The 62,988-nt window shown below is 39.7% G+C and overlaps 4 protein-coding genes and 1 long non-coding RNA gene across 5 annotated transcripts in view; 2 read left to right on the top strand and 3 right to left on the bottom strand.

Moving 5' to 3' along the window:
• The window catches only part of LOC138404556 (uncharacterized), a 3,789-nt gene extending 679 nt beyond the window's left edge, over positions 1-3,110 (bottom strand). The window contains exons 1-2 of the long non-coding RNA XR_011238449.1: positions 2,509-3,110; positions 1-1,232 (exon numbers count right to left, since the gene is read on the bottom strand). The exon at positions 1-1,232 is cut by the window's left edge and continues 679 nt beyond it. This is a non-coding gene — a long non-coding RNA (uncharacterized lncRNA). The remainder of the gene's footprint in view (positions 1,233-2,508) is intronic.
• A 3,489-nt stretch (positions 3,111-6,599) lies between these two features.
• LOC117995641 (WW domain-containing oxidoreductase-like) lies at positions 6,600-12,331 on the bottom strand. Its single transcript, XM_034983626.2, has 6 exons — positions 12,264-12,331; positions 11,502-11,634; positions 10,869-11,122; positions 9,471-9,650; positions 7,723-7,990; positions 6,600-6,812 (listed from the first exon to the last, which is right to left on the bottom strand). The coding sequence occupies exons 1-6, from the start codon at positions 12,329-12,331 to the stop codon at positions 6,600-6,602; spliced, it is 1,116 nt and encodes a 371-aa protein (XP_034839517.2).
• A 1,115-nt stretch (positions 12,332-13,446) lies between these two features.
• Positions 13,447-18,918, top strand: Ubc7 (ubiquitin conjugating enzyme 7). The gene is made up of 5 exons (XM_034983511.2): positions 13,447-13,749; positions 14,746-14,827; positions 15,516-15,634; positions 16,528-16,668; positions 17,533-18,918. Exons 1-5 carry the CDS (start codon positions 13,704-13,706, stop codon positions 17,655-17,657), a joined length of 513 nt encoding a protein of 170 aa, XP_034839402.1. The 5' UTR covers positions 13,447-13,703; the 3' UTR covers positions 17,658-18,918.
• Positions 18,919-21,785: 2,867 nt separating this feature from the next.
• LOC117995497 (autophagy-related protein 13 homolog) lies at positions 21,786-36,392 on the top strand. Its single transcript, XM_034983508.2, has 6 exons — positions 21,786-22,243; positions 24,630-24,978; positions 25,380-25,566; positions 25,974-26,139; positions 28,577-28,702; positions 29,483-36,392. Exons 1-6 carry the CDS (start codon positions 22,052-22,054, stop codon positions 29,699-29,701), a joined length of 1,239 nt encoding a protein of 412 aa, XP_034839399.1. The 5' UTR covers positions 21,786-22,051; the 3' UTR covers positions 29,702-36,392.
• Positions 36,393-37,276: 884 nt separating this feature from the next.
• On the bottom strand, positions 37,277-59,273 carry LOC117995640 (uncharacterized). The gene is made up of 21 exons (XM_069508801.1): positions 58,955-59,273; positions 56,739-56,887; positions 55,718-55,904; positions 54,872-55,117; positions 54,130-54,258; positions 53,666-53,795; positions 52,923-53,062; positions 52,284-52,438; positions 51,235-51,419; positions 50,621-50,784; positions 49,686-49,911; positions 48,766-48,877; positions 46,032-46,148; positions 44,954-45,065; positions 43,721-43,845; positions 42,837-42,944; positions 41,586-41,716; positions 40,354-40,414; positions 38,430-38,627; positions 38,264-38,383; positions 37,277-37,363 (listed from the first exon to the last, which is right to left on the bottom strand). The coding sequence occupies exons 1-21, from the start codon at positions 59,271-59,273 to the stop codon at positions 37,277-37,279; spliced, it is 3,201 nt and encodes a 1,066-aa protein (XP_069364902.1).
• Positions 59,274-62,988: the final 3,715 nt, after the last annotated feature.

Below are 62,988 nucleotides of genomic sequence, written 5' to 3'. Positions count from 1 at the left end.
CGAGTAGAACCAGCAAGAAACTCGGCGGATGCTCTTTTCAAGTGATCAATTAAAAAAAATTCTTTCTTTACTATACTATACTAATTTACTCTAATATACTAATGTTACCAGACTCTATTATATAGTGTTAACAACATTTCCTTGGAAGGGCATGAACAGCTGCATCTATGCGACTTTTAAGAAACTGACCCTGGAAAGTTTCCCATTAGCATGCCAGCAGGGATGGGGATCCCTGAAGTGAAGGGTTTATAAAACTATTTGATCTTCACAATCTTACATATTAAGGCCCAAGACACGGGTCTGCCCGCGAAATTCAAATTTAATTTGGTTTTTCACAATTTGTAAACTAATGCGACAATGTAGCTTATCGCCCCTAGCAATATCATCTTCTTCACAGGTTTATATTAAAATCTTTACTTAAAGTTTACAGTTTAAGAAATTAGTCAAAATAATGACTAATTTGTGAGTAGCTCACGTCAAACTCGTTATTTTGACTAATTTCTAATAGAAGAATATTTTAAAAACTTTAACTGGACACTTAAGATTTTTATATAAGCCTGATGATGATGATACTGCTAGGGGCTGAATTTGAATGCCATAAGCCTACTTTGTCGTAATAGTTAACAAATTGCGAAAAACCGGCCAAGTGCGAGTCAGGCTCGCGCAACGAGGATTCCGTACTAAAGTCGTATTTTTTCGACATTTTGCACGATAATCCAAAAACTATGACGCATAAAAATAACTTGATATAGTCATCTTACTTCGAAAATTGAAAATACTAATTATTAGTTCGTGACCACAATTTAATTTTTTTGTGTGATGTAACCACAAATTCACGTTTTTCAGATTTTACCCGGAATGTCAGCTACAAGCATGATTCTAGGTCAAGGGGAAGTACCCTGTAGGTTTTTTGACAGACCGACAGACAGACGACAAAGTGATCCTATAAGGGTTCCGTTTTTCCTTTTGAGGTACAGAACCCTATAAACCAAATTAAATTTGAATTTTGCGGGCAGACCAATGTCTTCCACCTTAATCAACTATATTATAAATATCTATAAATTGTAAATTCGATGATATTTATTCCTGCCAATCGCGCTTCTGCAAGTGGGACATGTTTTAGAATATTTTAAATGTTTCTTCAAACATTCCAAGCAGAATATGTGGCTACATATGGTCGAAACAAAGGGGCCTTCTCCTTCCAAACATATTGGGCAGATTATTTCTAATGGCTGAAAAAGAAATAAATATTTATTATTTTTAAGAAATAATTTTATTGTCATCATCATGATCAACCCATCGCTGTGCACTATTGAGAGCCAGTCTCCTCTCAGCGATGAGGATTTATGCCAAAGTCTGCTGTGCTGGCCCAGTGCAGATTGGTAGTCAACTAAACAATGATTTAAATTTCAAAACTACATAGTACTACATATACTACAATAATACATAACTGAACTACCCTCAGAGTAAATATTGTAGGTATACAATATACATAAGGTTCTCAGAAGTATCTATGACTATTAAGTAATTAAATACATAAATAACTTCACAGTCAGCATATTCTCAGTTCCTATAGCTTATGTATATAGCTTATATATGTGCAGCATCTAGATTGAGAGTTAAGACATGCTGTTCATGCTGAACTCAATGCTCAACATCTACAATATTATTTGGCCATCAAGAGTTCTGAAACCACATGGTTTAGGAGTGCTGTGCCCTGGCATCATCAGGTTGAGGAGTTAGTGCCGAAAAGGAGACAAATATGTGCCTCCCATGAGTCCAATGGTCAAAAAATCGCGCTTTGTAAATTTTTGAGTACCTACATTTAACATGGTAGGCCAAAAAGACAAGATGTATTGTATTTCTTATAGAAAAGAGGACTTTTAGCTGGCAGGAATTTGGCACTATTTAATTGGGTATTTGACTCCAATTTTTTTATTACTTTATTATAAATTAGGATAAAAATAATGATGTAAACTGAAAAAATTAATTAAATCGATCAAATAACAAAAAAGTTATAAGCATTTATAATAAAAATATTTCTGATTAGACAGAGATAGCGATTGGTATAGCATTTTCCATTTTGATGTCACACCTTACTAATGCCATAGTAGCTTCGTGCGGTTTCATACAGGGATAGATGACACTCAAACTCCAAAATAAAAATGCCTGTAACTTTGTAAATCTTTGTTGGATTTTAATATTTTTTTCAGCGTACATCATTATTTTTATCCTAGTTTATAATAAAGTAATAATATTTATCAAATTCAAAAGTAGGAAAATACCCAATTAGGATACAAAAAGTCCATGAAAATTTCCCTTCCTATTATATAAAAATACTGAAACAAAACTTATAGCTACCTACATCTATACTTAAGTAATTGAGCCAAATTGGATACAAAATGTTTGCTAACAAAGTCGTCTAGTAAACATTCTGCCCCTTGTCCCAATAGATAAGAAACATGATGAAAATAATTTCTTAGCTGTTTTATTACTTAAACTTTTTACCTTCTGTGCGACTGGTTTGGCCGATCCCGATGAATCCGCGCGCGCCCCACGAGGCGCACCGCCCCGACTGAGGCCGTCCGTGTGCGTGGTGCAGGGCGCGAGGCACGCGTGCTGCGAGGCGGACGACGAGGAGCCGGACGAGGCGGAGGACGCGTGGGAAGTAGTCTGTTTACTACTAACTAATACTACGCTCTCATCAGCCGAGACTTCCACATCAGTGATGGAGTCATCACTGATTTCCAACACACTAGTATCAGTGAACAACTCCACTACACTGTCCTGCGCTGGAGAGTCGGTGAGATCAATTATTATATTGGAGGAAATATCAGACGCAAGTGATTGACGCGCCCCCACGCTTGAATTGGCTGTATCTTGTACTTGGCTTGGCGCGGCTGGAGATTCTGTGAGATCTACTATTTTACTCATAATTATTGTTACGTTATCCTAGCAAGGCTTTCTTCGCGGTTTTGAAGTTTTCGGTTAGTTTCAGAACTTTCAGAACACGCGGCAGCGGCACAACCACCACAACCACGGCACAACCACAGAACCACAGATTAATAGGGATTGCACAGAACCATAGATAATCAGGATGATTATTATACTCTTTGATCACTAATTAGTCAGGTATACATATTAATCTATGGGCATAGCTGTGGAACAAACCCAGAGAATTTGGAAGTACTAGGTACTAAACAAAGCATAGATTATCTAGGTAGGTACTACATTACCAGAAGCTTAGACCACAGAGTACTTTTAACATATGGAAATAGAGTACTACCTATCTCGCGAGCTAATAGTGGCAACAGCTTAGTAGCGCCATCTGTATCTGACGAACGGAACTAATATTCATAATATGTAGATACCTACCTATATAATATATAGACTGCTTTATAGGTTCATACCTATACATATAATACATACATATAGGACTGCTATGGAAGGTAGGATTGTGTTCAGATTAATTATTTATTAATATTTGACTCCCTTACAATTTAACCTATTACATGATATGTTAATTAAAAAAAAATCTATAATAATTAATCTGAACACATATTTTTAAATAATAGAAATTTTTGGATTCTAATCTTTATTTTTACCAAAATTAATCCTAATCACTCTTCCTTATCCTAAAACAGTTTATAAAGTTGCCTAAGGACTGGGGTCTGGTGCCGAGTAGTTTAGTTTCAAGATATCAATATTATGAATCCAGGTCATAAAAAGATCCAAATCTTTTGCACGATTTGGAAATTCATGCAGGACATTTTCTAAACCTGAAAAGTAAAAATATGAGTATCTTAGTATGGTCACAAGTTCATAACATGTTCACTAAATCTGACTCAATTAATCTAATCACATCTAATCTGAGGTCGGGGGTTCAATCTAGGGCATGCACCTCTAACTTTTCGGAGTTGTGTGTTTTAACTAATTAAATATCACTTGCTTTAACGGTGAAGGAAAACATCGTGAGGAAACCTGCATGCCTGAAAGTTCTCCATAATGTTATCAAAGGGTGTGAAGTCTACCAATCCGCACATGGCCAGTGTGGTAGACTATGGCTAAACCCCTTCTCACTCTAAGAAGTGACCCGTGCTCTGTAGTGAGCCAGCGATGTGTTGATCATGATAGGAATTTGGTCTAGAAAAACTAAAGAAATACCTACTTCTTTATTCAAATAAACTTGTAAATAGGTGCTTTCGAATCGTCAAGAGAATCTATCACTGGATCGGAACGCCCAATACTTAAAGAAAAACCTATGCGTGAACCATATTGTCATCAAGTTCAAGGAATTTAATAAAAATTGCATTCAAGGATTAAAGTAGATACCTATGACGGTATTACAATGGCATTTACAAACCTGCAGTGAACCTGAACAGCCTGGAATACAGCCCCTCTTGTAAGAAATGTTCACTAAACTTAACTAGTACCTAACTACAACTATACTGGAGTCCTGTCTCGTAAATAAACACTGGAGTTCTGTCTCAAAACACTGGAGTCCTGTTTCAAACATGGGTACGGAAAACTTAAAATTTCTTTGGTCTCAAAACACTAGAATCTCTGACAGCTTACTTAGCGTGGGTTAGGTTCACTGGTTTGCTAAACGTAGCGTGAAATCACTAAAAACTGGCTTTAAATAGTTACAAAAGGTATTGAAAATAGCAAAATCAGAAAACATTACGACCGCCAGCACAGACCAGGTTGTTTGCCCAATTTCTACCATATCAATAGCAAAAAATTGTCTGACAATTTTATTTTCAAGAATATTTATTAAATCAATGATACATACCAAAGGTAGAACCAAATAAAATATTGGTAAATAGAAATTAATGGTTAGAGAATATTTTTTTCTTTAAAATACAAATATGTTAATGTAAACTAAACTACCAATTTGGTAGAAAAATTAAACATGGGATGCCTTGACCACAGAATAATATATCGAATTTGTCCAGTCACAGTAGCGCGGTCTGCTATTGCCTTTTGGTACTAAATGAATTGAAGTACCATGCTATTTGTTCTAAGATTGATGACCCTGGCTTAGACATAGATTAATATGTATACCTGAAGCTTAGATGAATGATGAAGGCTGCCAACGAAATATACCTATTTAAAATGTCAATGTCGAAAATCGAGTAAGTTTAGGTTTTATCTAATTTTAACTAAATGCGAAATTGGGAAAGCTATCCCTGTTTCCAAATCGAGAAAGAATAATAAACACAATTTTATAGGCTACGAACTTGCAACTTATCATGTTTACCCGCTTAAATACTAACTCCTAGTTATACGTACCTACCTACCTATTGCTAAATATAGCTAACTATAAGATGCAGATCACGCAGATTGTAGACATATATTTCATGCTCCATCCATAGGTATATTATCATGATATATTGTGATGTTATGTACCTATATGGAATGGCTCTAATAGGCTAGTTGACACTTTTTTAAGTAGGTCTTAAATGGTTAATATTTGTCCTATTAGATCAAAAAAATTAACACTATATTTTTTTGCGCCCTAAAAACCGTAAAACTTTAATTTAAAAATATATTTTTCTTAGACAGGTGAAAACACTGTCGGCCATGTTTGGCCGATAGATTATCTGTGCTCTGACGTCATGCATTTGTAAACAACAGCATAACCTACCAAAGTTTAATAAACATGACTTCTATACTAGTTAACATGAAAAATGTAGCAATTATCGTTATTGTATCATCCGAGAATGTAAAAACGCATCGATAAAGACCACAGGAAAGTTGTGGATTAGAGTGCCCAGTGAAATAAATATACGTAACACGCGAAGACTTGCTTAAAGGGATCCTATATCACTAACGACTGCAACCCAAATTTATTTTTGCAAAGATCACTTTGTTGTAAGTCTTACTTAATAACTTATTCAATTTATAAAGAGAAAACGATAATTTTTTACGTTTACTATGAGTTTTTAGAAATATATAAAAACTAGCTTATGCTCGTGACTTCGCCCGCGTGGACTTCATAAATTTCAAACCCCCATTTAACCCACTGGGTGGAATTTCAAAAAATCCTTTCCTAGTGGATACCTTCTCTTTACCTACAAAGAACACACCCACCAAATTTCATGTACCTATCTAAAACCAGCTGTTTAGATGTTTAGGCTGTGCGTTGATAGTCAGGAGGACTTGAAATTTTATATATATGGATACTACGTTAGTCAATAGGGATGACATTTGTTTGTTTACATATTTAATGACGTCACATCATGGCTGACAGCGTTTTCTGAGTTTCAAATAAAAATAAAAACTGTATTTTTTTAAATTCGATTTATTTATCCATCCTGCGTTTTTAATAATTGTTATTGATATATTTCGTTGTCTTAAGCAAAATACTATAATAAATAATCATTTATTGGACGAAATTAGATATGAGTCAAGTAGCCTATTATAGTGATTTTTTGAAATAAATCCATAGACAACTTTTTCATTTTTACTAAAAGTTTATTTCCACAAGTCTAATAAGTCCAAGCACTGTCGGTCAAATATGGTCAAATATGACTTCGTATGCATTCACGCTTGCTTGTTTTGTTTGCAGAAATCACGCAGAAATAGGTAGATCCTTCTCAATTGTATGGTGACTGACATATTATTTTATCGAAATCATCGACACGTTCACGTAATATTTCGAGTATGAGATCGTGAATTCTATATGACAAGTAATAATTTTTAGCAAGTGCACTTTCGTCGTGAGGTTTGCAGTTTTTAAAATATGCTGCAGTTAATCCTTTAAGATCCGGAGAGGTTGCGCAGTAAATAATTGTACTAGCGCCTTGTACCTAGAAACATCAATCATCTCATCATCATCTTTTTAGGGTTCTGTACCCTCAAAAGGAAAAAAAGGAACCCATGTTAAGATCAGTTCGTTGTCTGTCTGTCGTCCCCGTCAAGAAACCTTTAAGGTAGGTACTTCCCGTTGACCTAGAATCACAGGTAGGCAGGTGTTATAGCACACGTAAGGGGAAAAATCCGAAAACCGTGAATTTGTGGTCACATAAGTCGAATTGAGAACCTCCTCCTTTTGTTGAAGTCGGTAAAAAATTAAAACGTGTTCACAAACAAATAATAGTATTTTCAACTTTCAAAGTAAAATTAATATATCAAGTGGGGTATCATATGAAAGGGCTTTACCTGTACAATTATAATCTTAATCTTCTAAATATATAAAAGGAAAAGGTGACTGACTGACTGACTGATCTATCAACGCACAGCTCAAACTACTGGACGGATCGGGCTGAGGCATGCAGATAGCTATTATGACGTAGATATCCACTAAGATAGGATTTTTGAAAATGCAACCCCTAAGTGGGTGAAGTCGCTGGATTATAAGCTTGTATAATATAAAATTAGTAATCAAAGTGCTTTTTTATATTTGTTTATTGTATTTTAGTTTTAAGTTTATATATTAGATTATGCTCGCGACTTCATCCGCGTGGACTACACAAATTTCAACCCCCTATTTCACCCTATTAGGGATTGATTTTTCAAAAATCCTTTCTTAGCGGATGCCTACGTCATAATAGCTATCTGCATGCCAAATTTCAGCGTGATCCGTCCAGTAGTTTGAGCTGTGCGTTGATAGATCAGTCAGTCAGTTACCCTTTCCTTTTATATATTTTAGATTGTATTGGGTTTATACCTTTAAATAAAGAATTATTATTACTATTATTATTTGGCAGTACTACTCACAGCAGACTTAGTAAATGGAAGCATAAGATTGTACAGTATTTCATAAAACCACCAGTTGCGACATAAGCCGGTTCTGATGAAGGATCCAGGGTGTGCACAGAATACAGACTTGTCAGTACTGCTCCATTGGTTGCTCAAGTAATGCATCAGCAGAACACCGCACAGCTTCGAAATATTGTACGACTTTATGGAAGTGTACTTATGTTCAGGTAGAGACAGATTCTCTAAAATGGGCGTAAGCATATTTTCCATTGGCCAATTTATGTTCCTAAAAATTGATGAATTATTAATGCCTATCAATCAATCATCAATACTTATAATAAAACTGTAACAGGTCCAATTCTGTACATTGAAGATATTTTGAAAAAAAATTTTCGAGGGCACTCTATAATCGATACTGAACCCAAAACTGTAGTTTTTTCATTTTTGTCTGTCTGTCTGTCTGTCGGTCTGTCTGTCTGTCTGTCTGTCTGTCTGTCTGTCTGTCTGTCTGTCTGTCTGTCTGTCTGTCTGTATCACGGCCGCGCATCACGCTGAAACTACTGAATGGATTCCAATGAAACTTGGTACGATTTGAGGTCATACTATGAGGAAGGACATAGGATACTTTTTATCCCGAAATTCAGCATGGTTCCCTTAGGAGAGGGGTTGAAAGTTAAAATGTATACTGAGCTGTAATTCATTAACGCGTAGTTCGATTTCATTCATTCTTTTTTTGTTAGAAAGGGGATACTTTAAAGATTGTTCCGTAAATATTTCAAGGTCGTCGGTTTTTAACCGACTGTCAAAAAGGAGGTGGTTTTTTTTCTACTTCGATTTTTTCGAGGTTTCTGGACCGATTTGCAAATATTTTTTTAAATCAACAGAAGAAGTTTTCGTGGTAGTCTCATTAAAAATTCTGGCTTCAACTCCTTAATCCTGATGCTGCAGGGTTACTGCCCGCCTGAGTTATCAAGATTCAGGAAGTGTTCATAGTGAATTCATATTGTAGGTACCAAGCTACGACTTTATTCTCAGACTTCAAGTCTCAACTCCTCAACCCTGATGATGTAGGGTACAGCACTCCTAAACTATAATGTTTCAGAAACTGCGGATGATGCAAAATTATTTTAGGTACCAAGCATAGGCTACATCATTGAACTTCGGATCCTAACTCCTCAATCCTGATGCTGCAAAGTACTGAAGTCCTAAATCGTGGGGATTTTAGAATTTCTGACAGTGAATTGATATTTAAAATAAAATAAAATTTGAATCGACTGTTAGGTGGAACGAAGTTCGCCGGGTCAGCTAGTTTTAAAATATATAGCTTAGCTTTTATTTAAAACAACTCGCGAACTTTTAAAATTATGTAAGTCTAAGTTTATAGTACGCGACAGGTCGAGATGGCACACCCACACTTCACCCGCGCCGGGTTAGCGCGAGGGCTGTGCGGGGGCGTCCCCACCCCGTTTGCCATCTCGACCTGTCGCGTACTATACTATATATCTATTTACTTTGAAACTCGCACGACTGCAAGTTGCAACCACCACCACCAGGGGCGAGAAGCTTTGTCACAAGAAGCAACAAATAGTACAGTTCTTGCAATTCACAACAACACAGTCGGACAAGTCAGTCGCTAGCAAGCGCATACAAACGCACACAAATTTACTTTACCTTACGTATATACCGATGAGCCACTCGCCCTCGTAAAATGCAAGAACTATACTGGCTTAAACTAAAATAGGTATAACTCTTGGGATGCTACTAACTTATGAGATTCAGCCGAGGTAAATACAATGCGTGCATCAGGAGCAAGAAGTTTTGTCACAAGAAGCAACAAATAGTACTGGCTTAAAAAATTAACTTGGAACGTTGTTTCAAGTTTATCCTCCGTCAGTGTCCAAGGTATTCCAAACGTGGCTGCGTTGAAAATAACAATATCAATTTTCCTAAAAACAACATCTTGATATAATTTTACATCAACGAAATGTCAAATGTAAGTACTTACATTAATGAGAAGAAAGAAAATAAAAAACGTGTTCATTTCTCATATGATGCAAGACATTATATGCTGAGCTGTACACCCATTTGGGGTGGTGTCACACAAGAAAATGTTACATTAATTGTACGTTTTATCTGTGACACCAACGACAAATAAATGCATTTCTTTCTTCTTCTTTCTTCTTTTCTCCGTTCAGGAAAACCTGCATGCCTGCAGAACTCTCAGGCATGCAGGTTTTCCTTCACCGTTAAAGCAAGTGATATGACTCTAAAAGCTAATAAAAGGTACCTCTAGAAAAGAAGGCGGACTTTTTAACCACTATCGCCGCTTTTTTTTACAAAACTATCACTGCTTTTTAGGGTTCCGTAGGAAAAAAGGAACTCTTATAGGATCACTTTGTTTTCTGTCTGTCTGTCCGTCTGTCCATCGTGTCTGTCGAGAAAACTACTTCAAGGTACTTCCCGTTGGCCTAGAATCATAAATTTGGTAGGTAGGTCGGTATTATAGCTCAAATAAAGGAATAAATTCGAAAACGTGAATTTGTGGTTACATCACAAAAAAAATGTGCTCATGAACAAATACTTTTCAATTATCCAAGTAAGATAACTATACTAAGTGGGGTATCATAAATGAAAGGGCTTCACTTGTGCATTCTAAAACAGATTTTTATTTATTTTTATGCATAATAGTTTTTGAATTATCGTGCAAAATGTCGATAAAATATGACTGTAGTAGTACCTACCTACGGAACCCCCGCACGAGTATCTCGTACTCGTGCGCCCCTGCAGTGCGCGAGCCTGACTCGCACGTTGGCCGGTTTTGCCACACGTCATAAAATATTATGTTAAACCTAAGGGCCAAAATGTCTCAAGCAGAAGAAGTGCCGGAATAAACTGTCTCACGTGTGGTACGAGTTACAACCCGTATCTAAGTATAGTTCTTGCATTTCACGAGGGCGAGTGGCTCATGCGTGTGTTAAGTCGTATCGGTATACGTAAGGTAAAGTAAATGTGTGCGTTTGCGAGCGCTTGCTCGCGACTGATTGGTCTGACATGGACGCACACACTTACGTAATGTCCATGTATACGACGTTACCACAAGTAAAGTTCACTCGCCTTCGTGAATTGCAAGAACTGTACATACTAATTTATCAACAATTACTTACTTTTCATTTTTAACTATACGACTTGCACATTCTTTGACTGAGGCCAGAGAAGCTAGGTTCACATCGTAGTAAATGAGTCGATCGCTTTTTTCGCAGACGCGTTTAGCGGCTTGTGATGCTTTGTAGATATTTCGGCAAGCCATGAGGACGTTGCAGTCGCGCAAACTTAGACAGCGCGTCAGCTCTAGCCCAATACTGCCACTAGCACCGGTTATTAGGCACGTTTTGTTTTCCAAATTTACATCTTTCACTATCTGCAATAGAAGAACATAAGCGACTGACATAGCTCATTAGCAAGCTGAAGTGGCAATGGGCAGGTCATGTCTGTCGCAGAACCGTCGGCCGATGGGGCAGACGTGTTCTAGCACGCGCAGTGTGGAACGACCTCCAGCCCGATGGACCGGATGGATGAAAAAGGCGGAGAATTTCATTTTATAAGATTCTGGTCCACCTATAATTCATTTTAAAGATTTCCTACGTAGCCTATGTCCGTCCCCGGGGTGTAAGCTACCTCTTTACCAAATTTCATCAAAATCGGTTAAGCTGTCGGACCGTGAAAAGCTAGGAGACGACAGACAGACACGCTTAGTATGTATATGAATTATTAGTCTGTTTAAAAAGAAAAGCCGTTACTTCTTCAGCGGATGGTCCATAAAACCTTTTGAGTTCTACGTTTCTCGGAATTTCTTTGAGATAGTTTTCCAAAATATTGCCATTCGAAATAATTGTGCTTATATCATTCTTATGAATACGAAATGGCATAGGACTGTAACAAATAAGTTTATTATAATATGATATCGCAAACTGAGCAATTTAAAAAGTGAGTTTTGTCATAGTAAAACAAAACATAAAAATTTAAATTTATGATGAAGCCAGCGACTTCATCCGTGTGGATATAGGTTTTTCTAAATCCCGTGGGAACTGTTTGTTTTTCCGGCATAAAAAAGCCTATGTCTTTCCCCGGTATATGCAAGCTATCTCTGTATCAAATTTCTTCAAAGCAGGTTGAACGGATGGGCCGTGAAAAGCTAGCAGACAGACAGAAAGACAGCCATAGTTTCGCATTTATAATACGAAGTAGATAGGTGCTAAATGATGCCCGCGGCTACATCCGCGTGGATTTATGTTTTTGAAAATCCCGTGGGAACTCTTTGATTTTCCGGGATAAAAAGTAGCCTATGTCCTTCCCCGGTATGCAAGCTATCTCTGTACCAAATTTCTTCAAAATAGGTTGAACTGATGGGCCGTAAAAAGCTATCAGACATACAGAGTACAGACACACTTTCGCATTTATAATAGGTATTACCTAAGTATGGATGGATATAGTACGCAACGGGTTGAGATGGTATTTGGGATGGGGTCGCGGGCCATCCGCACCATAGAGCAGAAACGCACCGCCCCCGCTCTAACTCGGTGCGGGATAGCGCCGATTGACGTGCGGGTGTGCGGGCACCCCGCCTCATCTTGACCTGTCGCGACTATACCTACTGAATCAAGTATGCTATAATTTTGTAACTTAGAATAAAAATAATATAAGGCAATTTTTTTTTTTTTTTTTGGTATTTACCTACCGAAATAAACTATAACTCAGTAGTTTTATCATTTCATCTAAGTGCAAATCACTAAATAATGATATTATATTTTTCCACAAATTAACAAATCATTAAATTCTCTTCTCCTAGAATCTAAAATTGCCTTGAGAATTGCTTGTTATCATCTTGTTACCTTGCCATCAAACCACCAAACCATCAAACTTGTGACACTGACGGCGACGAGTACTTGCTTTTTCTTAGTTCTTATTTTTTAGCTTTTTATCAGAAATCAAAAAGTTTTTATACAAACAAAAGTAACTAGCTAAGGTACTGATTACATCTTATACTAATTATATCTAATTTATGTTTGCCACGAGTCACGACACGACACCAAACGACTTGAGTTTTTTAAATTTTCCGCCATTTCCCACAGATTCTATCTGTCATTAAGGCTAGAATCCAGAGACGTTAGTTAGTTGAAAAAAGCTCTGTCATTGGTACTGTGAAAAATATGTGTCAAAATCAGTGTTTTTACTTCAAGGGATTTCGCCTTATTTTAGGGCGAAACGAATAATATAAGTAATAATAAGTACGGTTCAGGGTGTGTTTTATATTGACGTGGATTTAAGCTACGTAACGGGTAAAATGGAACTCTTACCCAACCTTATTTTTTAACCCACCCAACTTGCTCCGAAATCCGCTTGCTATTTTTTGGCTCACAAAGGGCAAAAAATTGACGGAAACTGTGGAATAATAACGTAAGTAGGTATTTTTATTTTTAAAATAATAAAAATAGCTGGGTATTCGTGTGAGACAGAAATATGTAAATAATAGATTTTTTGAAAATTATGACCAAACACCTTCTACAAGTCACAGGACTGAAAATATGATAAGTATTAAAAACGTGAAATAATGTTGTTCAAGTAAATTGATATCCGCTTTAAAAATTATAATATTTTAAACAATTTTTAAGGTAATTTTGGGGGAATTCCGGAAGAAAGTAGGGTAAAACCAAAATCGTAAGTGGAAACACTGGTCAAAATGTTGAGGTTATAATTTTATTAAAATTTATGTGTTGGCGACTGGCATTCAATTTCGTTTCAATTTTGCTGGAATTAATTGATACAATATTAGGTACATTAATACTAATTAAATAATTAATTTCATTAGGTTTACTGTGACGTTGATATAGTTAGTTTACTATCAAAGATACAGTATGATCTAAGAGTAAAATATTGGTCAGTTTTGGTTTAGTGATTATTAGCTAATAGCTATAAATTACAATAAATTTAAATTTGTCCAAATGATGGCTGGATCGGCATTAAGAAGGCTAATGGCCGAATACAAACGTAAGTATTGCTTTAAGCTTCTAAACTTCGGCCTACTTTCATGCCTGTATAATCAGAGACTAAGTAGATCTCTGACGAAAAAAATTGCTTCTTTAATTCGTTTTTATGTCTTCTCTATCTCTATTATAAAATCGTAGCAGTTCGCGTTGAACTAACCACTCAAAACTACTGTAAGGTCTGAAACCAAATTTATGAGGAACCATTCAGTAGGACTGAGTTTAGATGGTTATTTTTCAAAGTATGCCCAATAGAACCTGAGAAGTAGCCTTTACCTGAGTTACGTATGTGATTTATAATTTACTAGCTTATGCTCGCGAATTCGTCTGCGTGGACTACACAAATTTCGAACCCCTATTTCACCCCCTTAGGAGTTGAATTTTCAAAAATCCTTTCTTAGCGGATGCCTACGTCATAATAGCTATCTACATGCCAAATTTCAGCTCGATATGTCAAGTAGTTTGAGCTGTGCGTTGATAGATCAGTCAGTCAGTCAGTCACCTTTTCCTTTTATATATTTAGAAGACTAGCCTGACTAGCTGATGCCCGGAATTAGGTTTTAAAAATGTGTGTGTGTGTGCGGAGGAGCTGTGGAGCTCTTATTTTCCGGAATAAGAAGTTACTTATTTCAATTTCTGGGACTTATAAGAATCCCGTGGGAACTCTTTGATTTCCCGTGATAAAAAATAATCTATGTCCGCCCCCGAGATGTAAGCTTACTCTGTACCAAATTTCATCAAAATACACACAGACACACTTTCATATTTATAATATGAAAGTGTGTCTGTTACTTCTGGATAACGTTATCATACATAGCCTCTAATGGTGAAATAATTATTAAAATCGATTCAGTAACTATAGAGTTTATTGTTTACGAACAAACAAGCCGTCATCTCTTTCAGAAGCTTGATGTACAATATTTCCTGCCGGGCACTGTAAATCTTAATGTAAACTAAAGTTCTACTAAAGTTACTCTATTTGTTAAATTTTTCTTTGCAGAACTAACACTTAACCCGCCGGAAGGGATAATAGCAGGACCAATTAATGAAGAAAACTTTTTCGAGTGGGAGGCTCTAATAGCGTGTGTAGTTTAATATTATTTAAATATTATTATTTAAGATAAATATTTGATATGTAGATTAAATTTTTTTTTAAAAAGAATATTCCCCTTTCCTTTCCAACTAAGCGTCAAGCTTGTGCTAGGAGTAGGTACCAGAATAGTACACGGGTCTCCACTTTAATAATGATTACTAGCCCCATAAACATTTAAACTTTTGTTGTGTAAAAATCCAAAAACTATGTTACAAAAACTATTGTTTTTGAAATAATTACTAAATCACATCAAGATGGCGCAGTACAGCATTAACTTGCAAATTTTTACTAGCACAAATAAAGGGAAAAATATGACAAACGTGAATTTGTGGTTCCATACAAATTCACGTTTGTCATATTTTTCCCTTTATTTGTGCTAGTAAAAATTTGCAAGTTAATGCTGTACTGCGCCATCTTGATGTGATTTAGTAATTATTTCAAAACAATAGTTTTTGTAACATAGTTTTTGGATTTTTCCCTTTACTTGTGCTACATGACCAGGTTACTTGCCAAATTCCATGATTCTAGGTCAACGGGAAGTACCCTATAGGTTTCTTGACAGACACAACAGACAGACAGACAACAAAGTGATCCTATAAGGGTGCCTTTTTTCTTTTGAGTTATGGAACTCTAAAAACATTACAGCTTTGAAATGGTTTTATTGGTCACATTCCCAGGGGTCCAGAAGGCACATGTTTTGAAGGTGGCATATTTCCAGCAAAGCTTCTGTTCCCGCCAGACTACCCCCTGAGTCCACCAAAGATGCAGTTCATTTGTGAAATGTTTCATCCCAACAGTAAGTGAATATCAATATCTATATACAGTGGAAACTTGACTAACCGGACTAATTGTTGTCATTAGGGATTCGGATAATCGAAAATCTGTATAATCGAATTTATGAAGAAAAGCGGGTTTTGTGCATAATATTATGTAGTTCACTATAATAGTATTTTCAATTTTCAAAGTAAGATAACTATACCAAATGGCCAGTGGGATATCATATGAAAGGGCTTTGCCTGTACATTCTAAAACAGATTTTTATGCATAATAGTTTGTGATTTATCGTACAAAATGGCGGAAAAAATACCTGAGTATGGAACCCTCGGTGCGCGATTCTGACTCGCACTTGGCCGAACAATTTTCGGTTGGTAGTCTGGATAATCGCGAATCTGTATAACCGAGGGCCGGATAATCGAGTTTCTACTGTACATAAAACACTATCATTCCTAAGGTTGAGCAGAGAAAGAGCTATATTAGCTTCATTCCTCAGATAAGTTAGTATAGCACTCTCTGTTACGCACCCATACATATAATAGAGCCAAACAGACAGACAAATACAAATACAAATTTCTTTATTGCGAATCTGGGTAAACAGTGGAGATGTTACAGAGCACTAATTAACTTCATTCTGTGGAAAGGGTATAGTGAGGATCTTCTAAAGCAACGCTTTACGGTGCGTCGCCATTCTTTCTTTATTCTAGCATCTTGATATGACCAAACAGTGTATAAGTCCCGCAAATTACTAATGTGTGTGGCCGCCATTTTAGTGACGTCAACACTAGACTGAAGTTTCGTGCTGATGGTATATTTTTATTTCGGCTGACGTCAAAATGACGTCATTTCGATGTTAATGAGACATGGTTCCAGCGCAATAGCAACGGGACTTATAACACATAATTTCAATGACAGTATACGCTGACGGCAGAGTATGCATCTCGATCCTTCACGCGCCGGGCGACGACCCCACCGGGTACGAGAGCAGTGCAGAACGGTGGTCTCCGGTCCAGAGCGTGGAGAAGATTTTACTATCTGTCGTCAGCATGTTAGCAGGTGACTTTTTTACTCGACATGTACTACCACTTACCTATATAATTTTTTTTGAGTAATAAAAATATCACTGGGATCATGGGATATCATGATCAACCCATCACCGGCTCACTACAGAGCACGGGTGTCTTCTCAGAGTGAGAACGGTTTTGACCATAGACTACCACACTGGCCATGTGCGGATTGATAGACTTCACACACCTTTGAGAACATTATAGACAACTCTCAGGCATGCAGGTTTCCTCACGATGTCTTCCTTCACCGTTAAAGCAAGTGATATTTAATTAATTAAAACGCACATAGCCCCGAAAAGTTAGAGGTGCGTGCCCGGGATCGAACCCCCGACCTCCGATTAGAAGGCAGTAGTCCTAACCACTAGGCTATCACAGCTTACACAATCCATACTACAGCTACATAATCCATACTATATAATTGCGAATATATAAAATGCGAAAGTATGTCTGTCTGTCTGCTAGCTTTTCACAACCCAATAGTTTAACCGATTTTGATGAAATTTTATACAGAGTTATCTTACATCCCGGGGAAGGACATAGACTCCTTTATCCCGGAAAATCAAAGAGTCCTTATGGGATTTATACACAAACCTAAATCCACGCGGGCATCATTTAGTCTAAATATATAAAAGGAAAAGGTGACTGATTGGCTGACTGATCTATCGACGCACAGCTGAAACTGCTGGACAGATCGAGCTGAAATGCATACAGATAGTTATTATGACTGACATAGACATCCGGTAAGAAAGGATTTTTAAAAATTCAATTAAATAGGGGTTTAAAATTTGTGTGGTCCACATAAGCTAGTGATAAAATAAATTTAAAAAAAAACTTTGACTATGTTTCCTTTCAGAGCCAAATGACGAAAGCGGGGCGAATGTAGACGCAGCAAAAATGTGGCGGGAAGATCGAGAGCAGTTCAATAAAGTTGCAGAGCGATTAGTACGAAAGACCCTTGGCTTACCGCTGCCCGAATAATGTCGGATGGATCTGTGGGTACTTTCGGCCCCCTATATGAGCCCTTGAGTGTAAATGTGGTGGTTCCTTGACAACAATTTAATCTAAATATATCTCAGAACAAGGACTATTAGAAGTAGCCCTATTGTGACACTTACTGTTAGAGCGAGATAGCTAAATACATTTAAGCTCTTTTTAGAACGTGACAAAATGATTATGTTTTGTCCTTATCACCGTGGCCACTTTTCTTTTGTTTGTCAAAATGTATTTGTACGTGAGTATTTGGCACTACAGTGAGGGTTCCGTACTACAATCGTATTTTTCGACATTTTGCACGATAATTCAAAAACTATGATGCATAAAAATAAATAAAAATCTGTTTTTAAATGTACAGGTGAAGACCTTTCATATGATACCCCACTTGATATATTTATCTCACTTCGAAAGTTGAAAATAGTAATTATTAGTTCATGACCACAATTTTTTTTTGTGTGATCTAACCCTAAATTCACGGTTTTCAGATTTTTCCCCAAATGTCAGCTATAAGATGCCAAATATACCTGCCAAATTTCATGATTCTAGGTCAACGGGAAATACCCTGTAGGTTTCTTGACAGACAGACAGACAACAAAGTGATCCTATAAGGGTTCCGTTTTTCCTTTTGAGGTACGGAACCCTAAAAAATGCCATTTGCTTGATCAAGCCGCTTGACGGGCGCATCAAGGTCGCGTCAAGCATTGATCAAGGAAAACAAATCTACGTGCTTGACCTCAAGCCGCTGGACCGTCTCGAAAGCTCTTACCGGTCTCACATCCCGGTCTCCCGTCCCGCGGGGTGATTACATATCTTGCGACAGGCGTCAATCTCGCGATCATTGCTGTCAAACGTCACGCGTAACAGCAGCTAGAGAGAGACAGCAATAGCCACAAAGCAATATAAGAAGAAGAGAGACAGTAAATGAACTGTCGCATTGCTACTGCTGTCGCTACTGCAACGTTTTACGTAATTACCCCGCCGGTCTCCGGTCTCTGTTGCCGCGCGAACCGCCACCTTTAAGGCCGGGCCGCATTGAAGCGCAGCGGCGCGTCGCATCGCGTTCAAATATGCTCTATACAGCAAGACACAGCAACGCGCTGTGCAGTGCCGCTTTTGTTCGACATACACCATACGAAAAGATTGAAATAATATTTCGACGCTTTTTGCCGCTCGGCAATTATTTATATTAATTAATTATAGTCCGTAAAAATGACTTTTCACGCGCCATTTTAACTAGAATCGTACTTTTGACATGAAATTTGACACAAAGAATTTTCAAATTCAAATATCTAGAATTTTTAATTAATTAATGAAATGATAATTAATTATTTATTATTATGCTAATTGTTTTTTTTTGGAAATAGAAAAGAATTTAAATTAATTTTTAACAATTTTTAACATTTTTTATGTATTTCATATTTGTAAATAAATAATTAATATTTTTATGGATAATTATAATTGCCAAAAACGACATGAAAATGTTTTTATTTATTACGATTATCATCATCGTGATCAACCCGTAGCCGGCCCACTACTGAGCACAGGTCTCCTCTCAGAATGAAAATGGTTTAGGCCATAATCCGTCTCGCTGGCTCAGTGCGGATGGCAGACTTCATACACCTTTGAGAACATTATGGAGAAATCAGGCATGCATGCAGTTCCCTTACGATGTTTTCCTTCACTGTTAAAGCAAGTTATATTTAATTGCTTAAAACGCACATTACTCGGAAATGTTAGAAGTGCGTGCCGCATCGAGCCCCCGACTTCCTGAATAGGAGGCCGACGTCTTTACCACTAGTCAATCACTAAACTAAGAGATAAGAAAGTCTATGGTTTGTCCCATGTCCGTGTCCGTCATAGGTCATACCAATTCATCCAAGGGTCATACTAATTTATCTTTGTTAATGATCATAATATCTATTGCTCATGGACCTAGTCACCGTTAGGTTTAGTAAACGTAAAACAAAGTAGTTTGCTCAGAATTAGTGACAGAATCGATTGCAATCATTTTTAGTACCGGAGTACCGGTTATATTTTGACCAAAAAATACTTTAAAATCCTGCAAGTTTGAACACCGAGTTGAATGACCGCATGCACCAGCTGATTCGAGCCGCGCGAGCGGGAGCGCGCACGATCGACGCCAGCCGTCCCGTTCGCTCACAGCCGCTTACTTGGGGCCATAGACTTATTATTGAGCTGTGAGCATGTTTTTCGAGGACGACTCAACACAACAAGCTTTATACTCTTTGATATGTCTATCAAAGAGTATATAATCACTACGTGATGTCTATGTTATGTTCTTTTGTCTGTGGGTGTGTTTTTTATTTCTGGTCGGTGGCACAGAGTAGGTACATTATATATTATGTCGGTGGTGTCATAGAGTAGGATGTATATAGGGTAGGTGGTGTGTTTTGTGCATAGATTATCTACTATATACTAGAGATAGATGTGCGACTCTAGATTTCTTTTTCAAAGTTACGCGTGTGCTCACATCTAGAGGGCACTAAAAGCGCGCTAGGCGTGCGAGAGCGCGAAAATTTAAATGCTATTTAAATGTACTTTACTAGAATATTTTATATTTTTGAACATGTTTTAAAAAAACATCAATAATTCCATTAACGTTTGTTTAAAACATGTTTAAAAATATATATTACAAGACTGACTCTTTAAGATACTAAATTATAAAACACTATAGAAATAAAAAGGTTTTAAGGTTTTGTAAAATATTTTATTTTCATAAATTCGTAACTAGGTACATAAAATACATACCCAAATTCAAGACCCACGAGATTGTGAAATAGGTAACGCTCAAATCCAAAATTTTTGGTTATTTACTTTTCATAACTTTCATATTACTACCACAACTGGTGTATTTCAACGATCTTGAAACTGGTGATTGCAAATTTGATAATTCGTAACTATATATTATTTCATTATCAGTCTTGCTTTCTAAATGTTGTCCTACTATCTCTTTTCATTGTTTAAATGGTTTCAAAGAGAGGAGTAGCCAGGTTTTGGAAAGCCATGCAAACATCTGAAAAAGTACCAATAACATAAAATATGCATTAGTCTATACTTACTTATTGTACTTAATTAGATGATAGCTGATACCTATAATATAAAAATAACTTAGTCAATAAAGTTCAAAACAAGTGTTGTAAGTACACTTAATTACAAAACAAAAAATTTACAGAATTAGTAGTTAATAATCGATAGCAATATGATAAATGCAAAAGTGTGTCAACCTGTCTGTATGCTAGCTTTTTACAGTAAATTTGTGTAACCGTTTATGATGAAAGTTAGTACAGAGATAACTTGCATCCAGGTAAGGACATAGGCTTCTTTTGTCACGGAAAACTCAAACAGTTCCCATGAGATTCCCAAAAACCCTAAATCCACGTAGACAAAGTGGTGGTCATCATCTGTTTGGTACAGAGATAGCTTGCATCAGACGGTTGTAACTTGTAGGCCACATTTATCCCGGAAAATTGGACTTCTCACGGGATTTCTAAAATAGTTTTTTCGAGCGGACGAAATCGCAGGAACTATATACCTAGTATCATGATAAAATACCTAATGTGCTAATGGTGCCTTAATGGTGCATAGAGTTTGACTCATTGAAGTAATTTTGAGTTAGATTACGAGTAAGCTGATTTTATACTTACCGAATTAGTCACATCCAGACACACATCGAGATCTCCGTGGCATTTTTCTGCACAAATATATTCACAGAAAAATCATTTCACAAAGCAAAAACAAGTCCGTAATCCGTAGCCGTGGTCAATCGTTCAGGCATGAATCGAGTCACTAAATCAATCCTTAGAATATAGTTATCGAGGTGGTGAAAGGAAATACAGACTACAGAGTCCTGTTATTAAAGCAGGGTCAGATAAATTTAACAGAAATATAAATATTTACTACAGCACACGAAAACATGAAAACTTGGTTATAATTTATTAATGTCATTAAAATTACACCAATGTGCCCGCCATCTATTGACGTCTTTTGTAAACTGTTCTCTATTTGTTTAGCCGTGCTCGCGCTTAGATGGCACCACAAGCGATTTTCAATTTGCGATTTTTTAATGTTCTAGAGTTGCACCCCTATGGTTTTGTGTTTGTCATAGAATTGGAAACACAGAGATTGGAAATATTAATTTTATTATTACAAATAAATTTTAATCAGATTTTTGACTAAGAAATGACCTATTTAACTAATATTTGTGCTAAGTGCGAATAAAAATAAATAAATCGGGTTTTTATAATATAAAAAATGTAGTTATGTGATAATATGTTATCAGGTTTGACTGCTAAACGAGTACTTATTTTCTTCATATTATTCTTTCTTTCATTAATCTTGTAATCAAAGGTAATCAGTTTATGAAAACGTATATAATGGCCTGCGCTACTCCGGATATGCAGGATAGGGTGAAATTGTATAAGTTTACGAAGATTCTGACTTTAAAAGTGGCCCAGATTGTAGTGCAAAGTAGGCAGGGGAAGAAAATTGGCCACGATATTAATAAAGGGAGCGAGGAAGGCCCGCCGGCATCTCTGCACACTCTGCAGTGGGTAAGTTTCCTTTTGTTCTAGTATTTTTGTAACGCAAACACCTGTAAAAGAGTAGCGTCGCAGTTCACTACAGGAAACTTGATGTTTCAAGTTCAAAACATGAGGCTTTACCTACACTGGCAGGCGTCAAATGTTACCTATATTTGACGATAGATAGGCTATGAACCTACGAGGCATCTTTGATTTCACGTCACCCCTACCCTATAATATTTGACATTTGATTCAGGATTAAAACAGAGATTCCTCACTGTAGTTCACTCTGGTAGTATGTATGTAGACAGGGGTGTATTTCATCCTATGCCCAATAGGGGCCATGGCCCAGGAGTGACAGACTGCGAGGGCCGACCATTAGCCATCCCCTCCCTGTGGTGCACACACGGCTTAGCTTTTTTATGTTAATTTATGGATAGACGTTGGGGTCCCAAGGTGCTGGAATGGCCGGCACCGCACACGCAGCGTTAGAGGACCCCCCACTAGGTAGACGGGCGACATCAGACGAGTCGCAGGGAGCTGCTGGATCCAGGCGGCGCAAGACCATGACGTGTGGAAGTCCCTACAAGTGATGTCCAGCAGTGGACGTCTATTGGTTGTTGATGATAATGGTGCGACAAACCTTTTTTGGCCCAGAGCGCCAAATCCTTGAGTACAGTCCTGTATGTAAAGGACTTCATGAAACCTCGTCTTAAGTAAATGGTCTAGTACTGCTTGTAATCTTCTCCTTCTAGTGCCATCTTCTATTGGATGTTGGCAATCATTAAGGCTTACTGGATTTTGTTCACCGCTGCCCTAAGCTGTGACCTGTACTCATGTACATTAGTTTGTCTATGGCCAGATCTACGTTTGTCTTTTATCTTGCCCTGTATTAACTGCTTGTAATGCTTTCTGCTAAATAAAGCCTATTTGTTACTACAATGTGTTATTTAAAAACCTTGACTTTTGAAAAACTGCATATAAAGATTTGCAATTCCTGTAAATTAGTTTTCACACCACTTGCCTTATTTATTACAGACGTGTTAGCTAAGGTTAAAGTATGTCACATTCCTATGATTTAGCCGGGTTGTAATGTTGTACTAAAATGTAGTGATTATAGTATACTCTTTGATGTTGTACTGAAATCCATTACACCTTAAGGAATGTAATGTAAATTGAATTTAGAACATTCCACACCAGAAGCAAATTCTGTTCCTTACAAGTAGTTTTTAGTTCTAGCTGCTACTGCTGTCTCGCTTCGACGCATGATGGCACCCCTCTCACTCACCATGGCTTTATAGATTATTGAAAACTAGGGAGTTTTCAATAATTATATTGAACTTGGGGGTAATATTGTCTTAGGTTTGGGCGCCCCTAAACCCTACGCTTCACTCAGGATTCTAGATGCAATACCCTCGCTACGCTCTGGAGTTACTCTAAAATCCCTCGTCACGCTTGGGATTTATCCCGGCGCCTGTGACGTAAGACCATTACCCCCATGTTGAATAATCTACTATTCTATCAAGTTTAGAAGAATGGTGTGTTCTGTAGGATCAGCCTTTCAGTTTCATAAATTAATTACTGGAAATAACACATACTTATTTCAGCGTTAATTAAGACGATTATAGCCGTGTAGCATATTTTCGTTGAATTTCGTGTTTTCGTAATAGACTTGTCAAATGTAGGGGTATATTCATATCCATACTTCTATACTAATCTCTATATATAAAAGAATCGCTGAATGTGTTGCTGATCGCAAATCTCGAGAACAGCTGAACCGATTTCGCAATTTTTTTTATAATATTCCTTGAAGTACGAGGATAGTTCTTACGGAGAGAAAAATTTAAAAAATTGCCTGAAAAAGAATTGACTGTTAGGCGGTGCGAAGTTCGCCGGGGCAGCTAGTATAATAAATAAAATTGAAGTGTCTGTCTGTAATTTCAAAATAACTACCTCATATTAAGCTCATATGGTTATTTGAACTTTACTATAACTACCCTGTGTCCCACACTACGCTTGCTTAAACGCGGTCTCCACTCAAGGACTTTCCGGCTCCAACTTTTAAAAATTTAATTAATTTATTTTATTCATTAAGGTTATGTACAATCTTTAATTTTATCCACTGATCTAAACCCCTGTGAGAAAGTCCACGATAGTATAGCTACAAACCTGCATTGAGATTAAAAGTTCAGGCCTCGATGAGTCTGTCCGAGTGTTGCATGTCCGGCTGGCTGGCGCCTGGTGGTTTTCTATTCGTTTACTGAGAATTCCATAATTTTTTTTGTCAGCTGGAAACAAAAGCATAAAAATACCATTTATAAATATTTAAATAACTTAACTATTTTGTTTCTTTTCAATTTTTCTTTGACACAGGTTTTAGTTTTGAATTTGAACTTTATCTTGTTGCTTGTTTCAGTTCAACCTATCAATACCTGACGTACCAGAAGTGAACAGTGATACTAAACGAGTGCTCAATGGAGAGGTGCTGGAAGCGCTTAGCAACGTACTGTGCATCGAGATAGTTCTCCGAACGAACGACGGCGATGAGATGGTCCTAGAAGAGTGGACAGTCAGGCTCACCCCGAGCAACTCTTGTGATATCACCTCTGTCTCAAACATTTACTACAGAATGAGCATCATGCTCAAGTCTACGCTGAGCATATCTAGGATAACACCAGCATATAAGCTGTCGAGATTACAACACAGAGAGTCATATCAAATATCCTATAAAATTTATGGAGGACAACCTAACCTAGAATTTTTAGGTGAGTGTTTTTAAATTGATTTATCAAGTTTGACATCACTTCATCGTGGCTGTGGAATTGTTTTGGTGTCTTCTGGTCAAACTGAGTCTGTCGGGACTCGGGCTACGGCCCTTGAGACTGAGCTTCTTGCCTGGGCGTGTGTTTCAGCCTTATTCAAAATACAATGAGGTACTTACCAGGCTGTGTTGCTCAAAAGCTTCATATATGGTTCATGCTCTTCCAAGGAAAGTCGTAGAATATTTATTGTTTTTAAATCGGACTTTTGTCTGTTTTAGAATTAATTAGGTATTTAGCGTTTTTTTGTAGAAAAAGTCACTTGTTATTTAATATCTCTATAAGGGATCTCCACCAGTGGCGTTTGGAAGTGGAAACGGTCATTTATCAAGGTGTATTCATTTCAGGGGAGAATTCTAAATCTATAAAAGTGAGTGAGCTCCACACTCCAATAGGGACTATTCAGATTGAAGTGGCGTACCGGACGAAAATGAACATACTACCAGAAGACCACAAGCCAATGGAGAAGAATGTGCTGCAGACTAGCAACAATATTATGATAAAGAGTGATCATTTCCCCAAAGAGAGTCCAAGGTACGTATGGACTGTGAACTGGCAACATCTCTTGACGATTTCACATTTCGTATTTCGCTGTGTCTCACTTCAAGACAGATATCTTTATCCACTTAGTTTGGAATCGATTGGAGATGACAATCGGGTTGGGGACACCCCGCACTGCCGCACAGCCCCCGCACTAACTCGGTGCGGGATAGCGCGGGTGACGTGCGGGTGTGCCGGGCGTCCCCCCGCCTAATATCCCGATTGCCATCTCGACCTATCGCGTACTATAGTAGCGTTTATTTATTTCCTTTACTTTATCAGTAGCGAAGTTTCACCTACACTGGCAGGTGTATGCCATCAAATGGTTTTTGTGTGAAAGAGTAAAATACATACACACGACGTACAAACTTTCGCCTTCATAATATTTGTGTGGTTTGTAGGAAAAAGCTGAACGAAAAGAAGGCATTGGATTTATCGAAGCCATTAACTGCGGGAGCTTTTGTGGACTGCATCAAAATGCAGGAGCTCCACGACACGCTGAGCGAGCAGATACCGCCCGAGCCGCCCATGATGTGGCTGCTTGCCGAGAAGGACAAGCTGGAAAAGGTTTGTATCTAAACATATACAAAGAAAAGCTGACTGACTGACTGGGCTGAAAGGCATGTAGATAGCTTATGAGTCATAAGCTATGTACATGCCTTTCAGCCCACAATCATAAGTTATGACGTATACATCAACTAAGAAAAGATATGTGAAAATTCAACCCTTAAGGGGGTAAAATAGGGGTTTAAAATTTTTGTAGTACACGTGGACGAAGTCGCGAGCATAAGCTAGTCTAAATGTAATACAAAGAAAAGCTGACTGACTGACTGACTGATCTATCAACGCACAGCTCACTGATGGACGGATTGGGCTGAAAATCTGGCATGCAGATAGCTATTATGATGTAGATAGTCACCCGCTAAGAAAGGATTTGTGAAAATTCAACCCCTAAGGGGGTAACCTGTGAGAACCTATATCTACCTGTGAGAACCTATATCTACCTGTGAGAACCTATATCTACCTGTGAGAACCTATATCTACCTGTGAGAACCTATATCTACCTGTGAGAACCTATATCTACCTGTGAGAACCTATATCTACCTGTGAGAACCTATATCTACCTGTGAGAACCTATATCTACCTGTGAGAACCTATATCTACCTGTGAGAACCTATATCTACCTGTGAGAACCTATATCTACCTGTGAGAACCTATATCTACCTGTGAGAACCTATATCTACCTGTGAGAACCTATATCTACCTGTGAGAACCTATATCTACCTGTGAGAACCTATATCTACCTGTGAGAACCTATATCTACCTGTGAGAACCTATATCTACCTGTGAGAACCTATATCTACCTGTGAGAACCTATATCTACCTGTGAGAACCTATATCTACCTGTGAGAACCTATATCTACCTGTGAGAACCTATATCTACCTGTGAGAACCTATATCTACCTGTGAGAACCTATATCTACCTGTGAGAACCTATATCTACCTGTGAGAACCTATATCTACCTGTGAGAACCTATATCTACCTGTGAGAACCTATATCTACCTGTGAGAACCTATATCTACCTGTGAGAACCTATATCTACCTGTGAGAACCTATATCTACCTGTGAGAACCTATATCTACCTGTGAGAACCTATATCTACCTGTGAGAACCTATATCTACCTGTGAGAACCTATATCTACCTGTGAGAACCTATATCTACCTGTGAGAACCTATATCTACCTGTGAGAACCTATATCTACCTGTGAGAACCTATATCTACCTGTGAGAACCTATATCTACCTGTGAGAACCTATATCTACCTGTGAGAACCTATATCTACCTGTGAGAACCTATATCTACCTGTGAGAACCTATATCTACCTGTGAGAACCTATATCTACCTGTGAGAACCTATATCTACCTGTGAGAACCTATATCTACCTGTGAGAACCTATATCTACCTGTGAGAACCTATATCTACCTGTGAGAACCTATATCTACCTGTGAGAACCTATATCTACCTGTGAGAACCTATATCTACCTGTGAGAACCTATATCTACCTGTGAGAACCTATATCTACCTGTGAGAACCTATATCTACCTGTGAGAACCTATATCTACCTGTGAGAACCTATATCTACCTGTGAGAACCTATATCTACCTGTGAGAACCTATATCTACCTGTGAGAACCTATATCTACCTGTGAGAACCTATATCTACCTGTGAGAACCTATATCTACCTGTGAGAACCTATATCTACCTGTGAGAACCTATATCTACCTGTGAGAACCTATATCTACCTGTGAGAACCTATATCTACCTGTGAGAACCTATATCAACCTGTGAGAACCTATATCTACCTGTGAGAACCTATATCTACCTGTGAGAACCTATATCTACCTGTGAGAACCTATATCTACCTGTGAGAACCTATATCTACCTGTGAGAACCTATATCTACCTGTGAGAACCTATATCTACCTGTGAGAACCTATTATTAGCTTCTAGTTATTTAATTTTTAAGATTAGAATATGTTAAGCTGTTGGTTTTCCAAATAAAATAAAATAATAAAATAGAGGTTTGAAATTCATGTAGACCATGTGAACGAAGTCATGAGCTAGTCTAATTATAATACAAAGAAAAGCTGACTGACTGACTGACTAATCTATCAACGCACAGCTCACTGCTGGACGGATTGGGCTGAAAATTTGAAAACAAACATACCAACAAAAAAGCGAATTCATAAAAACGGGTTAAAGCAATTTATATTGTAACTAGCTGATGTCCGCGACTTCGTACGCGTGGAATTAGGTTTTTTAAAAATCCCGTGTGAACTCTTAGATTTTCCGGGATAAAAAGTAGCCTATGTCACTCTCCAGGTCTTTATCTATACCCATGCAAAAAATCAGTCAATCCGTTGCACCGTTGCGACGTGATTGAAGGACAAACCAAGAAACCAACAAACAAACACACTTTCACATGTTTACTGATGTTTAACAGAAAATGCAGCGGTTGTCGATGGGAGAGTCGAGCGAGGCAACCACGAGCGAGCAAGCGTGTTGTTCTTCCGCCCCCAGCCGAGCCATAGACGTGCCACAGTCCAGAGACAAACACGACAGTCTGATGGTATGTCTTGTCCAATTCTAATGTTAAGTATACAGTGTGACAAGGCTATCTTGGTGCGTGGCGAAAATCAGAACTGACGTTGCCGTCGAGTGTCCTTTGTGTACAGACAGACAACAAAGTGATCCTATAAATAAGGGTTCCGTTTTTCCTTTTGAGGTACGGAACTCTAAAAATAATTAAAATGTGTTCAGGAAAAAAATTATCTACTAAAAAAAGAAAGGCAAATATTTGGAAAACTCTAAATAATAATGTATTATAAAGAAAAGGTGACTGACTGACTAACTGACTTATCTATGAACGCACAGCTCAAACTACTGGACTGATCGGGCTGAAATATGGTATGAAGATAGCTGTTATTAATAAAGGATTTTCCAAAATTCAACTTCTAAGGGGGTAAAATAGGGGTTTGAAATTTTTGTAGTCCACGTGGACTAAGTCGCGAGCATAAGCTATAGTCACATATGAATGGCGACATCTTGTACGATGGTACGAAACCCATCGTGAGTGAATCCGACTAGCATTTTACTGGTTTTTAGTATCATCGGAGTGCTTGACGCCTTTTAGAAGTTCCATATATATATATTTTTATAAAGAATATTAGCCAAGTTAAGTGCTGACTACTATTTCCCTTTCCCCTCCAACTAATCGTAACGCTTGTGCTAGGAGTAGGTACGACAATAGTGCAATGGGTGGGATTTGAACCGGCCACCTTTCGGTTTTCAGTCCGCTCCTTTAACCGTTGAGCTATCGAGGTTATTATATTGTTATTGTTGTGTGCAGGAGTTCCCGTTTGCGGACGGCAGCCCGATCGCCGAGCTCGCCAACTTCTACCGCGAGTGTATGCAAGCGCGGTCCGCCGCCAGCGGCGACAGCTGGGCGAGCGCCGCCGCGCCCGTGGACCGCGCCACAGTCGCCGCGCAGTTGCGCAAGTGCGAGGAGGCGGTGCCCGAGTTCGACAGCCTGGTCGCGGCGCTGTGCGGCGACACGGACGACCGCTGACCCACCACTTCCGACCGTCAACTACATATGTATATTATAGATTCGTGGTTCTGACTGGTTTCCGTCTGTTGTGCGTGCATCGCCGAAGTCTTCACTCCAGCCATCCAAGCTCGCTCCAGAAGCCAAATAGACCGCCCAGGTTGCCGAGGGCTTCATGGAGTGAGGGGGGAACCTAAATGGCGTTCGCGTTGATCTGCTACGCCCGTGCAATCTAGGAGCACGTGCGTCGGTGTTTCATCGACCTCCATGCAGGCTTCTGACCGTGAAGTAGATATGTATATTATAGATTCATGGTTCTGACACCTCAACACCTAACTACGTGTGCGCGTTCCCCGATCTACATCTCGATGGCTCCTACCTATAGTAAGTCGTCCGCAACATTCTAATTTCACAGGAGAGCATGTAGATATTAAGTACCGATTATTTTAACTAAATCGCAAACAGCTCAACTTGTATTACGGGTACAAAATGACTTCTCACGCGCCATTTTAACTTTGTGTCAATTGTCATGTCAAACTTACGATTTTAGTCCTTATTTTAAAGGTGAACCGTACTTTTGACATGACAGTTGACCCATAGTTGACCCCCCCCCCCCCCCCCCCCCCCCTTTTTGTACGGACTATATATAGATGTTCTATTGTACGAAGACTGTTTAATTAATTAATTGATACACTGTAAAAGCGGTTACGTACTGCATCCGATCCGAGTCCGTGAAAATATGTTCCTCTTTGTTTTGTATGGGAGCTTATGACGTATGTCGTAGATAATCGCTGGTATTCTCACGGATGACGGATAGAACTCGGATGACGGCGTAATCGCCGTTATAGTGTGCGTAGGCTAGAACGCGATGTGGTTTACGCTAAGTGCACATTTGCGTTAACGCGTATCCTGTACAATATATTAAACAGTGTTTACTATTATTTTGATTAAAGCATTTGTAAAATATATTTTTTGTACATTTTGTTATTATTATTTAATACGAATCATGATTATTTTATTGTGTGCCAATTAATACCTAGTGCTTTTACTTAATATAATAATTATTATTATTCAATAATCTAATAATAACAATAGCTACCTACTAAATTATAGAGAGAGAGCCAGCGCGTGCTAGACCATCTTTATTTTATAAAAGCTGAAAGTTTCTCTGCATATTGTCCCCATCACTGGGAGGAACATTTGTTTGTATGTAATAATTATTAAACTTTAAAGGTAAAGCAAGGGGTTGCCTCCATACTAAGTGTCTGGCAATGCATGCCGTGATTTCTAATACTACTCTGAAGAGAATATAAAAAAATTAGACTTTATACTTTGACGTAAGATTTTTTACTCCTTGTTTACCTGTTATCTCGCAAAGCCACCATGGTCAAACAAACGTTCGTTCGTTTGGGGACAACACGCAGAGAAAATTTCAGCTTTTACAAAATAAGGAAGGTCTAGCACGCGCTAACTCTTAGGCCACTATCGTTTCACAAAGTCTCCATAGTCTCTTTTCCAGGCTATCGCTTTTCATCGAATGTTTCCACTCGGACGGAGATATATAACGCGTACTTCGACTTTGCTCATCTATTACACACATTTACTTACATCCTGAAAACTTACGTGGAGTTGTTCGAAACAAATTCAAAAAAAGGAGAGTGGGACTTCTGGGCCTGATGTTAACAAGTTGAAATATACTTTAAAAAAAAGGGTATATTTTTCTGATGTAAAATACAAAAAACTAGCTCATTTTGCAATCTACAAGCCGAAAAACATAAAAATAGAGAAAAAAATGGAGTAAATCGATTAAAATGGAATCGAATGAATCGATTAAAAAACATTAAGATCCAGTTGTTTTATTTAAATAATATTAGAATGACCATATTATTATGAAAAAAAAAAATATTATTTTCTATACACAGAACTGAGCAATTATTTTATTTAGTCAATAAGTCGATTGACATAAAAAAATCGATACTAGTAAAATTCTTGTTCCTGAACGCTAACTACGTTTTGACAATGACAGTCTGACAGATCATTTCATTTGTTCGATAGTCAGTTCTTGTTGTATTGGTTGAGTTACGGGCTTGTTTTTCGCTTGCTTTCTAACTCTGCTTTTTTTCATTGACCCCCTGCTTCGTTAACGGACTCCGAGAATCTTGCTTGTACGCGACTGAATTGGCCTTGTTATTTTGGGATACGACACCACGCCTATCGATTTGATATTGATGAAGTCGGTTAAAAATGGATCGTTGTGCTAATTGTGGTATACTCATTTTTACTTCTTCAATTGCTCAGCTTCTAGATTGACAAAATTGCCAAATTTTCAATTATGGAATACTTACATGTTAGCTTTTAAATGGTGCTACTTTCATCTTATTATCACCAGAGCCCAGGCATATATAGAAGCGTTTCGATCTCCTTTAATTTTATTTATTTATTTGTTATCAACAGCGTTACAGATAATATTATACATAGTTTTACAGTTCATACTTAATACTAAAATAAGGCCAAATATGATTACAATTTTGTTAAACAGTTTTACCCATAAGTAATTATATCTGTAGGTTTTAAGTGAAGATTAAAGTAATAAATCACAAGAGGTCTATTGGAGTTTCGTGGTTAAATTAGTTTAATCTCCATTTAATTTTTTGAATTTGTGTCAAACACTAACAATTTTAACTTTAATTAAATGGTTATTTTAGGCCGTGGTTACATGATTTACTTACGACAAAATTAGTAATGTAAACACTCTTATAAGTAGGTACATTAGTAAAGGAGGATGGCGAGCTCTTATATAGTTTCAAATTTACAGGTGTAATCGCGGCCTTAAACAGTAACCATGTGATTATTAGGGTTGTTAGTGATTGTTTTTGGTAAAAATTTTGGATGTGTTTTACTTAAAGAACTGTAAAGGTTCTGTTTCAAAACTTGTGCTCGAGAATTGTAATAGTCTCATAATATGAGTGTAAATTATTTAGCGGTACCACCTTTACATGCTGCAGATCTCTACCAGATCTACAAAATATAAAGTATATTATATTGGTATGTATATTTATCGAAAATTAATCAAATACATGTTATGTATTTATGTACTTTATGGTTATACCTATGTGCATGTTATAAACGAAAAATTTATGCGTAGATAAAATTAAAAATGTTGTATATTTTAAAGTTAAACAGCCGTACTCAGAGTCGCTTAATTGTTATTTAAGACTGAGTTAAACGAGACAGAGCTATATCTCTCACATAAATCTGTATCGTTTTAACTCAATCTTAAGTAACGATTAGCGACTCTTGAGTGCGGCGGTAAGACTAGGGATGAATGTAGCGGATCCCTCTGCAAAAAACATGGAATACTAGGGTAGCGCCATATCTGCGCGAATGAAACGCTGTGCTGAAGAGAATTTACACGGGAAAGATTCTAAGCGCGATTTTCTCCACTAGTTGTGTCCCTTGCCTTAACATAATATTTTTTATGTAAATATGTAAATTCTATGACCTCCTTTTAGGTTAGGTTAGTAATCATCGTTATCAACAACTTTTACTACGAGACGGGACCTATCGTGAAAAAATAGACGTATAACGGCGAATATACCAGCATGTTTTACTTACGTAAGTGGCTTACATGATTACTTTACGACAAATTTAATTATGTAAACACTCTTATGAGTACATCAACTGACAAAAATGCCGTTCTCAACCGTATGCCTAGTTACGGTTTTGTTATAAGTATCTATAGATTACACAAAAATAAAAACGATTGTTTCAACCAACATAGTTTAAAAAAATCATGAGCCATAAACTTTTACAAGCAAATGTAAGTATGCCTAAGTATACTTTATGATATCAAAGTTACATTCGTGGTGTAATACTGTCAATATAAAAATTTGAAATCCCCCTTCTTCATCCCTGGAGAATTCTGTGTGCTTAAAAAGGTGACATTTGAAAATAAAACAACAGGTAGGTAGGTATTAAGTGAAAAATAAAAGGATTTTATTATCGGAAAACCAACTATTCACTGAATTTTCTGTTTTATCAAAATGTTTTGTATACAAATCGATATATTATTTGAAAATGTTGGAACCGTTTCTAACCCCGACTGATTACTACGTGAATCCGGTTCGAAGGACCATTCAATGAGTTGTGTGGTTAGGGAGTAGAAATGTCTGATCGTGGACTTTGCAGATCTCGAGATTTCTTTAGAACCGACCCTCGTACGGCAACATTACCAAGACGACAATGGGGCTTCCTAATTTCAATCGACCTGGTCGTTGTTGATAAACAGGTATATCGGGACCGTCACCCCGACCTCCGTCAGCTTAGTGTTAACCATCCACTGCCCCTCCTGTGAGAGCGACGACACCGACTCCAACAGTTGGTCGGATACGGAGACTGATGTTGTTCTGTGGGAGACCCACAGAATAACAGGTTGTAGTCTGTACTGCCTCAACAAGAAGGAGGAGGAAGAGTATGATTAAGAAGTAATTTGATACTAATGGGTTGATAATTTTTGGTTCAAATTCCAAGCATGACATTTCCGAGTAAGAAGCCGCAAATGTAGCCTGAATACAAGGCCACAAGGCGGATAAGGGAGCGCACCTCAACCCAGCACTCAAAAAGTCAACCTCACCTGCCTGCGGAACATCCCCTGCTGGTCTGCCAACTGTCTTTTTTTTTATTTATTCATTACAGGCAAACGCTTGACCGCAATCAGACCTGATGGAAAGTGATGATGCGGCCTAAGATGGGACGCGTTTGCCTAGAAGATGCCTATTCACTCTTGTTTTAAAGATACCCGGGTTTTGTCTGGCGAAAGACAAATGGCAACAAAGATACGAAACGGAACAGAGGCTCAAAAGTATTCGCGAGAGAACTAGGCTGGACCTTGGATTTGACGATGACAATACAATGCTCAATGCAAAACCTTAGCAGAATTTCTCAACAGATGGGACTACAAATGAACATGAGCAAGTTGAAAATCCCGTCTAATGCTTATGTCTCGTTCAACCCAGTTATCTTCCAAAGCTCTGCACTCGAAATTGTAGACGAGTATATTATATGCCTAATGGTCCAACTATTTCGACATCCCACAGAATCGACATGTTTTATACCTGCCCCTATCGAGAATTTACATAGAAGAAAACTCGGGCGTCTCGACGAACCGAACCTACTCACGAAGTTTCAGCCTGTTATTAATCACAAAAAAGAGGCGGCGGCTGCTGGACCATAAGAGACATTCGAGACACGTTTCGGTCTGTTATGACTACTTTCCAAAATGACCACTTCCTGATATGACCATTCCCCGTATGACCACATACCGGTGGACCCAGGACTTCGTCATCCGCAGTTAACATGCTAACTACTAGACCAACGAGACAGTTATTGATGGTACCAATAAGTGATCGCATCGAGAAGTGGCCGTATCGGAAAGTGATCGTGAAGGGAAGAGGTATCGGCAAGTGGTCATATTGGGAAATGATCGTAACGGATCGAAAAGGTATCCGAAGACCAAAGGCTCTGAATAGTGCGTGTTGACAGTGATGGCATATGGATACGATCATCTGAGACATGGTGGCTAACTATGGGCCTCATAAAAAAGCTTAGAGTCGCTCACCTGGCGATGGCGAGAGCTATGCTTGAAGTTTCTCTACCCACGTGATCAAATCAGTTAGGAGCAGGTCCGTGGGAGAACCAGAGTAATATCACGCACGAATACACAATTGCTTGTAAAAGTCTATTGCTAATTTTTAAAAACCTTTGTTTTCCTGTTATATTGACATGAACTTCTAAGCTCTAATTATCTCAGATTTTCTGCTTTGCATTTTTTTGTCATTTTTCGTTAGGCTCGTAGTGAAAAATTGTTGAATACGATAAATGCTAACCTTACCCAAAAACTGTTTACGCCTTATGGGTTAGGTTAGGACCGCCTTTTCGAATGACCTTGTACTGCGTATTTGTAACCGTTTACGTTGATAAACCTAATATAATAATGACCAAATTGAAATGGTTACCTACATACATTATGCTTTGCGATAGTATGTAACACATTTCAAGGTCGTCAACTAGTTATCCTACAATCTACATAGGTACATGTAAAAATAAATGATTTGATTTATAATTTTTATGATAGTGTTTTACCTGGCGCTATAGGCGCTAAAGGCGCTTCGGGCGGGGAGACGCGGGTGATGTATATTGTATATACTTATTTAAAATTATTTAGTAAAATCCTTGAAGTATAGATAAAAAACTATCATAAAAATTAGGTACAAATGGTATAAAACAATTTGTCATTTCTGGTTCAAAAAACTATATTGAAATTTTTATGGGTCTTTGAAAGTAGTTCAGATAACTGTAACGTGTCGCTACATTGCATTAGCTTAACAGTAGGTATGTACTGAATAAAAATACATATCGAGATAGACAAAATTTGCCTCAGACTGAACTATTCCTATCACAAACTTAATGCCACGACTGCAAAACAACATGCGACTTTTTTAAAAATAGAAGATTTTTTCTATTAAATGGCACATACTCTGTACATTCTGGAGTACGCGTTCATACGATTTTTGTTCATCTCCTTTCTGCACTTGTGGTATATTGGGCAAAGGCGCTCCAGGTGCGATATCCTACCGGTTCCGCAGTTTTTAATATGTATTTTAAATTGTTTTCATTTGATTAAATAATAAAAATTTACATACAAAAGTTAAAAGTATTTTTTATTGTTTGCCCCTAATAATATACCGTAAACAGCGTAAGAGCCAAGAAGCATGAGGCAGTGGTCCGAACGCCCGGCGAGAAAACGCCTAACTATCGGCGATTTTCTCTCAAGAAACGCACAATAAATGTAAGTACATTCCGTGTAAACGAAAGAGATGCATATACGGTATACCTATATCAAAAGTTGCTCTCTGACTGTTCACACTGCCGGCGACGACTCGCTTTACTAGTTTTGTCGCTGAGCGACGAGCTTACAATAATAACCTCGTTCAGCGATGCTCGCTCGCTTGAACACGTGTAACGCGCGCGCAGGTTTGCACAGGACTGAGTTTCATATACTACAAAGTACTCTGTGGGACTGAGCGACCGCTGGCGAATGGCGCGAGTAATCGCTCGTCGCACTTGCACACTCGCTTATAGTCCGGCGACAAAACTATCAAAACACACTCTCTTCCCGCGCCCCGGGAAAGAGCCACTGAGCAAGTACCGAACGGGCGCCCTCCCGCGTTTTGGCCCATATAACCGCGAGGTTGGTGGGCCATGGGTGGTGGTGAGTTGATCGCCAACTCGTTTAAGTTTCTAGTTGTACTCGTTCCTCATTCATCGTCGGCGGTCGGACCACTGTCTTTTCCGAGAGGGTCGAGCGGCTTGATGTTAAGCACGTAGATTTGTGCTTGAGCCAAGCATGTTGACCGTTTTCTTGATGCTTGAGCTTGCTTGCCCCGTGATTGCAGCGATTTTATATTTTTTGCTTTGCCATCAGGTTGAACATGAACAAGTTACTCTTCACCCAGTTATATAAGAAAAAAAATCTTGTCATTCAAAAATAATAGAATTAGATCTAAGTAGGTATATTATGTATGTTTTATTGAATGATTAATTGGGAGGTTGGGCACCAGTGTTTGATTTCGACTTGCTCCTGTGTGGGATGCTCCGAACTTTCACGTACTGGCCGGTCATGTTCTACAATTAAAATATTATATTATGCGTACAAAATGACTTCTCACGCGCCATTTTAACTGTATGGGTCAATTGTCATATCAAAAGTACGATTTTAGTCCTTATTTTAAAAGTGAACTTTACTTTTGATTGACAGTTGACCCATTGCGCGTGAGAAGTCATTTTGTACGGACTATACTTATTAGCTTTGATGGCCTAGTGGTTAGGACGTCCGCCTTCCAATCGGAGGTCGGGGTTCGATCCCGGGCACGCACCTCTAACTTTTCGGAGTTATGTGCGTTTTAATTAATTAAATATCACTTGCTTTAACGGTGAAAGAAAACATCGTGAGGAAACCTGCATGCCTGAGAGTTCTCCATAATGTTCTCGAAGGTGTGTGAAATCTACCAATCCGCACGTGGCCAGCGCGGTAGACTATGACCAAAATCCTTCTCACTCTGAGAGGAGACCCGTGCTCTGTAGTCTGTAGTGAGCCGGCGATGGGTTGATCATGATGATGATGATGATACTTATTAGGATTTCAAAGTAGTACTAGCTGACGCCCGCAACCGACATAGATTTTTTTTAAATCCCACGTGGAAATCTTTGTTTCTCTGGGATAAAAAGTAGCCTATGTGTTAATCCAGGGTATAATCTATCTCTATTCCAAATTTCAGCCAAATCTGTTCAGTAACTTTAACTTTTTTTTTTTGCGTGAAAGTTTAAAAAACATGCACACACAGACTTTCGCCTTTAAAATATTAGTGTGCTTGATTAGGTCAACCCACCACCTTCCATGGCCCCATCATCTTGGTTACATTGTAACGCGGTGCGGCAACCGCGCGACCGAGCCGCGTTGAGTGCGCAACGCAACGCACCTCCCGCAGTGCGTCCAGAGCATTGTTTGACACAAGTTGGACTAACCAGGTCATCAAGCGGCGGCTTATAGGTAGCGATGAGGGTGTGTGAGAAAGCCGCGCGGTGCGGCGCCTGGTGCAGCAAGCCGCGCGACCGCGCCACGCCCGAGCGTGCAACGCAACGGACCTCCCGCAGTGCGTCCAGAGCATTGTTTGACACAAGTTGCACTAACCAGGTCATCAAGCGGCGGCTTATAGGTAGCGATGAGGGTGTGTGAGAAAGCCGCGCGGTGCGGCGCCTGGTGCGGCAAGTCGCGCGACCGCGCCGCGCCCGAGCGTGCAACGCAACGGACCTCCCGCAGTGCGTCCAGAGCATTGTTTAAACGCACTGTCGCTAAGAATGCGTACAGTGATTTCTCTTCGTAAACGTCCTAAAGGGTATAAGTACACAAACTTAGATTAAAGGTGCGTTTCCACTAATGCAGCGGTGGGTGGAGTGGAGCGGAGCAGAGCATGATTTGGCCAATCACACAGTTTCCACATGCGGAGTGGGACGGTCCGGTCCGCTCCCTTATGCCCAGCTTCGCGTCATTGGAAATGCACCCTAAGGATTGGGCTCCGCTATACACTCTGACTGTAGCGGGGATCAATCCGCACTCCGCATTCTGCACAGGTTAAAAAACTAAGATGGGGTTCAGACTAGCATTTGTTTAGCACGTTTTAACACGCCAGAGCTCCAGCACGCGTGTTCGGTTTATTGAAGGGTAATTCGACGCGACAAGAGAGAGATCAGACGGACGACGGACTGCTTTACGTGCGTATAGTACGCGATACGCATACCCTGATTGCCATCTCAACCTTTCGCGTACCATACCTACGTATGTTGAGTACATTAACTTTGCTCACAGCTTCAGCTGCGATAGAATGACAGCTACAATGTCACGATCGCAATCACCTCTGATTGGTTGACGCTCGTTCACTATTGGCTACATTCAATTTACAATTCAGCCAATCACAACAATTGAGATTGTAATAATGATTGATGCAGGTTTTACGAAATCGCCCTACAGTTTGCTAATGACAGTTTGTCAAGTGCCTGACATAAAGTGAGAGCAAATTCTCAGTTGTTGAGATTTAGCTTGAGATTTTTAAAGGGGTTACAATGAACCAACAGCTTTATTTGCTGTAATCCGCTGAAACCGATCAAATCTGTATGGTGCAACATGCGATATGCACCCCCCACCCTCCACAGCTAAACATGCACGAAAATCAATCAATACGCACCACCACACAAATCCCAAAACACACTCGACGCACGTTTCGCGACAATCCACAATTGCAAATTGTGGATTGTAAGGTCTACACCTCATGCAACATCTCATACAGATTTGATCCGTTTCAGCGGATTATAGCCAATTAAGTTGTTGGTCCATTGTATCTCATGGATTTCCGCAAAGTAACGTCTGCTTCTATACACATTTTAAGGGGACTCAGTTCAGTGTTTTCTTCATATAAACGTAGGAGGGAAATTACAACAATATTCGATATTGTACGCACATAACTAAGAATTATATCGATTTATCTCGTCATTATCTAGGTTTATTGATGCATAAAACATTGAAAAAAATATTGATTTAAAAGTTACGAGGCTCAAAATATTTCTATTTTAACACTAAATTAATGACAACTTTGGGCGTAAATAAATAAGATTAGGGATATGAAAATTTTAAAACAATTTATCATTAGACGTTGTTTATTTATTCATTAGCTGAAATAGCTTTACTTTGCAAACATAAATTCAGCAGTTTTTTCTCAAAAATACTTTTCCTAGACCCTTTTCGCGCGCTTGATTTCGGTGAAAATCATCGTGCCTCTCAACTTTCTCATACAATGTCAAGTGAAAAGCAAACATGTTACCCACGTGCGCTGCCAATTTCGGTCGAGTGTCCTGCGTCACCTTAAAGGCTTCTTACAAGTTTGACCAGACCACGCTCAACTCAAACTAGTCCGTACAAAATGACTCCTCACGCGCCATTTTAACTCTATGTGTCAACTGTCACGTCAGAAGTACGGTTCACGGACTATAGGTAGGTAATATAACTAGGTACCTACCTATAGTCCACGTATACATTTAATTAAATACTCTTAGGTACTTACCCTTTGGCTAGCTTTACTTAGTATATCTTCTTGTTGCCTTTTTACTTCTTTTGCCCATCCTCTGGAAGACAAAATTCATAATTCTTAAATCGATTATTTTTAATTCATTATGTCTAAATATATAAAAGGAAAAGGTGACTGACTGACTGACTGACTGACTGATCTATAAACGCACAGCTCAAACTACTGGACGTAGTTATCGGACTAAAATTTAGCATGCACATAGCTATTATAATAAAATAAAAAAATCCTTTAATTCGACCATAAATAGATCATATTGATATTTGTTATTATGACGTAGGCATCCGCTAAGAAAGGATTTTTGAAAATTCAACCCCTAAGGGGTTGGAATAGGGGTTTGAATTTGTTTAGTCCACGTGGACGAAGTCGCGAGCATAAGCTAGTGTATAATAATAATAAACATTTAATTTTCAGATACTATTTATTCCATCCATAAATTGTTAGCGACAGTAGACCTTATTAACTATGTTAGTAACTAAATATTGCTGTTATAAAACTAGCTGATGCCGTAGTCGTGACGCGTAGATTTAGGTTTTTTACAATCCCGTTAGCATTCTCTGATTTTCCGGGATAAAAGTAGCCTAGATCTCACTCCATGGAAAAATTGCGTCGATGAGTTGCATCCCTCGCGCATCTCTATCACTCTCTATCCTCTACCCGTCTTCTCCACTCCTGTCCCGCTGGCAAGTTAGGTTGAGATGGCAATCGGTGTTATGAGGCGGAGAAATTATGGCGAAATCGGGTCTTAATATCATAAAAAACCGGCCAAGTGCGAGTCAGGCTCGCGCAACGAGGGTTCCGTACAACAGTCGTATTTTTTTGACATTTTGCGCGATAATTCAAAAACTATCATACATAAAAATAAATAAAAATATATTTTAGAATGCACAGGTACACACACAGACCTTTCATATGATACCCCACTTGTCATAGTTATCTTACTTCTTAAGTAATTAAAAATACTAATTATTAGTTCATGAACACAATATTTTTTTTTGTGTGATGTAACCACAAAGTCACGGTTTTCAGATTTTTTTCCCCCGAATGTCTGCTATAAGACCTATTTACCAGCCAAATTTCATGATTCTAGGTCAACGGGAAGTACTCTGTAGGTTTCTTGGCAGACCGACAGACAGATAGACAACAAAGTGATCCTATAAGGGATCCGTTTTTCCTTTTTAGGTACGGAACTCTAATTATAAAAAGCTCACCCATTAATTTGAAAGAACTCTTCTAAAATCTCTTTGTCCTGGTTCAGTAAATCGACGCATAGAACCTTTGCTTCGGCCCACGTCTCATTGAGCTTCAGAGTCAGGTAGTGTGAGCACAGGGCAAGAATTGCCTAAAAATATAGACGATTTATGCTGTAATAGCCAAGTGGTTAAGACGTCCGCCTCCTAATCGGAGCTCGGGGGTTCGATCCCGGGCACGCATCTTTAACTTTTCGTGTGCGTAATATCAGTTATCACTTGCTTTCGGTGAAGGAACACAACGTGAGGAAACCTGCATACCTGAGAGTTCTACATAATGTTCTCAAAGATGTGTGAAGTCTACCAATCCGCACATGGCCAGCGTGGTAGACTATTGCCAAACCATTCTCACTCTGAGAGGAGACCCGTGCTCTGCAGTGAGCCAGCGGCGATGGGTTGATCATGATCATTGATCACAAATACATGTCTCGGCCTTTCTGTTATGTTTGGGTTGTTTGGTGTTGAACGTTAAGTGATTAGTAAAAATTTTTTCTGATAAGTAATTACCGCCGCCCATGAATAAAACAATATCGACTCTTTAGTGATTTCATTATAAGTACCTGCCTATTATTGAATTTAGAATTGAGAATAGAATAGAATAGGTACTAATTCTGATTCTGATTCTAAATAGAACGGAGTAGAATATAATAGAATGAAATGGAATGGAATAATATAGCTAGCGATAAATAATGTTAAGGTGACGCAGGACGCTCGACCAAAATTGGCAGCGCACGTGGGTAACATGTTTGCTTTTCACTTGACATTGTATGAGAAAGTTGAGAGGCACGATGATTTTCACTGAAATCAAGCGCGCGAAAAGGGTTTAGGAAAAGTATTTTTGAGAAAAAACTGCTGAATTTATGTTTGCAAAGTAAAGTTATTTCAACTAATGAATAAATAAACAACGTCTAATGATAAATTGTTTTAGAATTTTCATATCCCTAATCTTATTTATTTACGCCCAAAGTTGTCATTAATTAAGTGTTAAAATAGGAATCTTTTGAGCCTCGTAACTTTTAAATCAATATTTTTTTTCAATATTTTATATATCAATAAACCTAGATAATGACGAGATAAATCGATATAATTCTTAGTTTTGTGCGTACAATATCGAATATTGTTGTATTTTCCCTCCTACGTTTGTATGGAGAAAGCACCGAACTGAGCTACCTTAAAAACACATTATAATTTATAATAATATTTATTACATACCTCGTCGTAGGGTGCCAGTTGTATGTTCTTGTACAAATTGTAAGCCTCGTCCGCCATTGACACTTTATGTTGTAAATCTTCAGAAAGCATATGTATTAGTGCAAACACCTGAAAAATATTACCTATAAGTACGCGACAGGTCGAGATGGCAATCGGAGTGAGGTGAGGTACCCCGGCGCGGGACAGCGCGGAATACGTGCGGGTTTGCGGGGCGTCTCCCCGCCTCATACCACAATTGCCATCTCGACCTGTCTCGAACTATATCTAGAACTGTTTGGTGTACCCATTTATCTTTCTTTCTGCATTTTCGTGGCGGTTGCGACCCTTTTTCTTTTATAAATGCGAGAGTGTGTCTGTCTGTTGACTTTTCACGGCCCATCTGTTCAACCGATTTTGACGAAAATTGGAGTTATCTTACAATCCCGTGGACTGGCATAAGCTACTTTTTGTCGGGATATTTAAAAACCTTAAATCCTAATGGTATAATAAAATGCGAAAGTGTGTTTATATGTCTGTTGCCTTATCAGAATAGGCTTAATAGATTATGACGAAAATTGATAAGAGATAGCTACTAGGTATAGTATCCCGAAGACGGACATGAGTGTGTTTGTTTACCCTTCAATCACATTTCAACGGAGCAACGGATTGACGTGATTTTTAAGTACCGTACCTCAAAGGGAAAAAGGAACGCTTATAGGATCACTTCGTTTTCTGTCTGTCTGTCTGTCTGTCTGTCTTGCTGTCTGTCCGTCCGTCCGTATCCGGGACGGACAGATGGACAGACAACGAAGTGATCCTATAAGGGTTCCTTTTTTCCTTTTGAGGTACGGAAGTACGGAACCTTAAAAAGGTTGGTAAGGTGGATAAACGGAATACGTCAAAACCTTGGACATCCGAGAGCCGGCCATATCAACGACTCCTAAACACAAGTGAGGTCGTTCTCTACGTAGAAAGTCTGGACTCTTCAACTCTTTGCGTACTTCCCACGACATAACAGGACAATCCAGATCTGTTGCAAGGAATGTATGCATTAATGAATCAGTAGGTACCCGTTTTATAAATGCGAAAGTGTGTTTGTTTGTTGGCTTGTCCTTCAATCACGTCGCAACGGTGCAACGGACTGACGTGATTTTTAGGGTTCCGTACCTCAAAAGGAAAAACGGAACCCTTATAGGATCACTTCGTTGTCTGTCTGTCAAGAAACCTATAGAGTACTTCCGGTTGACCTAGAATCATGAAAGGTAGGTTGGTAGGTTTTTAGGGTTCCGTACCTCAAAAGGCAAAAACGGAACCCTTTTAGGATCACTTTGTTGTCTGTCTGTCTGTCTGTCAAGAAACCTACAGGGTACTTCCCGTTGACCTAGAATCTTGAAATTTGGCAGGTAGGTAGATCTTATAGTTGACATTTTGGGAAAAATCTGAAAACCGTGAATTTAGGGTAAGATCACACAAAAAAAATTAAATTGTGGGCATGAATTACTAATAATTGTGTTTTCCAATTTCTAAGTAAGTTAACTATATCAAGTGGGGTATCATATGAAAGGGCTTCACCTGTGCATTCTAAAACAGATTTTTATTTAGTTTTATGTATCATAGTTTTTGAATTATCGTGCAAAATGAAAAAATACGACTGTAGTACGGAACCCTCATTGCGCGAGCCTGACTCGCACTTGGCCGGTTTTTTGCATGGGCATAGATAAAGACCCGGAGAGCGACACAGGCTACTTTTTATCCCGGAAAATCAAATAGTTCCCACGGGATTCTTAAAAAACCTTATTCCACGCGGATGAAGTCGCGGGCATCAGCTAGTGAAATATACTTTTATGATATATGATTTACTAGCTGATGCCCGCGACTTCGTACGCGTGGATTTAGGTTTTTAAAAATGCCTCGGGAACTCTTTGATTTTCCGGGATAAAAAGTAGCCTGTGTCACTCTCCAGGTCTCAAACTATACCCATGCAAAAAATTACGTCGATCCGTTGCACCGTGGCGACGTGATTGAAGGACCAACCAACAAACCAACAAATCAACTAACAAACACACTTTCGGATTTATAATAGGGGTAGTGATGACCCAGTTCGCACGTTCATAATGGCCCAACTCTAGTATACCTACCTTGTATGACGCCGCGGTGGTCGAGTCGCACGCCGCTCGCGATACAGTCGTGTCTGAACAGCGCCGCCATCAGGCTCGCGATCGTATCACCACGCTTCACTACGCATGGATTCTGGATGGATAAATAAATAAATAAACTTTTATTTCAGGCATATATATACCTACCCATAATTGTGTGTTAGTACAAAAAACAATTACTTAATCCTCTCCTGGCATTGCGTATCTGTTACCTCGCTCTCGCTTCCCTCCCCTGAGCTCGTCGCGTCCTCCTCATCCTCCTCGTCTTCCTCCTCTCCGCGTCCCCTTCTCCGTACTTTGGAACAGCTCCTTCTCCTGTGCCACGCATGCGCGAACTCCCGAGTTGGCGATCAGCGGGAAGCGAGTGTGTAGTTTCAATAGATTTGTCGTTTTTTTTGACGCCAATTGTACAGTACCCGTAGTACAAGATTTTACGTCTCACCAAACCAAACCAAATTCGAGAGTCGAAATACTTCCGCGTTACAGTAAAATGGACATAAACAGCCTTGAATTGAAGTCAAATATTCAATGCCACTGATTTTAATTTCGCAATGTTTCCGCTTGGAGCGCTGGCTGTAGAAGTGTAGACAAACTTGAGCTTTAAAACAAGACATTTAAGATCCAGTTTACTGTAACGCGGAAGTATTTCGACTCTCGAATTTGGTTTGGTTTGGTTTTTTTTTTTTTTTTTTTCCTTATTGTTGAGTGCCAATTAGCTACTCAATTATATTACGATCTAGCCTAATGTATGACTAATAAGTAATTTTATTTTAACCTAAACTTATAAATTATCTTATATACTAAGAAATTGTCCACTGACGCATCTTAGTCTTTCTTGATTTGAGATATGACACTTTGTTCACGTGTTCTTTCAGCACTTACACTATGTACACTATCACTAATCACTATACACTAACTCAAAAGGTTTGGTCCTTTTTAGTCTTCTCACTGTCTCCGTTACGTCAAGCAGCTGGATTGCTTCAACGTTAACGTGGTGGTGGTGGTGGTGGTTTGGTGAGACGTAAAATCTTGTACTACGGGTACAGGAGTGTGAGCTTACAGCATCGGAGGCGCCAGGGCCGGCGCGCCACGTGACGAGCTGTGCCACCGCGCCACCGCTGCGCGCCACATCGCAGACCAGTGCCATAGCCAAGCACTGTATCGCGGGTTTGCTCATCTAAAACATAGTGAAAAGGCTATAACTCACGAGTTGTGAACATATTTTCTCCTTTATACAGAGTGTAACCAGAACGTTAGCAAAATTTAGCGTTATTGTTATCAGTACCTTTATAAACTAGCTTATGCTCGCGACTTCGTCCGCGTGGACTACACAAATTTCAAATCCCTATTTCACCCCCTTAGGGGTTGAATTTTCAAAAATCCTTTCTTAGCGGATGCCTGCGTCATAAAAGCTATCTGCATGCCAAATTTCAGCCCGATCCGTCTAGTAGTTTGTGGTGTGCGTTGATAAAATATCAGTCAGTCAGTCAGTCATTCAGTCACCTTTTCCTTTTATATAATATATTTAGATGCGAAAGTGTGTTCGTTTGTTGGCTGAGTTTGTTGTGGGCTCTTCTCAGACCTGGGCGCGTTTAAAACCCTCGTAGCTTTAGTTTTATGTACGTATTAGTTATCACCACTATATCATCTTACGAATAAAAATTTAGACAATCAGGAAGCGTAAAATTTTACCTATTCTAAATAAATAATTTGAGTTTGAGTTTGTTTGTTGGTTTGTCCTTCAATCACGTTGTACCGGAGCAACGGATAGATGTAATTTTTTGCATGGGTATAGTTAAAGACATGGAGATTGACATTGGCTGACAAATCAACGAGTTCCCACGGGATTTTTTAAAAACCTAAATCTACGCGTACGAAGTCGCTGGAATCAGCTAGTATAAATTTAAAATGCAGTCAGGCTAATTTGGCATCAATCTTTTTATTATAATACTACGTCTCGTCGTAATGCGGGTTACTCTCAAGTAGGAAGTAACTTAACATAGCCACTTAAGAGTGCTCTCCATGGTCGCTTCAAGTCGAGCGTGAGAGTAGGTATGCCTATTGCAATCGACATTTACGGGCGCGACATACTCAAGAGCAAGATGAGTGATGTGTGAACAACGCGAATCAACGTTTGGTATTACGTGAATTTTTTGCAAATTAATAAATGTTTTTTAATGGTACGGTTAACATCAATATCCAACAACGCCTTAAACAAGGCGGTAATTTGCCGGCCACGCTGGTAGGTAAAGAACGCGTTAAACTGAGTGGCCACACTACGATTTAACGTCTAATGCCATTTAAAATGCCGTTTACATTGGCGATAAAATGTCTTCATTTTCAAGATGGACGTTAACGCTGCTACATTGTTTTTAATGAGTGTAATTTTTTATTATATGAATGTACTTTATCATTACCGAAGGAAGAAGAAACAATACAAAGATAGAGAATATGGTGGACTATATAAATGCACAGCAAAATCCAGACAAAAAAGATGACATCATCATTACTCCACTCCATGGCCGCTCCCGTACCAACACGTGCGTTCCGACCATGTAAAAAGTACTCTGTGGTTCCAACCGAGCTCGCGGCGCACTTTGGCAAACGTAAGTGTAACCGCTTTAACGGAATAACTTTCCCGGTGAATCTCTGTGATGTGCCAAAATAAACCGCAAACCGACTCGTGAACGTGAACCCGTGAACCTGACGTTGTTAATGCCGTTGATAAAATTATCGCGATAATCGTGGCTATACCTACGCTTAACGGGAAATGCCGATGAACAACGCGTTTTTGGGCCTTAATGTAGCCGGGAGATAAACTAAAGACGTTTGAAATAATTATTACATAGGTAAGTAAAGTTTGCCTTAGAGCCAATGATTTTGCAATTTTGTAAACCTTTCCTTACACGTTTTATTTTCACACGAAGTTGTCTCCAAAATTTGGTTTAAAATGTATATTTTTACTATATTTATTATTATTTTAAACCATAAATAAAGGACCTAAAATCTAGATCTAATAAGTACTAAGGCAGATATCGAATGATCTCAGAAATTCCAGAGTTATCTAGAATTATTTTATTTCAAGCAAGAGCAAGTAATAGAATAATAGGCGTTATGTTTGTATGGAGCAGTGCGTATAAAGTGTAGCCTTAAGACAACCACTTAAGGCTTCCTTCGATGAAACGAGCAAATGTAACGAAGTGATCCTCGAGACAATCCTAATATTTCTAAGGGCTCTTTTCATATCTATAAATTTATAAAAGGAAAAGGTAACTGACTGACAGACTGACTGACTGACTGATTGACTGACTGATCTATCAATGCACAGCTCCAACTACTGGACGGATCGGGCTGAAATTTGGCATGCAGATAGCTATTACGACGTAGGCATCCAGTAAGAAAGGATTTTTGAAAATTCAACCCCTAATGGGGTGAAACAGGGGTTTGAAATTTGTGTAGTCGACGCGGACAAAGTTGTGAGCATAAGCTAGTTATTAGATAATAGTGAAAGAATATTCAAAATCGGTTCAATAATTCCAGCTTCCTACACACAAACTGCAAACTTTACCTCTTTCTAAATATAATATGTAGCTATATTATATGTACCTAGGTATAATATGTATTACTAGAATCTAGATTTGGAGGGGAAAACTGATGCTGGAAGGGCATTCCATATCCTAGCCGGTTCGAATTACAATTCATCGTTTGTATCCGCGAAATTTCGCATAGGCGTTCCTACCTTTCTTGCCTTGCAATATTATGATAGGTTATATATTATACATTAATTGACTTACTGTTATCATATCTAGAAGACTGTACACGCCATTCCTCGATACGAATTTCTCCCTGTATTCCTTCCTCCATATGATCGCTTCCCAAATGAAGTTTAACATCGAAACAAGCCATCTGAAATAAGAGCCCGTTATCTCTTCGCATTGGCGAAAAACAAAATCAAAAAATTATGAAAACCGACTTAAGTAAATAACCACAACATTTTTTTACTTTTTAGTGTTTGTGGTTATTGAAGTCTGTATTTTTCTTTTGAATTTTTTTATTTTACATTTTTACGTAATTTTCCGTCGCATAAAGCGCTGAACTAAACTAAACGCCCGGCGTCGCCCCGTCCGACTGTTCGCATATAAAGGTTCGTACGCACCTGAGCGGCGCGGCGCGGCGCTTCAGTCCGACTGCAGAACGCGTCACCTCAGGCCGCTCGACGGTGCCTACCGCACTACAACTTCAGTACGCGGCACCTCGCGTCACTTGCGCGTCACTTTTATACCCGTTCGCGTACGAGCGCGAAGCGCCGTGCCGCGCCGCTGGGTATGTCGCACTAGCGTCACTGCACTGCGCGTCGCTTCGCTGCGCTTCAAAATATTCTCTCCAGCCGTGCCGCGCGGCAACGCGCGGTGAAGCGCTGTGCAGCGCCGCTCTAGTGCGATATGCGCCATACAAAATGATAGAAATGATATTTTGACGCTCTGTGCCGCGACGTGCAGCTCGCTGAAGCGCCGCGCCGCGCCGCTCAGGTGCGTACGAACCTTTAGTCATTGTTCGGCGTGTTTGGTGTGTCACGTTACCCGAATACTACCACCGATAGCTCAGTCGCTAAAGTATCGGCGCCGTACGTGCAGCAGGTGTGTCGCTACCCTTACTATGGCCAAACCGTTCTCATTCTGAGAGGAGATCCGTGTTTCGATGTGGATGAGCCAACCTGTCGCTTAGTAAGAAGTGTTTGTCGAGGGAATACAGCGCAATGTCGAGCATCTTGGCGGCCAGCGTGTTGATGGAGGCGGGCCACTCGACCTGCGGGTACACACAGCAGGTCAGCTGCCGGTCTGCTTCCACCGCGCTGGTGAGCAGGCGCAGCGTCAGCGCTAGTATCACTTGGCTCTTCTCCACGGGTGGGCAACGCTGCTCGAGCAACGTGTCACAAAGATCTAAGAAGGATACAGAATTTTACGGAGCAAAGGTTTCCTTAGTGACAAAGTTGCATGGAGGCAACCGACATGATCTTTCAATACGGTATTTAACTGTGTCAAAAATAAATTATTTCTCAGTGATTATTAAATAGAGGGTCTTCCAAAATACGTAAAATTCAACCCCTAAGGGGGTGGAACAGGGGTTAGAAATGTGTAGTCCACGCGGACGAAGTCGCGAGCATAAGCTAGTTTTACATATTATGCTTTGAATATGTAAAATTTAATTTGAAGCTAAGATAGCCTAGTGATTAGGACGTCCGCCTTCTAGTCGAAGGTCGGGGTTCGAACCCGGGCACGCACCTCTAACTTTTCGGAGCTATGTGCGTTTTAAGTAATTAAATGTCACTTGCTTTAACGGTGAAGGAAAACATCGTGAGGAAACGTGCATGCCATAATGTTCTCAAAGATGTGTGAAGTCTACCAATCCGCACATGGCCAGCGTGGTAGACTATGGCCAAAACCCTTCTCACTATGAGAGGAGACCCATGCTCTGTAGTGAGCCGGCGATGAGTTGATCATGATGATGCTTTGAATCGTCAAAAGAGTCTGCCACTGGTTCGGAATACCATTTCAACCAAGAAGAACCAGCAAGAAACTCGAGCATTCCTGCAGAACTAAACAGCTCGGCTTCGGCTGTGGGCAGAGTTGATAATGCAAAAGTATTCACGCATGAGTATAATGATTCCGTGAGTGTCGAACAGGTCGCGCAGAGAGTCGGCTCGCGTCGGTTCGCTTCGGCTGCGGATGGCCACGTGCAGCAGTCGCACGCACCAGTACAGTACTGGCAGCTCGTACGGGTTCTCAGAGTACCATTCGATGTACCACATTATTCTGCGATGAAAAATCTTAGAGATAATAGTGGGGTAGTGTACATAAACACTCTTAGTACCTACGGCTACTGGCTATATCATATAAGTATAGCTTTATAATGGAAAGTGATCTGAAGAGCTTTTTGGCGTCATTCCATCTTCCTTTTTCTACAACCAAACCGTACGCCACCGTAAGCAATTTTACCCACACCACCTGGGTGTCTGGTGCACTTCGACCGTCCGTTGTGCCAGATACTTCTTTGAACGCACATCTGAATCGTACACGTATCTGAATTTTAAAAAAAGGCCATGGTGATATGAAATCACAGAAAAATAGGGCTACATTTAGGACTACCTGCGTGAAATCTACTAACATTTTGACATCTGTCGAAGCCTCGACGTTTTGTTAGAAGTTGCTAACCACATCACTGTCTGTCATGAACTGTGCTATTACAAACTGACTATTGCATACCGTCTTATTATATCATACTCTGCGACTACTTTGGAAGGCATGAGGTGTAAAGTGCACACTAAAGCTTGGAGTGCGCTTTTACGAATCTCTGCGAAAAGGGACGAAGACCAGCGCGCCCTGAGGTCACACAGATTAGGGTCCAGCAGAAACATCAGACCCAGGACCCAATACTGGGATTCGACCATCTGAAATGTTAAGGTATTTTAAGTCCACTAGCAATCCTTGTTTGACCATCGATAGCTCAATTGTTAAAGGAGCGGACTGAAAACCGAAAGGTTGCCGGTTCAAACCCCACACGTTGCACTATTGTCGTACCTACTCCTAGCACAAAGGTATTAAATAAATAGAAGAATGAAGAAACTTTTCGTTTTCTCCGTGCCTCATCATCATCCTCATGATCAACCCATTAATGGCCCACTACTAAGAACGCATCTCCTCTCAGTATGTAAAGAATTTAGGCCATAGTTGTACCACGCTGGCCCAGTGCGGATTGGCAGAGTTCACACCCTTTAGTTTCTCTAATCTGTGGTTCAAACCTTTGAGAACACTATGGAGAACTCTCATAAAGAAAGAAAACTTTTTGTTTTCATGGAGTATTGTTTTAATTTGTTAACTTTACAGTAACGGCGGTTACGCACTCATCCGATTAGAGTCCGTGAAAATACGTTCCTTTTTGTTGTATATGGGAGCTTATGACGTATGTCGTATATAATCGCTGGTATTCTCACGGATGACGGGTATAACTCGGATGACGGGAGTGCAGTGCGTAATCGCCGTTAGGGTGAAAGTCTGCTGCTTGGATAACGGTAACAGGTAAGAAGAAGTGGGTAATAGAAGAATCATAAATCATAAATTTTATTGCCTTTAAGTTGCTGAGTGCTGACATAAATTATATAAGGAACACGGAAAAAGAATTAATAATACAGATAAATAGTAAATAATAATAATTAATTAGACCTAGGTCTAGGTCTAGGACTAGGGCTAGGCCTGACTTGTTAGTCATCACCTGACTAGGCTTACAAGAAGAAGAAGAAATAAGAAGAACTTACAAATTTATTACAAGGGAAGGTTTTAAGCAAGTCCACGGAGAAGTAGATGAGAATCTTCTTGAACTGAACATCTACTTGAGAAGTGTTGAATCCTACATCTTGTATCCAGATTTGTTTTGGAGAAACCTCAGTAAGCACCGACAGCGACATTATATCTGAAATCCATAATCCATACTAATATTATAAATGCAAAAGTGTGTCCGTCTGTCCGTCTGCCTGTCTGCTAGTCTTTCACGGACCATCCGTTCAACCGATTTTGATTAAATTTGGTACAGCGATAGCTTTTATCCCAGAGAAGGACATGGGCTTTATATATTTAGACTAGACTTAGATATTATATTTAGACTATCTTATGCACGCGACTTCGTCCACGTGAACTACACAAATTCCTAACCCCAATTTTACCCCTTTAGGGATTGAATTTTCAAATATCCTTTCTTAGCGGATGTTTACGTCATAATAGTTATCACTTATCAGTATGGCAAATTTCAGCCCGATCCGTCCAGTAGTTTGAGCTGTAGATCAGTCAGTCAGTCGCCTTTTCCTTTTATATATTTAAGATTCCATTGCGTTAATTAATATGGTATTTACGACATCACGAATCTTCTCCATTGGATTATAAGGTAGAATGTAGTTGACCTGGCATCAGCAAAGGGCAGAATGCCTCGAGCCGTTCCCCGAAGCAGCGCAGCAGCGCATGCGCAATGACGGTCAGGGTAAGTCTCTCGTGTTGGCGGCCCCTCGCGCGGCATTCGTACCGGTACGCCCATAAGAAACACCTGTGGGAAGGCAAAGCGGTTTATAATCATACTAGTTTTAGACGACCTCCCTGACGCAGTAGTGCTCCCTGAGTGCTCTGATCTTATAAGTAGGAGGTCCCGGGTTCGATTCCCAGTAGGGACAACCCTTAACCTCCCCTGGCACCACTTACATTTCGGTTACGTGGGCCGAATCGCGGGAGAGCCCACGGTACTTGATTTGGGCGTGTTTCCCGAAACCGCCTTCTTGACTCCCGACAAGTTGTTTATCTATGTTTTATGTGAATGTACCTGGAGTCTTTCTCCCCTTCCTGGGGCAGACGTACTAAAACGCAGAGTACCAGCAGGGACATTATGGGAATTTATAATTTCTAAATTGGTGGTAGTGGGAGGCTAGTTACCTCCCTACCCGTGCTGCCAAGCGAGTTAGCGTTCCAGTAACACGCCGCCTAGAAACCGATAAACGATATATTATGGTTTCATGAAACTACCACATCTCTTCCAAGTTAACCCGGTTCCATCTCAGACGACATCATCACTTGCCACCAGGTGAGATCCCAGTCAAGGGCTAACTTGTATCAGAATATAAACAACCTTTTACCTAACCGCCGAGCACTAACTAACCTTTGAGAGTAATAATCTGGACAGGGAAAGTTCCTGACGACATCAGGGTTTTCATCAAAAAAACTCCTCAGTGTTTTCACCAAAATCAAGAGCAAGGATAGAGTCATTGACATATAGATGCTGCTTGAACCTAAAATGTAATAAACGTAGCTAGCAATACATTATTTGAAAAAGTTTTAGCGGGCAAACCATCTGGCGGGGCGGGTCACCTGTTGCTAAGTGATCACCGCCCTCTATGAATATTTACAGCACTAGAGGTGCCCCAATGAGATTGCCGGCTTTTTAAGAATTTGACGAATGATGCATCAATGGTGGTGTCTAGCTTACAGGAGCCAATTGCGACAGGTAATAGGGTATACCATTCAGTTAATACTAAACGATCAACTAATTACATTTGCGACAGCCAGAAGGATTTTTGAAGGAACCGATCTACATGGGCTAGAGCCAACCCTGAAAATATTTACCGAGTTTAACGTTGAAATCCTGTGGGTCCAAGGGAGTCTCTTCATAATCTGGCAAATCTTTCATAGGAAAGTACGGGTTGAAGCGGTAGAGGATGTTTTCAATAATATTTTCCTTCATCAGATCGATACCTGAGAACAATTAAAGCATCAAGTAGGTACTGTTTTACTAAGGGTGTTATGCTAATCATCCTAAATCGGGGCGAGCATTCGTCTGACAATTGTCAGGGTATACATCTCGTGATGTGACCCTGCAGCGGTTATACCTAGTGCATGCCTTCTTACGACATAGTTTACAGAAAGAGCTTACAGCTAGTGGTTGAATGACACGCCAGCAGCAAGGCAATCTGTTGGAAAGTCTGGAAGCGCTGTAGGATCGCAAGCATTCGGACGACAGTGATGAGGTGTGACCAGGTGGTGGTTACGTAAAACGTTGCAGTAGCGACAGCAACGCGACAGCAGTAACAATGCGACAGTTCATTTGCTGTCCCTCTTCTTCTTCTTCTTATTTTGCTTTGTGGCTTTTGCTGTATCTCTCTAGCCGGACGTTTGACAGCAATGATCGCGAGATTTACGCCTGTCGCAAGCCTGTCACGAGATACGTAATCACCCTGCTGGCCGCGGTTAGTGCATGCTTCATCTGGCAACTGCCAGGGTATATACCTCCTGATGTGACCCTGCAGCGGTTATCCCATGTGCATGGCTTCTTACGACAATTGGACGTAGTTTACAGCAAAGCGCTTACAGCAATTGGTCGAATTGCACGCCAGCAGCATGGCAATCTGTTGGAAAGTCGGGAAGCGCTGCGGTGTTGCCAGAGCAAGCATTCGGGCGACGGTGATGAGGAGGTGTGACCCAGCGGCGCTTAGTGCATGCTGTCTCCGCAAGGTCCCCGGCCCGCGCGCTTCGTCCGTCGCCGACAACTGCCAGAGGATCCCTCGTGACACCAGCTCGAACAGATCGTCATCTTCCACTCGTAGAAGAAGGTAACCTTAAATCAGGTTGGGTAGTTACGCACTTCTAACTTTTCGGAGTTATGTGCCTTTTTCAGAAATTAAATATCATTTGCTTTAACGGTGAAGGAAACCATTGTGAGGAGAAACCTGTGTTGGTGAATGTGTGTGAAGTCAGCGAATCCGTACTTGGCCGGCGTGGTGGACTATGGCCAAACTCTTATCATACTGAGAGGAGATATGCTGAGAACAGATAAGCCCACAGCTAACGTTCACTATTTCTCGCTATTCAGCGGTGGAACGGTAGAGACTAGAGGGGTAAATAAAATAAAAAATGTAGGGTTCCGTCCCTCAAAAGGAAAAAAGGAACCCTTATAGGATCCCTTCTTTGTCGGTCTGTGTGTCTGTCTGTCTGCCTTTCCGTCTGTCCTTCATATCTGTCAAGAAAACCTACAGGGTACTTCCGGTAGACCTAGAATCATGAAATTAGGTAAGCAGGTAGGTCTTATAGCACAAGTACAGTACGCGGCAGAAAGTAATGTACATTTTTGATTTACCATGCAAAATGTCGAAAAAATACAACTGTAGTACGGAACCCTCGTAGCGCGAGTCTGACTCGCAATGGCCGGTTTTTTTACCTAAAATTCCGATATAATTCCTGACAGCTTCAAGTTGAGTAATAACATCGGACATGACTGTCAACAAAATCGGCTTGTCCATGTTGCGCATGAGCAGAACCAGCAGTTCTCGCAGACTGGGCTTCTTCTTTAAGTTCTCCACCAAATACTCAAGTACAGTGGTAAGACTGTTTAGAGCGTCGATTTTCTGTGTTACATGTAAAGGTCTTCTCAAATAAAACCTTACTAAATTATTACCCATAATATTATAAATGTGAAAGTGTGTTTGTTCGTTGGTTTTTAGGGTTTCGTACCTCAAAAGGAAAAACGGGACCCTTATAGGATCACTTTGTTGTCTGTCTGTCTGTCGGTCAGTCAAAAAACCTACAGGGTACCTACTTCCCGTTGACCTAGAATCATGAAATTTGACAGGTAGGTAGGTCTTATAGCAGACATTAGGGGAAAAATCTGAAAACCGTGAATTAGTGGTTCAATCACACTAAAAAAAAAAAATTGAGGTCGTGAACTAAAAATTAGTATTTTTAATTTTCGAAGTAAGATAATTATGTCAAGTGGGGTATCATATGAAAGTGCTTTCTTTACCTACACATTCTAAAACAGATTTTATTTATTTTTATGCCAGACATAGGTAGGTAGGCTGGTTCGTTTTTGATTTATCGTGCAAAATGTCGAAAAAATACGACTGTAGTACGGAACCCTGGGTGCGCGAGTCTGACTCGCACTTGACTGTTTTTTTATTTAACTTATCCAATCAGTACCCTTATTATAAATGCGAAAGTGTGTTTGTTTGTTGGTTTGTTAGTTTGTTGATTTGTTGGTTTGTCCTTCAATCAGGTCGCAACGGTGCAACGGATTGACGTGATTTTTTGCATGGGTATAGATAAAGACCTGGAGGGTGACATAGGCTACTTTTTATCCCGGAAAATTAAAGAGTGCCCACGGGATTTTTAAAAACCTAATTCCAGACGAAGTCGCGGGCATCAGCTGGTTTCAAATCAAATGTGTATAAAACAAAGGATACATATCCGAAGCGAGCTAACACGGCAAAGTCACGCAGGTGAGCTTCCAGCCTCTCAGTGTTCTGCCGACCCACGGGATCTTTTAACAGGAACTCCAAGATGGCTGCCACCTCCCATCCGTACGTCGGGCATCCTTCGCGCCATTTACTATCTGCAATTATTACGAGTTGGAGTTAGGAAAAACAAACAAACACCTAAAACTCGGCCAAGTGCGGGTCGGACTAGCACAAGAAGGGTTCCGTACCATCGTGCAAGAAATAATAAAATAAATTTTTTTATTTGTTTTTTCAAATTTTTTGTGCCAAATTTTATCTTATCTTATCTTGCATAGTTTCTACGCATCGTACTGGAACGCTAAATTGCTTGGCGGCACTTCTTTGCCGGTAGTGTGGTAACTAGCCACGGCCGAAGGCCCACCAGACCAGACCAGAAATTTAGAAATTATAAAATTCTAAACCCCTGCCGGGAATCGAACCCGGGACCTCACAAAGACAACAGCGCTTATCACTGCGCCAGGGAGGTCGTACAAACTTTGGGCTACTACCTACTTACTTAGTACTTACAATAAACAATGGGAAGGTTTGCAGGTCAAGAGTGCGGACGCAAGAAATCTGATAAAAATAGGTATACCGTCAAAGGGAATGTGGGCTAAGGAAAGTTCAATTTCAACTGCAATAGAAGGACCTGTGTATTACTTTTGATACGAGGTCGACGCATAAGTCTAGAGAAATTATCGGCAGTAGGTCCTTTGATAGACATGTGTGAACTCACTGCCTTAAGTACTATACCTCACCTAGTTATCGATTTTTAGGGTTCCGTACCCAAAGGGTAAAATAGGACTGGACGGTTCGTCAGTCTATCACCAGGTTGTATCTCATGGACCGTGATAGTTAGATAGTTGAAATGTTCACAGATGATGTATTTCTGTTGCTGCTATAAAAATTTGTATTTATTTATTATTATTATTTACTAGTTGATGCCCGCGACTTTGTCCGTGTGGAATTAGGTTTTTTAAAAATCCCGTGGAAACTCTTTGATTTTCCGGGATAAAAAGTAGCCTATGTCACTCTCCAGGTCTTTTATCATACCCATGCAAATCACGTCATTCTGTTCCACCGTTGCGAAGTATAGAAGTTCGCATTTATAATAAGGGTGCTGATTTGTACCAAAACATTTACAGTAAAGAGAAACAGAAAGCAAAAGTGGTCAGGGAAGCACTTATCTCTATAAGAGATTTGTGTTTATTTATTTATTGTCACAGTCCAAGACCACATTGAATAAAAATCTTTCTATTTCTATTGAACGCGTCTACCCTTCCATCGGTTCTGCGACAGACATGGCCTGCCCGTTCCTAATATGCCAACAAACCACATTCATCATCATCAAATTTAAGGAAATAGATATCCTTACTGTAGCCTCTCAATATATTTATAATAACATAATTTTTGTAAGACAAAATATTCTTAGTTACAAGAAAATTGGTGATCTACACACTTACACAATAGGCTAACTAGAAACAGAGACAAACTTGCAGCTCCTGCCTTCCGCCTCAGGAAAGTCCAAAAGTCATTTGTGGGTATGGGTATTACCTTTTATAATAAAATCCCGCAAACTATTTTGGACTTACCTTTGCACAAGTTTAAAAAATCTATTAAAAATATGCTCCTGAAAAAAGCATATTACAACAATTGAAGATTATCTAAATGATAAAAGAGCGTGGATTTGACCTGCAGCTCGTTCCAGCAACGCACAAGACTGCAAATACTATTTTATACATGGCATAATCTTGTACCTATATCAAATATTTGAAAAGAGCAACCGCCGAGTTTCTTGCTGGTTCTTCTCGGCAGGAAAGGCATTCCGAACCAGTGGTAGATGCATCCGACTATTCGTAAGCACTTGTAAAAGTTTATACGAATAAAAAAGATTTTCATTTCAAAAAAGATTTTCATTTTTCATCATCATCAACCGATAGACGTCCACTGCCGGACATAGGTCTCTTGTAGGGACTTTCACACGCCACGGTCTTGCGCTGCCTGGATTCAGCGGCTCCCTGCGACTCGTCTGATGTCATCCGTCCACCTAGTCTGCCAACACTGCGTCTTCCGGTGTGAGGTCGCCGTTCTAGCACCTTGGGACCCCAACGTCTATCGGTTTTACGAACAAACCACACCCATGTGGTTTTACAAACCACATTATCTTCAGCCAAATAAATCACCTGTAGGTATCGGGTCCAACTCCTTTATCAAGTTTCTTTTAAGCTTGGCCTTTTCAGAGTACTGTTTCCCTCCAGGGCCGTGTACACATTGATACGTGTCAGAACTCCCCGAACTTGATTCCGAGACGCCCAAGTACTCGTCGGTGGTGATTCTTGTGTACTTATCATCATACAGCTTCCGTCTGAAGATCTGTGTGTGTGAGGAGCTGACGGAATCCGCGCAGTCACCTTTAGCCCTTTTTGACGGATCTTTAGGTTTGTTCTTCTTAGCTTCAGCTTTGGGAACGGAGGTAGTGTAGGTCGAACGCTTTTTATCCATGTTGGTTAGAAACGGATAACTAGCCAAACAGGCTAGTAAAAATAAATTATTATTTTCATGTGTTACATACGAAGTATATAAACAGTCAGTGGTTACAGATTGAGTTTATAATGTTTATTTGTATCTATATAGTCCGTACAAAATTAGTTCTCACGCGCCATTTTAACTTTATGGGTGAACTGTCATGTCAAAACTTAACACACACTCGTACCTCAAAAGGAAAAACGGAACCCTTATAGGGAACTTCCCGTTAAGATATAATCATGAAATTTGGGAGGTAGGTAGGTACACGGATCTATACTAAAGCATAGAAAATCCACGGATATATATATAGATCCGTGCTAAAATCGTACTTTTGACATGAAAATTGACACAAAGTTGAAATTGCGTTTGAGAACTCATTGTGTATGCATTATAATTACTTATTATGATTTGATTACAAACGTCAGGGTTTTATTTAAAGTCAAAAAATAAGAAAGAGGTCATTATAATAATTATAAGCTAGTCTCAAGATAAGCTCGCGCCGGAAAGCGAAACGTAAACGTCAGCACACCTCACTAGGTAAGGGCTACCATAAGGCAGTGGTCCGACGATGAACGAGAAACGAGTAGAAATAGAAACTATAAACGAGTTGGCGATCAGCGCGAAGCGAGTGTGTAGTTTCGATAGTTTTGTCGCCGGGCTATAAGCGAGTGTGCAAATGCGATGAGCGATTACTCGCGCTATTCGCCCGCGGTCGCTTAGTCCTGTGGAAACCTGCGCGCACGTTACACGTGTTCAAACGAGCGAGCATCGTTGAACGAATATCGCTGAGCGAGTATATATACAGTCTTAGATAGAAGCAGGCTAACCTGGAAGGGGTATGACAGTTTTTATTGAACCCATACCCCTTTATGGCTTCTACACGGCGTCGTACCGGAACGCTAAATCGCTTGGCACGTCTTTGCCGGTATGGTGATGTACTGTATGCTTATTCCACTTACACCTGTAATATAATAAACAACGCCTTTCGACGTTAGTATACAGCGTGGAACACTAAAGTTCTTCGGTCATGTCTCTCGGCGTGAGAGTGACTCCATTGAGCGTCTTGTGGTGCAGGCAAGGTGGAGGGTACCAGAGGGCCAGGAAGGTCATCTACGCGATGGACCGACCAAAAGTCCGCTGTAGGCGGTTCCGTGCACGAATGCACCAGACTTCCGGCCAGCAGGGAGAAGTGGCGAATGCTCGTGAGGCATATAACATCTGCCCCCGAAAATGTCGCTTCGTGATGACCACGACCACACTGCCAAGAGTGTCACGACGAAGAAGCAGACCTGTAATTTCGGCTGTCCTCCGATCCATGATCACTCTAAGTGTGTGGCGTACCGGAGTGAGACGACAGTAGGTACCTACTTAATCCATACTAATATTATATTAATGCGAAAGTGTGTCTGTCTGTCTGTCTGCTAGCCTTTAACGACCCATCCGTTCAACCGATTGTGACGGAATTTGGTACAGATTCTGACAATGACAAAATCGATTCCGCAAACAGTGTTTATAAACGCAGTGGATTAAAAATCCATTACTATTGACAGAGGGGAATAATCATGCGAGGCGCGTCCTTAGGTTAAATCGTCCAAGCCGGGGAAGGACATAGGCTACTTTTTATCCCGGAAAATCAAAGAGTTCCCACGGGATCATCAAAAACCTAAATCCACGCGGACGAAGTCGCGGGCATCATCTAGTAGTTCATACATTACTGGTGGTAACTAGCCACGGCCGAAGCCTCTCAACAGACAATGTTTTGTCAGATACGTTGGCTAGCTAGAGTGATGTAACGTTAAAGTATCAGTTGTTTAAATGAGACCGAGGCGAATCGGTCAGCCGGCATTCATGCGCGCGCGCCGCTCACAACTCCCGTGAAGTCATTGATATACTTAACATTCATTTATAGATATACACGCACGAAACGTTTTGCGTCATCATTCCTCATAATGGCTAAGGTTTGGAATACTCTTCCACGATCTGTGTCTCCTACCAATTACAAGTTACAACCCGGGTATTTTTAAAACAAGAGTGAATAGGCATCTTCTAGGTAAACGCGTCCCATCTTAGGCCACATCATCACTTTCCAACAGGTGTGATTGTGGTCAAGCGTATTACCTATAATGAATTAAAAAAACAGTTCTGCGTGGATGAGTTATAGAATGCGGATAAACAAAGGCCCAACGGGACCCTTGGCATTGTTTTCCGATACAAGTTAGCTCTTGACTGCAATTTCAGCTGGTGGTAAGTGACGATGCAGTCTAATTATGGAAGCGGGCTAACCTGAAAGAGTATGGCAGTTTTTATTAAACCCATGTCCTTTTGGTTTCTACACGGCATCGTACCGGAACGTTAAATCCCTTGGCGGCACGTCTTTGCCGTTAGGGTGTTAATTAGTCACGGCCGAAGCCTTCCACCAGACCAGACCAGAAATTTAGAAATTCTAAAATTCCTAAGGCCCTGCCGGGAATCGAACTTGGGACCTCCCACTAAGAAGACCACAGTGCTTAACATCTGCTATCTGTCTGTCTGTCAGCGGGCTGTATCTTATGAATCGTAATAAGTGTATTGTGTGTATTTCGATTGCCGCTATGACAACAAGTAATAAAAACTTCAAAATTACTGCATGGGTAGGTATATTAAAAAAAAGTTGAAAAGTACGTAATCTTGTACGATGGTACGGAACACTTCGTGTGTGAGGCTGCCTCGCACTTTGTTAGGGTTCCTTACCTCAAAAGGAAAAAAGGAACAGGATCACTTAGTTGTGTGTCTGTCTGGCTGTCTGTGGTAGCGGTTTCGTAGAGCGTTGCCTCTGTCCTTGAGACCGACAAAACATCACATAGGTATGCGGTATGCCCTATGAGTGACAGAGACAGCGCTCTACAAATCCGAAATCTCATTTTAAAGGTCGATGTACAATATTTCTTGCCGGCTGTATCTACAGTATAACGAAGACATAGAAGTCAAAAGTCAAATGATTTATTCAAAATCTTCTATAATATAATAATGAATTACTAAATGTGTTGCTCATCGCAAATCTCGAGAACAGCTGAACCGATTTCGCTAATTCTTTTTTTATAATATTCCTTGAAGTACGGGGATGGTTCTTACGGAGAGAAAAATTTAATTCAACCTCCCCCTCAATTTTCTAAACTCCACCCGAGCAAAGCCAGGGCAGGTCAGCTAGTAGGTAATAAATTACTCTTTTCGATTGTCAGTTGTTGGATTTGTAAGATATAGTGGTGATAATTATTTCGCAAACTTAAAACTAAAGCTACGAGGGTTCCAAACGCGAACAAGTCTAGACTGCGTGTTGCCGACTTTCTAGTTCAAAATACCAAAGTAGTTTGAGAGATATAGTGCGTCTTTGGTTTTCAAATCAACGGTGAGGACCAACGCGACGCTCACTCATAGTGTTTCCACTTTTAGATTTCGCCCTATTTTAGGTCGAAACGGCTAATATTAGGTACCTACCGTTTAAAGCAATTCTTATGTTGACTTGGATTTAGGGTTATGGTAAACCTATTTTTATACCCACTCAATGTAAATTTTGTATTTTTTACTTGACTGCGGCGAAGCCCAAAAGGGGGGTAATGTATTTGACCTGTATGTATGTAAATCCGCTCGTAACTACCTACTCAATGGGCTCAACCAATTTTGATAAAATATGATACATCATTAGATTCGTCTC

This window comes from Maniola hyperantus, chromosome Z, assembly GCF_902806685.2.
Source record: "Maniola hyperantus chromosome Z, iAphHyp1.2, whole genome shotgun sequence".
Classification (NCBI taxonomy): domain Eukaryota; kingdom Metazoa; phylum Arthropoda; class Insecta; order Lepidoptera; family Nymphalidae; genus Maniola; species Maniola hyperantus.
Note: the sequence above shows the minus strand (reverse complement) of the source record. Positions and strands in the feature narration are given on the sequence as shown.

Bases quoted from the DNA above. Each gene is read 5' to 3' on its own strand.
- LOC117995641 (XM_034983626.2), bottom strand. From the start codon at position 12,331: ATGAGGCGGGGTGCCCGCACACCCGCACGTCAATCGGCGCTATCCCGC. The intron at 11,635-12,263 runs GTGCGTTTCTGC...TATTTGTTACAG, and splicing joins ACCGAGTTAGAGCGGGGGCG to TCCTATGCCATTTCGTATTC. The intron at 9,651-10,868 runs GTAAGTAATTGT...TGTTGTTTTTAG, and splicing joins CGTATAGTTAAAAATGAAAA to GAAAATTGATATTGTTATTT.
- LOC117995640 (XM_069508801.1), bottom strand. From the start codon at position 59,273: ATGGATAAAAAGCGTTCGACCTACACTACCTCCGTTCCCAAAGCTGAA. The intron at 48,878-49,685 runs GTTGGCTCATCC...CTCTTATTTCAG, and splicing joins CACTTCTTACTAAGCGACAG to ATGGCTTGTTTCGATGTTAA. The intron at 41,717-42,836 runs GTATGTAATAAA...CTATATTTTTAG, and splicing joins AACTGGCACCCTACGACGAG to GCAATTCTTGCCCTGTGCTC.
- LOC117995497 (XM_034983508.2), top strand. From the start codon at position 22,052: ATGAAAACGTATATAATGGCCTGCGCTACTCCGGATATGCAGGATAGG. The intron at 25,567-25,973 runs GTACGTATGGAC...TGTGGTTTGTAG, and splicing joins TTCCCCAAAGAGAGTCCAAG to GAAAAAGCTGAACGAAAAGA. The intron at 26,140-28,576 runs GTTTGTATCTAA...GATGTTTAACAG, and splicing joins AGAAGGACAAGCTGGAAAAG to AAAATGCAGCGGTTGTCGAT.
- Ubc7 (XM_034983511.2), top strand. From the start codon at position 13,704: ATGATGGCTGGATCGGCATTAAGAAGGCTAATGGCCGAATACAAAC. The intron at 13,750-14,745 runs GTAAGTATTGCT...TTTTCTTTGCAG, and splicing joins GCTAATGGCCGAATACAAAC to AACTAACACTTAACCCGCCG. The intron at 15,635-16,527 runs GTAAGTGAATAT...TTTCAATGACAG, and splicing joins TGAAATGTTTCATCCCAACA to TATACGCTGACGGCAGAGTA.